Genomic DNA, 72,089 nt, shown 5'->3' on the forward strand with positions numbered 1-72,089 from the left:
AGGATTCTGCATAACTGTTTCATTTTTTCTAGCATGACGATGACGCCAAACACACTGCCAGTGCTGTAAAAACATACCTGGATAGAAAAATACACATTGAAACACTGACAGTCATGGATCGGCCTCCCCAGAGCACCGAACTCAACCTTACTGAATGTAAGGATCATCTTGATGGAGAACAGAAGAAAAGTAAGCCACCATCCAAAGATGATCGTTAACATCCTTTAAGAATCCTGGAAAACTATTCCTGAAGACTACTTAAAGAAATTATAACTAAGCTGCCTATGAAAGATCAGGCTGTGATAAAGAATAAAGATGGTCAGAGCAAATATTAACCGTCAAGCTGGTTAGAATTGTACAAATTAATTTCGCCTGTATTTTCATGTATGTTTGCACATTTTTCAATAAATTGCTGCAAGAGATTCTTATTTTCCCAGCAAATTATTATTTTCTCAGCTGTGTACATTCCAGTGACTTACTGTACAGTCATTGTGATGACTCACAGGTATGTTAAATCCATCCACATCCGCATGTGACTTGTAGACAAAGCACAATGTGAAACATCTGCCGATTGCAAAGCCATGAAAAAAACCTATTGATCTGCTTAATTTTTTAACACACTGTTATACTTTACCGAGTGTGAGGATGGTCATCTTTCCAGTGAGGATGGGGTGTTTACATCTCCTTGCAGCTGTACACACGACTAAATGGACATTCAAAAGGCATTTCTTAAATTGCATTGCCTCTCAAGTTCTTGTGGCTACCTCTGTTTTGGAGGGAGGTCAGAATAAATCAAAACATCAAAAGCACAGCGGACTAATGAGCTTAGCTGTGACTAAGTCTGTTTACTGCTGCTGGTGTGGTAACAAAGGGTGCGTGCTAAGAAAATCAAGGCTGAATCTCTTCCATTTGCATAAGATTAATTTTGACCATGTGGAAGGGCTCGTCTGGGATCATTTAAGTAAATTGCTTTAGTCAGAAGTCAAATATTGCCCCACTGCCCTGACAATATTTCAATTGGGAGAGTCTAGTTTAAAAAGCAGCAATAAAAGGTTTTTGTAATGTTTGCTTTTTTTATGATTACCACCTAATCTCGGATCAATCTTCAAGAAAAGGTATTGGTCCCTTCGATTTAAACTAATATTATGACCGTTATGTATTTCCCAGTCCACCCAGTCCTTATTCTAGTAGTGCTGGAGAAAGTTAACATTATATATCATCTTTATTATCAGCTTGAAGCAGCATGACATAGATGCAATGTCTTTTTAAAGCAAAGAACAAACAGATGTGTTTCATTGAATGCCTGCTTTATGACTACAGTTCATTAGTTGGAGCCAAACCTAGCTATAAGATATAATAGTAAGCATACTCATGACTAGGGATGGGTATCGTTTAGGTTTTATCTGATACCGGTGCCAAATCGGTACTTTTGAAACGGTGCCAGTGCTCAAACGGTGCTCAAACCGGTGCTTAAAGACTGGAGAACACAAAATTGGTCCAAAAACCTCTCATGTTCAGCTGGTTTTTTGTAAAAAGATAACAATGTTAGCCTTTTCTGCAGCTATGGGGCATATATGGTATCACTCTTGGCTGGAAGCAGTGCTTAAACAATGGAAAAAACACAAACTTTGTCCAAAACCTCTCATGTTTAACTGTTTTCCACTTTTTCTTTGGTCATTTTAGCCTTTTTAGCCAGGGTGAAGGGAGTATCTCCCATCAAACAAGAAGACAGCCGCATGTAGCTATGATGATGTTTGCTAGTTCACCTTACATGCATTAATGTAATAACGTGGTTAGCCTACTCAACGTAAATTACACACGAACAACATTAAGCTACTCACGCAGAGAAGAACGGCTGCTGCTGCTGCCATCAAATACATTTCTCGGCTTTTAAAAAAAAGAAACGCTATGCGTCGCCAGGTGTTTCATCGGATTTGAGGTGTTACCTCCTTTGACAGTATCACAGTATCAGCTTAAAGCACTTGTTGCAGGCTGCTGAGTTTTGCATATTTTGCTGTGAAGTATAGCCAGACTTTTGACCACTTCGCCTTGGACATTTTTAATCTGTAGCTCTGCATAAAAGAACGTACGTACCTGGCCCCGCCTACTATCCTCGGAAACGTAAAATGATTGGCTAAAAGTGTATCACAGCTCAGGAAAAAAAAGCACCGAAATAAAGCACCGAAATGTGCGCTGCTTTTCGGTCTGGTTACTACCGTTTATGTCAGAACTGGTGCCATCATGGCACCGGACACCGGTACCCATCCCTACTCATGACAGCAAGACAACAGGAAAAATCCCTAAAATTCATGCTGATTGAAAACACACTTTCATTTATTTTAACAGTTAACTCGATTGCATAGATTTTCACCTTTCTATTGAATTTGCATGCACAAAACTAGAGACATCTACAATAGTGGATGCTCCACTCCTTTCACTAGCTTTCCCTGATTCCTCACGTCACTGCACCAACCATAATAATATACTTCAACTAAGTCCTTCAACTTACATAGTTGTATAGTACATCTTTACATTATTCGTTATTTTAATAATGTTATATACTTCTTATCTTCTCAACTTTATCTTCACATTAATCTTGCATTTGAGCTGACTTCAGAAGAGGTTGATTTTTTTTCTTTTCTTTTCTGTGCATGAAAGAATAATAATTTCAAGGAAGCCTTGAGTGATTTCCCAGTGATGTTGAGTAATACTAAGCATTTCCAGGAATACCACCACCACTAACAACAAGAGCAATGTACAATACAATTTGTGAAAGACAGAAGTAGGCAAATTGTGGACAGCCCAGATGTTTGTGCAGCTTTTATTTATGTGTGTTGCACTCTCACACTTTCAAGTGCTTAGCTCAATCTCCGCTACCAGCTCCTCTCATGCCAGCTGCTCCGATCAGACGATGCTCTCCTCTCCAGCTGCTACTGAAATAGGTAAAGCATGATTAGATGATGCTGGCTGGCTGCGAAGATCAGCCCCCCTTGACACCACACCCTGAACCCGCTGCTCCACTCCTCGCCTTCAGCCGAGCCAACAACCACACCCCGCCACATAATCACATAAAGAAAATCAAAAATGTAATGCCGCGCTTGCTGAAAAATGGCAAAAGTAGGGGAGACCGGGGATAGTTGTAACATTTTTGACATTTCTGTCTGTAAATTGGAGCTCTTTTAAGGTAGTGGATTCAAAATGTAACGCAAAGTATTTACATGTCTCTGCTATTAAATAGTGCAGCTATTTTCTCTGCAGCACAATTACCCATTGCATGGTATGGTCTCAAACACAAAGAGTGAAATGTTACAATTAACCCCATAGTCTGGGTTTGTTGTAACATATCCTGGGGTAAAATGTAACACAATGAAATAAGGGTACTAACAAAATATTAACATGTAATCTTTGTTTATTCAACACATGAATGCACTTACATCCATTTATGTAGCTGTGTGTGTGTGTGACAGAATGCAGAAATCTAACTTTTGAACATATTCCAACCCCCCAAAAAAGACAAATTATGGAATTTTCTGCAACTGAATATTTCATTAATTTTGGTTGGTCTTTCTTGAGTTTGGCCTCATTGGCTCAGTGGGCATTATAACCTACAACTCTTGCACCAATTATGAACATAACAATGAAGCTGAAAAAATGTAGTTGTTCACCAGCATCGCAATTCCATTACTTTTTATCTTACCTTGGTGTGGTTTGCAAAGTGCTTCAGAAAGATGAGGAAATCTGTTTCTTGCACCCATCCTGATTTATTTCCACTACCAGTACTTCCTACTGGTCCATCTCTGACACAGTGCTCTGCATAATGTATGTGTGGGAACACAAACAGTGGAGGAATTGTGTTGCCGCATATACAAAAGCGACCAGTGAACGTCTTTCTGCTGATGTCGTTGCCCCAACTTGTTTAATATAAGTTAAAGTAATAGTGTGGTAAGTTGTAACATCTGCATTATTGTTACAACTAACCCAGACTGTTGCTGTTACAACTGACCCAGACTCCTATAGCCATGAACTAGCTAACATCACAGCCAACGGCTAAAACATTAGCACTAAAAACTTACACAGAATATATCCCCATAGACATACAAATAACATAATTTAAGTTTGATGAGTTTAACTGCAAAGCAGACAATGCTATTAGAAATTGAAATAAAGTAGAAAAACTTACTTTTTGGCATACAAATTACTTTTTTTCGTGTTAAATTGTCTGTGTTTGACAAAATGTGCTGATTTTTCACATGTGATAGCAGAACTGAATTGTGCATGTACAGGATGAGTCACATCATTTGAAACTTAGCCCTGACTGGAGAAATTGAAAGTGTTACAACTAGAGATGGACCGATCCGATATTACGTATCGGTATCGGTCCGATACTGACCTAAATTACTGGATCGGATATCGGAAAAAAATAAAAAATGTAATCCGATCCATTAAATATCACGAAAGCACCTCACAAAACTTGCAACACGCCGTAACTCACCTCAGAACGTTAGCACGTCGGAGCAGTATGCATCACGTGATAGAGCGGCTGTGGCATGCGGGACCTGTCGGTGGTCTGGATAGCATGTGGAGCTTCGCTAGCAACCCAGCATTTCATCTCCGACAAAGTTATCCCCAACAGAAGTAAAGCAAGTGTGTAAGTCCATCTCTGAATGTTTGTAAAGCATTCCTGCGTTAAGCTTAACAAGCGATATATGGAGCGACTGCCTCTTCTCGCTGCTACTTCAATCATGAAACTGCTTAACGATCAGGTGATCGGCTTTTCTGTCGCGAGTCCGTCTCTCTTGTTTGTTTTTGGCCCACTTTGCACCAGAAAGAGGAAACCAGCGGCTGAACAACAGCAGCACGTTTAAGCTTGATAAGCTGTTGTTAGAATGTATTTAATATTACTTTCTACTCGAGGATCTTTTTCTACGTAGCTGACGGCTGGTAGCTGTGCAGGGGCGGATCTAGCAAAGTTTAGCCAGGGGGGCCGATAGGGCATTAACAGGGAAAAGGGGGCACAAAGACATACTTTTCTTTCTTATTCTCATTTAAAATGTCTAGCTTTTAATAAATAATTATCCGAATCTTACACCCAAAGTTTTAATTTGATGTAAAATGAATAGAAGTCAATTACTGTATATAGTGACTATTAAGTCTAATATATATACCCTAGTAAGCTATAGTACTTTTTCCTTTGGGAAGGTACCATCTGTGCAGTCTGCAATTTTGTTGAAGAAAGATGTTGAATCTATTTAATATTTCTTGAAAAATAATTGATTTCTGTGCATTTTTTTTTCACACTGCATCAAATTAAGGTTGATTACGTTGATTAAGCATCATGAGGTGGAGTGTGAGGGGTGGTTCCCTATTTTTTATTTATTTATTTTTGTTGTTGCTGGGAGTTGGAACCCTATTAGTTAGGTTGCTTAATATTTACGCTAAGTACTCTTTAAAATACCAGAATAGGGAGGATGGTGTAGGTTTAAGTTTATTAGATTGATCAGTATTGCTGAACTATGAAATATTTTTTTTTTGCATATAGGTATAACAGAATAGCTTTAGTGTAGTTGTTGTTTTAAACTTGAGTATGAACTTATACAAAATGCAGCAAGATATTTAAAAAAAAAACAGTTTTGTTGATTAAAAAACATTATATCGGATTCATATCGGTATCGGCAGATATCCAATACCGATACCGATATCATATCCAAATTTATGATATCGGTATCGGTATCGGACATAAAAAAGTGGTATCGTGCCATCTCTAGTTACAACTGACCCACGTTACAACTTGAAAATGCAGCCAAACTGAACTTTAGCTAAACTGTTTTATGGCTACTAAGGCCACAAGGTTATGTAGACAGATTAGCCCTGCAGCAGTCTGAGTGACCAGTCTCTACATTTCATCTCCCAGGAGAGCTCACACTTTGATAAATTATTTGGCCAGTGAATTGGTCATAATTGTACCATGTAAATGTGTTTTGCTGTTTTTTAACATGGGCTTTATTGCCATCATTTTCCTTCTGTAATTGTTTTTTCTTTCCTTGAGGACAATCAGAGAAGGGGTCATGCATTGAAATAACTTCAATAAATGCTAGTACATTAATCAAAAACCATATTACTTCAAAATTCTCCTGTGTTATATTCTGAAATTCAGATTATAGCCCATGAAACAAAGCAATATAGTGTGTAAACACTGACAATGTGTGTAATTTCTTTTAAACTTGTGTTCACTCTTTGGTGAAAACAGCATCTTTGTTCCACCTACAGAGCTTGAGATTTAAGCAACCCGTTCTCACTCCCAAAGCGTAACATTTTACGCTAGGTGACAAATCGTCACCATATTACGTTTTCGGCTACCCACCACGTTCCTAAATGACGACCTCGGAAAAACGAGGAAATATGAGAACCGTCTGGACTGAATCTCCATAACCCGCCGCGTACCATAAGAACGCCGAAGGTCTCCTTTCGCGTTCCTCAGGAACGCCGCGGGACGTGACAAAACGTCGACATGTTACGCCTCGGGAGTGAGAACGCTCTGGATTTAAGTATGGAGCAACATGTTCAATCTTATCAATCTTTACATTGGGCTGTTTCTCTTATTTCTTTGATGGTATGTCTCATTGGCATACACTTCATCCCTGATTAATTGTATAGCATGTGGGATAGTGGAGGATAAGGAATAAGATAAATTACTTAACCTCCTAGAACCTGGCGTCCACATATGTGGACATCACATTTTGGGTTTTTTAGACCAAAATACTCAATTTTGCTCTACAAGGGCCTGATATCCACTTACGAGGACATTATACTGCTACCGTTCTATCGAAATTTTAAACAAATATCCTCATATGTGGCTGTGATTTTTCTTGTAAACAATAATTAGGTTAAAAAAAATCTGGTAATTCTTTGTTTTTACATTCATCAGGTCCCAATCAGCCCAAATATCAAAGAGAAATTAAAAATGCATGATCTTAGGAGGTTAAAGGCCATAGGGTTAGGGATCAACTCCTGAAAACTTTCAGACACAATTTAGATGACAAAGTAACAGCAGCTATATATAAAAAACAGCAAAATGTAGTAAGTTTTAGTAAAACTCAAATGAGAAGAAAATGAAAAAGATCCTTTTGGTGTAAAAGTTTTTTCTTCAGAGTGCACACCTGGCACACGTGGCTCTTTCGTAGGAATGGTTTCAATGTCAAGCATGTGGAAGTGACTCAGTAAAGATGACAGATGCCTCGTGGTTAAGTCAGATCCTTCAGCAGGTCATTCACAGGTCAGAAGGTTAAAGCAGATCTCTCTGTGCTTAATGCACCACAATTAAAGTGTCGTTCTTTACCATTATGTTTTAAAAGATTGTCCTTCAACCGGAAAGCCCTCAGAGATAGGGCCAGGATTAGCGCAGAGAACACATATAATCTTCAGTTAGTTTGCCAAGCACAGGAGCTCGATGGTAGCTTTCAAATCCCCTGCTCCCCTCATGTCTGGTTCACAGCCAGCTATGTTACCACATACTAGGTGCACTTTTTGAGTTTGTGGTCATTGTTGCATACATTTCTTTGATTTTCAAGATCCAAAAGTCTTCTACTGAAACAGTCTTCTACTGTATTATGTTATGTCTCAGCTGGAGCCTTAGTTGCCACAATTATTGATGGTTTACCCTATTGGATAATAATCCTTGTGTACATGTATGCGGTAATGTGAACATCCATCAGTTAGGCAGAAGAGAAACATAATCTAAGATGCATATAAATTTCCCCCATTTTCTGTTTTTCTTACAATAAATAAGAGTAGGCTTGAAGTCAGCCACTGAGCATGAGTTAAGTAATATGAAACTAATGCTGATTTGGACAAAAATTAATCATTTACAACCGCCGAAGGCAATTTTGCATCATTGTTTTCTGCAGCACTTAAATTCCCATCATACCTTTCATGAGCGAGTTAAGCTAATCCTCAGTGTATCAGTATGTTGTGCAGTATATAGTATATCTTAAATCTAGGGCGTCTCAGAATTGATTTTAAGATTTATGAATGCGATTGGCTGAAGATGTAGAAATAGAATTCTGGCTCTGTGGTCTTTATTAGGGTGTGTTTTTACTTTCAGAAACACAATCCAGAGAAGCCTACAAGCACTATTTATCATTAAAAGCATAAACTCCGTGTGTGTTTTTTCCCCCTTGGCCTACTTTCACATGGCGGCATCTCGCTGAGAGAGAATAAGAGGAACCACACTACTGCACCTAGTGTTATCTCTCTTTCACTCAACAGCCCTTCTCTCCTTTCTACCATCCTTTTCTATCTCACAGTGAGAGGTTGACACACATTTTATGTAACTGCACATGGTTTTCATTTCCCCTTCTTTCTGCAGCCCCCCACCTCCCATTGGCGTCTCCATGTCGACTTTGCCCCATTTCCCATTTGTCTCCCTTGTGTCACCCTCTTCCTCCTTTTTTTCCTGCTACTCTGCTCCACTTTTTCCTTCTACCTATGGTCACCTACTCTCTCCTGCCATTGTCTTTTTTACAACAAGTCTCAGAAACTAATGATGTAAGAAACTCTGGCTATCCATAAATGTGCATAATGATCACTGGCTTAGTCTGTATTGTTAGGCTAGCGTGGCTTTATTATCTTCTATAGACTACAAATTGTACCGTTTTCTGATTTGATGATAAAAATCTGGCTAGATTTATTTTAAAAAGTATCAAAAGTTTATGTAATGCTTTATTACAAATGTGAAAGGGATACAAGAAATACATAAAAAGAATAACTAAGGAGGATAATAATCGTGATCACAAAAGAGGTTTAAAATAAATTGCATGGCTTCTGATAGTATAGCTAATTCTGCTCAATTGGTTTTGATACTTTTGAAGTAATAATCAGTTGGTAGATTTCATGAGGTTGGGCTGTATCATCGGTTACATCACTTCAACCTTTACCTTCAGTATTATATAGGGCCATAACAGGTCTTTGTCAAACTAATAGAAACCTACAAACTTATCCATGTCAGGCGTATTTTTAAATTTTTTTAACATCCCAATGTAGTTAAAGTCAGGGTACAGAGGGAGAGACATCCAATTAGTAATAAATGTCCTTGATTTCAAAATCTGAGTGATGTTAAAATACATCTACTTGAATCCCAGCTTTTTCTGTACCAGAGTCACAACCTCTGAACAAAAGCTCATCATGCCTTCTTTTATTCCTCTTTGACAATATTACCTTCCTTTATATTTTCTTGCATCCACGTCCTTTTTTATACCACCTTTCTCAATACCATGTTGTGACTCCTCCTGGCCCGATTCTTTCCTTTATCCCACTTTGCTTATCTCGCTTGCTATGCTAATAGGATATGTAAGTCAGCCCTGACAGTGTGCAGTAACACAGAAGGCAGCTTAGGCCCCCCCAAACACACTGGCCTGTCAATCTTGCTAACTCGATGCAGGCAGGCCTTTAGATCGACAGAGTGATATGACAAGAAAAACTAGGTCATTTTTGGCAGCAAAGCAGCGTTATTATGGAACCAATATACATTGATATTGTTTTCCTTCATGGAGACTGAGGCAGATCTACATGCAGAAAGTGTGATGTGGCAGTTTGATATGAAGAAGCAGAAGATGAAAAGAGTCGAGTGAAACAGATATTTTTTTGCCCCATAATACAAATCTGAGCTTGTCCATTTTAGTTATGTAGCATGTGGTCTGTTGGCCTACTTTTAACTACATGTAATGTTAAACTAGAACTGGGTTCGAGCAGTTTTAAATAAGAAAATTATTAGTTTTTCATTGACAACAAGATAAATAAGAACACTGAAACAATCAAACTCCTGGCTAATTTAAGGTGTGTTAGAGAGACAACCCCACGTGACCCTAGTTAAAAACCACTTTGGTTTTGGGTGGTTTACGTTCCCTCAGAATGAGTTGCTTGGTGGCACTCATCCCCAGGATTGAAAGGTTTGTACACACTAATACATTTATTATTTCAATGTGTAACTTTGACCATGTTAAAGCCTAACCTACCTTTGTTGGGCAAGTTATTTTGAAAAAGTAGTTAGTTATGTTTACTAGTTACCACTTCAAAAAAGTAACTATGTTACAATATTATAAAATTAACTAATTACCAGGAAAAGTAACTATTGAGTTACTTTAAAAAAAATTTAAATATGTAAAAGAACTTGGATCCCCTTTTAATGGAACTTACTAAAATACTAAAATATAACTTACTAAACATAGTTAACATCCTAAAATATATACTCAACTGTTTGTTATAAAACTCAGTATATAATTGAAATAAATGGGCACTTAACAGAAGGAACTAACAGGAAACACTGTATACTAATCTAAACTATTTAAATGTTACTCTGTGATACAAAGACATAAAAACCACTCAGATAAAATTGTATAATTGTAGATAGAACTATTTTTTCTATTTGCAATAAATAACACAGTAAAACACAATAGATCTTTTAAAACTTGCTTTACTGCTCAGAAAATAATGCTACCTTTAAATTATCTGAGCTCTATGACTCTGCCTCATCACTATGTGTATCTATTTGTATGCGAACACCCACCCAAGATTGCCTCTGGTTGGTTTACCTCGACTACTTTACTCTTCCTTAGCCAATCAGCAGCACTCCCCCCCCCCCCCCCCCCCCCCCCGGTAACAGACCCGCACCACGTTTTCTTGGTGAAGAAAGAATGTTAACGGCGTTTTAACAATAGAAAAAGTAATTACTTAGATTACTAGTCACTGAAAAAAGTAATGCCATTTACTTTAATGGTGTTATTCCCATCATTGTAACGTACACGATATTTAAGAACCCTCTGAACATTTTTGTTTGGAGATTGTGTTTTAGTCTCAGAACATAGCATAAAAGTGAAGTCACAAGAATATAACCAGGCTCAGATACCATTTGTGAGTTTATCCAACTTGTGTGGGCATTCCTTTTCCCATTCCCAGGATAATACTCCTAGTACCACTCTAATATTTTCTTTGCAGTGACTCCCAATCTCTCACCATGATGGCCTTAACAGTTCCACCTCCTCATCTGTTCAAGCAAAGAGAAAGCAAAGACCTCTCTAATCTACCATTGCTATTTTTCCACTATAGTATTTACTTTGAGCAACCACCCATTTGCCTAATAGATTATAGCTTCAAATGCCTAGTGCACAAGTGAAGACTGAAGTATTTGTTTATGTGGAGAAAATATTCCTGAAACACTCAACCGCATGGGAATATTTTCATTTATTAAGACCTTTTTATAAAGAAAATGTATGGTTGTGATGTAGTTGTGGACTGTGAATTTTCAGCCAGAGGAGACTTGCCAAAGTTCCGAAGGGAAATATTTATCATACACTTTTGATTAGCTGTTAAATATTTGGGGTCAGAATGCAAACAATATATGGCAGAATCAGACGGTGTAGATAATGCACCCTCTGTAAGTCGACGTCTGTCCCAGGTGGTGCTAGCAAAGTACCAGTCGTGCCCTTACATGTGTTTAGAATAGTAAAGACAGTGGGCAACTTTGAATTCAATCATCTGGTGTTTGTGATGAGAGAGGAGGTTTGTATTGTCCCATGCATTTTGGGGTTCAACTTACCAGCTGCTCTCTTCAGGAATTCTTCAACTTGGAGCTCACAGTAGGAGCTACTCTATAATACAACTGTATAATCAAACATAAGATGCCTGGAATCGAGATCTTTAGAATATCAGAGAAAATATATGGCTCTCTGGGAGGGCTTTAGAGCATTTTGGCTCAGACACAGTGTGCAATTTGTTTGTTTAAAAAAAAAGAAGAAAAAAACGAATGTGCGGAAGCTCAGATTTCTCTCTCAGCGGACTGAACAATGTAAAACATCCATCTATGTATAGGTCTTTGACTGAAATTAGACCTTTCTCCCTCCAGGCACGATAGATTTTGTCAAACCGTCAGAGTCGAAGGAGTGGTTGAAACAAATTGGTGTTTTTACAGAGGTCTCTGGTAGGCTCAGAACATTCTTCACTGCATTTAGTATTCTGACAAAATATTTCAAAATAAGGCTGTTTTTAGTGGCAAGTAAGAGTTGGGGACAGAATTCACCACCATATATATAAAAGGGGACCCAGAAGACATGTTATCCAGATTCTCCTGTTGACATTACATTAACTCTTCACATTGGGAGCCTAATAATGTTGTGTCGGTAGATCTTGGCACAAGCTGCACACAAAATCTATTGAAGGTCACAACAAAAATTATTGTGTGTGTGACTTATTTCTAAGCGATCCTTTTCCCCACACTGCACCGCTACAACGACATCTTGTAGTTTCCCCCCCATCTGCTGAATCCCACTTTAACTCTGACTTATAATCACTTTTTCTGTTTAGGTATAGGCTAAGTCACCCATCTAGAATGTAGGCAGTTTCCTTTGTTTCAATCTTTTCCACTTTTACTTAGTTTAACCAGTACTTCAACTTTTACCAGAGTAACACAAATAAAAGTTAAAACAAGTATCTGTACTACTTGTTTTAACTTTTATTTGTGAAGAATGCTTGTACTGTGGCCACCTCTGAACAGAGTACAGAACTTACTAGGACATTAAAGCAGTCTTTCTTTCGATGTAATGTATATGTTTGATTGCTTATTGTCTGACGTCTTGGGGAGGGGGACGTCTTGGTACGCGCTTGCTCTGGTGGATGGGCAGTTGATGGCCTTGGCTTTATTGAAGACATTTATCTTAGTGCGAGACATTCACGTTTAGCCTATGACTTAGTGAAGCATAGTATAAGAATAATTTTGGAGATAACAGTGACTAAACTAGGAAGCTAATGCTACTAGTGCCTTTTTTTGCATATTATTTAAAGATGTTACATGGGCTTGTGTTAAAAATAGGAGATTAAAACCAGTCTTTTCCACATATTTGTGGAAACTATTTAAAGTTTAGGCTCCTGGGTAGGTTTATGGTAATAAGTGACTGACACTTGCTAGCATGTGATAGTTCTGTATTGCTTGAGAATTTAGCAGAACCACTGGAACTGGAGATGTAGCATTATTTATTCAAGGCATATTTTATATTAATGGACCCATGCAATTGAGTTTGTGTTCTCTTTCAAGAATGCTGCAGAACTAGCTTTTGGGAGGTGAGCTAGTTAGTTTAGCTTTAGTAATGTTAAGGCTGATCGCCAGATGGTTCCTTCCAGGAGCAACAAAAGTAAAAACAGGAAGAAGGTGCTGTGTGAGAAAAAAGAGAATTTACGTTCATTACACAGCTAGTTGCTAGTTTGCACTGACCTGTCCACATCTACAGGGAGTGCAGCATTATTAGGCAAGTTGTATTTTTGAGGAATAATTTTATTATTGAACAACAACCATGTTCTCAATGAACCCAAAAAACTCATTAATATCAAAGCTGAATGTTTTTGGAAGCAGTTTTTAGTTTGGTTTTAGTTTTAGCTATTTTAGGGGGATATCTGTGTGTGCAGGTGACTATTACTGTGCATAATTATTAGGCAACTTAACAAAAAACAAATATATACCCATTTCAATTATTCATTTTTACCAGTGAAACCAATATAACATCTCCACATTCACAAATATACATTTCTGACATTCAAAAACAAAACAAAAACAAATCAGCGACCAATATAGCCACCTTTCTTTGCAAGGACACTCAAAAGCCTGCCATCCATGGATTCTGTCAGTGTTTGGATCTGTTCACCATCAACATTGTGTGCAGCAGCAACCACAGCCTCCCAGACACTGTTCAGAGAGGTGTACTGTTTTCCCTCCTTGTAAATCTCACATGTGATGATGGACCACAGGTTCTCAATGGGGTTCAGATCATGTGAACAAGGAGGCCATGTCATTAGTTTTTCTTCTTTTATACCCTTTCTTGCCAGCCATGCTGTGGAGTACTTGGACGCGTGTGATGGAGCATTGTCCTGCATGAAAATCATGTTTTTCTTGAAGGATGCAGACTTCTTCCTGTACCACTGCTTGAAGAAGGTGTCTTCCAGAAACTGGCAGTAGGACTGGGAGTTGAGCTTGACTCCATCCTCAACCCGAAAAGGCCCCACAAGCTCATCTTTGATGATACCAGCCCAAGCCAGTACTCCACCTCCACCTTGCTGGCGTCTGAGTCGGACTGGAGCTCTCTGCCCTTTACCAATCCAGCCACGGGCCCATCCATCTGGCCCATCAAGACTCACTCTCATTTCATCAGTCCATAAAACCTTAGAAAAACCAGTCTTGAGATATTTCTTGGCCCAGTCTTGACGTTTCAGCTTGTGTGTCTTGTTCAGTGGTGGTCATCTTTCAGCCTTTCTTACCTTGGCCATGTCTCTGAGTATTGCACACCTTGTGGTTTTGGGCACTCCAGTGATGTTGCAGCTCTGAAATATGGCCAAACTGGTGGCAAGTGGCATCTTGGCAGCTGCACGCTTGACTTTTCTCAGTTCATGGGCAGTTATTTTGTGCCTTGGTTTTTCCACACGCTTCTTGCGACCCTGTTGACTATTTTGAATGAAACGCTTGATTGTTCGATGATCACGCTTCAGAAGCTTTGCAATTTTGAGACTGCTGCATCCCTCTGCAAGATATCTCACTATTTGTGACTTTTCTGAGCCTGTCAAGTCCTTCTTTTGACCCATTTTGCCGAAGGAAAGGATGTTGCCTAATAATTATGCACACCTGATATAGGGTGTTGATGTCACTAGACCACACCCCTTCTCATTACAGAGATGCACATCACCTAATATGCTTAATTGGTAGTAGGCTTTTGAGAGAGAGCTTGCATTTTAGTTGAAATTAATGGTTAATGGTCTGGAAAACAACCAAGGTTAAATAATAACCCAACCTTTCTGTTCCCACTAGTATTTAGTCTCTCCCTCTGCCTGCCAGGAGTTGGTTTCACTGGTGTGACCATGGGAATCATTACGAGATCGCTTTCTCAAAACACAGTTGCAATGTTTTGTCTGTTTTTAGCACTCCACATTCACACTTAACAAGTAACTTCCTCTTTCTGTCACATCAGTTGGCCTGCTCCCTGTTTTTCACTTGCCATTCCATCTCAAATTAAATTGGATTTTACAGCTTTCCATACCTGCTCTATGGTCTATGATGGAGCTAGAACCAGATTTTGTAAAACATGGTCCAAGCTACCAAGATGCTGAGTCGGATTACAAAGAGTAGCACTTGAGTTTTTGGGGGGTTTCCTGTCTGTCTGAAATGCAGCCTATTCATCAGATAACCACTGCTCGATTACTCTCTTTATTTAGCTCTGCTTACTTTCTTTTTTTCATCTCATGCTTCATTTTCTTCACACATCTGTTTTTGTGTGCAAACACAATGTTTTCTGAATAAATCAGAAACAACCTTGACAGATATTTTGACTTCAAAAGAAGTGCGATAAATCTTGTGCCTCATACCTCCAAAGAGCTCCCACACACAGCACTCACTTTGACAGGACTTAAAGAATGCTTTCCTTTTCAACACATGGCTTGATATGATATTATTGTGATTGATATCATTCGTCATGTTCTCCACTCTCATTGGTGCAACACCTGCCTTTCTCTCTTTCTCTCCCCATCCTGTCTGAGTGTGGGCATGGTATCAGGACACCTGGGTAGGAACACCTGTTTCTCATCCATAGTCAACACAGCATTTGAACCTGGCTTCCACCACTACTTGCTCCCAGATTGTTAACCTACTTCAGCGGTGGTATAGCTCATGGTGAAATGAAGCTCCATGAAACTCGAAGCTTTGCCGTCAAAAGTTTGTTTCTCAAGGCTTTTTGTTCACACCCCTCCTCCCACTGGTCAAAAACTGCCAGACAGGTAGAGTTATTGCAGGTCTTTCAAGTGCAGTATTCGTCATACAGCCCCTCTTGCAACAGTGGGTGCTTATTGATAATGACTGGCAATAAAGAGAAATTAATTCATCCTAATATACACTTATCGTTTATAACATTGTGTGTATTGTGTTGGTCCCTTTTTTCCTTCCAACACAGCCCTGATGCTTTGACTCCACTAGAGCCCTGAAGGTGTGCTGTGGTATCTGGCACCAAAATGTTAGCAACAGTTCACTTAAATCCTGTAAGTTGCGAGGTGGGGCCTCGCATATCCTCGATATGGATTGAACTTGTTTGTCCAGTATATCCCACAAATGCTCAGTTGGATTCAGATCTGTGAAATATGGTGGCCGTGTCAATACCTGAAACCCACATCATCAGGAAATACTATTTCCATGAAAGAGTGTACATGGTCTGCAGCCATGGTACATGAAAGTATGGAAGACAGGACAAAAGGTTTCCCAGCAGAACACTGCCCAAAGCATCACACTGCCTCTGCTAGCTCGCTTTCTTCCCAGAGTGCATGCTGGTCCCAGGTGTTCCCCAAGTAAGTGACACACACGCTACCGACCATGTAAAGGAAAATATGATTGGTCAGACCAGACCACCTTCTGCCATCAGCGGTCCAGTTCTGTTGCTCACATGCTTAGTAGTGTTTTCAAGGGTGGGCAGGGGTCAGCATGAGCACCCTGACTGGTCTACAGCTGTACAGCCCCAAATGCAACAAACTGTGATGCACTGTGTATTCTGTAACTGCATTTCTTTTTCCACAATCACCTGTCTTTGAGTCCTTCAGGTGAACCTTTACATCATGTTTCAGACTGAGGCCATTGATCTCAGGGTCTCTCTTGTCTTGCCATTTAGCCCAAAATATTTGGAGCGTGAAGTCTTATGTTTCCGCTGTCTATAATAATATAATGATTAAGTGTTGGTTAAAAAAAAAAGATGGAGCAAAACAAAAATCTTGGATGAGCCTGTGGTCTTTTTGTGTTGTAATGCTTCAAGTACTAATCTGAAAGATTTCCATTTAAATAAATGTTAAATTGATGAATTAAGCTACACATTGATTTCTGAACCTTTCCCAAGTTTATTACAATATTTACATTTTTGCATTTATATGAACTGCATGTCTGCCTTTGTTTTTTAAAGAAATTAAATATAGTTAATGGTAATGAAAGCATGACATAAATAAAGATTAACTGTTAAAACATGACTGACTTTTTTTTTTAAAGGAAATGCAATGTGTTTTTTGTTGAGTTTAGTACTTATTGTTTGTTGAAAAAAGTTACAACAAAAGTAATTGTCATTTTTGTAATTTTCAAATCAGTTTGAATTATTGAAGGGAGTAACCGTAACAAGATGGAGCACCCACACTAAGCTGTGAGATGAAGAACAGCAGGGGAGAGCAAAGAAACTTGCCAGCATAGCCAGCCACAGGGTCCAGTCCAGCCCACTGGATTGCATTAGAAATATGTGAAAAAAAAATCATAGACAAAAAGTATCAATTTTGGACTTTTTACTGTCACTTTTAATTTTTTACTTTACATTGTAGATCTTTCTTGCTGATCGGAAGAATGAGTATTGCAACCAGCTTGTTACAAGTAGTTGCTGTTATGTCAATTTCTAAGTCCCAGTCATGCTGGTTTAAGACTAGTCAGTGACCCATGGTATCCAGCAGTTGGTAGGGAGAAGTGTGTATTCCCTGACTGGTTTGCAAATGGTTGAAGGAGGTTGAATACCACTGCTCGGTAAAACACAAGAGGTACATAGCCAAAGCCTCCTTGCAATTGGTGCCTCTACCAGGTTCCCACAGTCACGCATAGTTTCTGTGGAAGATGCTGACTGTTTGCAAACTACACTCCTGTTGAGATTGTCAGCAGGTTGCAGGCTGGTTTCTAGGTCTTACCCATATGGCTGGCCAAAGTGTGTTCTCATTAGGGGTAAAATCAGTTTAGAACCTGAACAGATCTTTAAGAATCTGTAAATACTGAACAATATCTGCTTAAACATTAAATAAACATGAAACATATTGTGTCCTGTATGAGAAGCTACATAAGTCAAAGTCAGAAGATGGGCGTGGGGTCAGCAAAAGGCAGTTTTGATGAGGCTTCAGTGAACAGTAACTGGATGAACTATAGGACCAGCTGCATCTCTCAGGTCTTGTGTGAGGTCTTTGTTTGATTTTTTCCTGTTTCTTAATGATGTGACTTTCAGATACTGTTCATCTGCCACTAGGCCAGCTGCTTTTGTCTTTTAGTTGTAAAGCTTACACAAGGACGCACCGCACACCATGCAGAGATATGACAAGATTAGGTCTAATTAGCTATGGGAATCACAATGTTGGTGCAAAGATAGTATTTTATAGATTTCATAGATTCAACTAAAGAAATGGAAATTGTCATGGTCCCTGTGCCCCGCTGGTCGATCCTCTATTGGGCAATATGTTTGTGGTTTGTTCTCTCTCTCTCTCCCTCTCTCGCCGCGGCGACGCTCATTGCGGGCTCCCGCTGCTGGCCCACACGCTGCTGGCCCACACCTGCTCATCACCGCACCGGCCGCTGATCCCAGCTGATGACTGCACTACTTAGATGGCGAGTCTGCACTAGTCTTCGCTGGATCGTTGAGCTATCAGTGTCAGTTAGACTTGTGTTTCTGCTAACCTGTACTTTGAGAATTTCTTATAATTATCCTGCTAACCCGACGTTTTGTGTAGATCGTTTTTGGAACCCGATGTGGAGAGGAGTGATTGAGGGGGAACGTTTTTGTACAGAAAGTGTGGAACACCCTTCTCCCAACCCTGTTTCCCACGGACCCTGGCGACCCGGACCCGTTTCCCCTGCACATTGTATATAGCCACTTGGTGTATGTGTTCACTGTAAATAAACGCACTGTCCTTCGCTTAAAGGAAAACCCTGGCCTGCGCCTGAGTCTCTTTCGGAAACCTTATCAGAAATGAATCTTATGTTTTTCCAATAGGCTGCCAGAAACAAAGACATGCAGCTTGTGGGGATAGGTTAATTGGATCATCCAAATTGCCATTAGGTGTGAATGTGCGAGTGAATGTGAGTGTGAATGGTTGTCTGTCTCTGTGTGTTGGCCCTGTGACAGACTGGCGACCTGTCCAGGGTGTACCCCGCCTCTCGCCCTATGACAGCTGGGATTGGCTCCAGCGCCCCCCGCGACCCTTAAAAGGAGAAGCGGAAGCGAATGGATGGATGGATGGATGGATGCCAGAAACAAAGTGCCTAAAGATACCATGCTTGAATTATTCACAGGTTAGTGTCAAGTGACTTCACAAACAAAAAAAACATTGTCTTAAAATCGTCATGAACAGGACTGGGCCAAAAATGAGTGAAAAAGCAGCCAACAGCAGAAAGCCTGGAGAACTATTGCTCAAGACCACTTTAAAAAAATTACAAGAAACTCTGGCTCTTTCAAAGCAAAAGATTAATGAGGGGTGACTCAAGAGTTTTGCACAGTCCTGTATCTCTCCTGGGTCACCGTGAAACAGTTTATTTAAGGACCTAAAACCTTTTTTATACAAAGGGACCAGCACATACAGCAAACTGTCAAATCAGTAGACGCACAAAGTGCTACACATCGGCCTCCACCCTTTTGCTGATCCTCGCATTATTGCAAAGCACAGTTCTATCCAAATGTTACTCTGGGTTCGTACAGTAATCCCGTTCACAGGACCTGCCCTGGAACCACAATCAACATGAGGGCCAAATTGCACTAACCATAATTTAAGTGCTGGTCCAGCTGCACTGCTGATTTGTTCGTTTCTTTCAAATTTCACACAACTTTGTAATCCTCAATCCAGACAGTTATTTTGGGCTGGCTGCCAGGCAGAGTGAACCGTCACCGGCTGGATTCCCACAGGACGTGGGTGGGATTGTCTGCAGTTACTGTTTTCAATAATTCTAAACCTCTTGCAAATGTGATCCCTTGTAATGTGTGGTAGCAATCAATAATAAATAAATAAAAGTAATAAGAGATACTTCCATTGAGTGAGTGCTTTTTTATTTGCGAGATTGCTGATCAGATACAAACCATGGAGTAATTTTTGGAAGTGAAGCCTGATATACTGAATACGTTCAGCAGGTCAGCAAACCTACTGTCTTGAGGCTCTCTGTGTATACTTTCCTGCGTGTGGTTGACCGCTATCGTCGTCATTCTGTTTGTCTTGGTCTGTTTCTTACAAACATGTGTCTTGTTGGCTCTCTTAACCTTATTTTAGCAGGCCAGCCATGAGCAGATGCCAGAGCCAGGTCATCCAAATCAAACAAACTACCGTATCTTCTGCTACCCTCCTTATCATCATGGTTGACTGCTTGCTCAGACCGCTTGCCTCACAGCTGGCTCTGGTGATAAAACCTGTTTTCCACTGGGGCCACCCGTTGCCTTTAATTGTCTTTGCTGTTTTATCATAGCTGACGTTTTTTTGACATCTGTATCGTTCCTCAGTAGTGATGTGGAACTGGGGTTGATTCCACCCTTTTTTTTTAAACTAAATGCCAGATGAATGCTTCACGTGAATCAGGATAAGCAGACTGTCAACAATCTGAATCTACCAAATTGTCTTTTACAATTGAAGTTGACGAGGCTTATATACCGTACCGTAAGGAATCAAAATAAAGGTGATTTTGATTTTTTTGACGGAGAGTTTCCAGATGTGAGTTCTGACGTTTTCCTGGCAGAGAAAAACAGACCCACCCTGCTTGACTTTAACCCTGGAATGACCTCTTAAACCACTTTCAATTGTCTGCTGCTGTCTCCTTAACCAACATCTGCCAAGCTACCAGAGGCTAGCTAAAATAACAAAAATAAGTTAGGCCGAGTGTTGCTGTTTCTGTTTAATAATCAAACTGAATGTGCATTCAAAAATGTGCAAAATAATGAGAAATTGTTCATTTATTAAAAATCTGGCTGACTCACAGGGCGTGACTTACTGCATCCACTACATGGTGTGTGTGTGTGTGTGTGTGCGTGTGTGTGTGTGTGTGCACGTGAGTGCAAGAGCATTGCTGTCTGCCCTGCATGTGTAGAGGTCTGGCAGAGAGATACACACCAGGGTGTTCCTCCTCGATAACTGTGAGAAAAGTTTGAAAAGCTGGAGAGAGTCAGTCTTTCTAGAACTGTAGGACGGTCTCATCTGTTAACCTGTGTTTGATTTACACAGGAATTGTGCTCAAGGGCACTTCAGCTGGGCGTACACTTAGGCCCACTGAATAAGCAGCCCTGAACCTTGCAATAGGTTTCTTTTTTAACCGATTCACACAGTCGGAGTGAGTTCTATTCCTTTTGTTTTAAGCTGTTTCTTAAAAAAAAAGACAAAATTTTTGATGCTATGAAATTAAGTTTATATAGTAGATGCTCAAGATGAATCCTCAGATACTTTTCTATCCTATTATTAACACGTTTAGACAGTGGTGAACAGGAGATGATGTAGTTTGAATAGAGAGGTTTAATGGAGAGCAATGAAAGTGGTGTTCATCAACGCAAATACTCAAAATGTTAAACTACTCCTTTTAGTTTCAGAGTGCAGATTTGGTTTGGGGCTTATGGTTAGGGTAAATGTTAGAAAGAGGTATGTTAAATGTTTAAGAAATTAATTAGTGTGTGTGTGTGTCTTGTGTGTGTGTGTGTGTCTTGTGTGTGTGTGTGCGTGTGCAAGCATACATGCACATCCAGAATGTTGCATCAACACAAGAATTGCACAATCACTCTGTCTGGCTTTTAAGCCATGTACTCCCATTTGTTTTCTTTTTTATAACTCTTCATGACTAATTTCTATTGTTGGGAGTGTTTTTGAGTAGATCTGTGAAAGCTGATACCACCACAGAGCTGTGTGTTGGCTCTGATTGATTAGACTGAAGGGAGTGAAGCAAAAAGTAGGTCAGGAGTGAAGATGTGAAGGAGAAAGGAGGCAGTAGCCACTATGGGATAAAGCACTTTGATTATGCCAAAGGTATAGTATGAAATACAGTTTTTAACCCTTTTTTTGTTGTTGTTAAATTGAATCTCTTAAATAATTAATGATACATCAATAATTTGCTGACTCATTTAAGTACATAGTATTTAATAAATAATAAGTCTATTGGTATATATCACTGATGTCTGTAAGTCGTTTAAAAGCCATTTCAAGTCATTATCTGCATATCTAAATAACAGATGAATAATTTGTTAATTTGAGCTTAAACACTGGTAATGTTTTACAGCTGCATGTTGTTAGACAACCAAGATACTGAGATGCCTTTTTTGTTGCCAAAATCTAAGCTCTGCATTATTTTAATTCACCAGTTAATGACTATCAAAAAGCAATCTAAACTGAGCAGCAACAGAGAGTAACTTAAGGAACTATCAGATACCATCTTCAAATACCAAATGAACAAAAAGTTGTGCAGTAGAATTATGATCAATATGACAGTGTGAGCCTGGGATTACAGAGACTGAAGAAACTGTGGTAAACTTACCAAAATGCTTGGACAACCTATGATGAGACTGAATAAAAACCTGCAATCTGTAACTCCTCTTATGGTAAAAACTTTGAAATAATCTTTGACACAAATGTGAAATTTGACAAATTAATGCTAGACCAGTTTCCTCCAGTTTAGGAAAACCTCCAGACTAAAAGCTTTTTTAAAAAATCATTCTGGAAAGAATTATACAGGATTGTCTTATATCTAGACTGGACTACTGTAATTCAGAGTTAGTCATCTATGGCTTGTCTACAATTAGTCCAAAATGCTGTGGCCAGATTACTAACTGGGACAAAAAGGAGACATTGTATTACTACAGTTTTGTCAACCTTGTACTGGCTTCCTGTCCATTACATGATCCAGTATAAATCAGTACTCTTTGTATTTAAAGATCTACAAGAGATTCCTAACTCTTATCTTAAAAAGACATGGACCGAGTGGAAAACATCTATAATAAAAGGTAAGGAGCAAAATAAAGACAGAAAAATTCAATTCAGGTTTATTTACAGAGTGCCAAATAAGTTGTCTGAAGATGCTCTGTACTCTAAGGTAAAGACCCTATAGTATTCGGGAGAACACCCCGACAAATGATCCCTGTGATCAAACACTTTACAACAGTAGGAAGGAAAAACTCCCTTTTAACAGGAAGAAAATTCATGTAGTAACAGGCTCAGGGAGGGGCAGCCATCTGTTGGGACTGGTTGTGTCACAAGTTCTGTAGGCTGGTACATGGGGTGGATGCACAAGAATGCAAAGTCTTTGTTACTTATGGAATCTTAGGCACGTGAACTGGGTAGGGAGCGAGAGTCGCAGAGTCCACTGCAGCAGAGGAAGAAGCAGGTTATTGACTGGCAGATGATAAGGGACGCAGGGTGAGGCGTTACTAGTGATATGTTTACTTGGATAGCTGGAGCGGTGCGCTCCATGGGGGGGTGGGGGGTGGCCTTAAATGCAGGACTGCTGATTACTGCTGATCAGTGTTGGTCAAGTTACTTGAAAAAAGTAATCAGTAACTAATTACTGATTACTTCCCCAAAAAAGTAATCCTGTTACTTTACTGATTACTTATTTTCAAAAGTAATTAATTACTTAGTTACCTTTTAAAAACACGATTTACAACCTGAAGAGGTGATAAAGTGATAGATCTTTCAGCCCAATTCTACTTTTTCTGCATAATCCATCATACAAAATGTAATCAAATGGAAAAGTCTCTTTTTTTAACTTGTTTTATCAGTTTTAATCTTTTAACTTTATGCATCAAGCAAAAATTTAATTATATGCAACATTCTCTGACTTGAATAAATTAGTTTAACATTTAAACCTATTTTCTACACATTCCAGCACATAAAATAAAATATTTTTTGTGTTTACACTCACTCTTTCAAATAGATGCAAGTAAAACGCAGCAGAAAATAAATTAAGTCAAAGACTCAGTGGTCCTGTTGCTCTATTTTCACCTGTAAAGCAGGACTGGGGTAGGCGGAGGTTTACCCTGGTGCAGGTGTGCTGCGGTCAGTTGAAGAATCCGCGAGTTTCTTTGTGAGTTTCCCATTATGTCGTTGCGCACTCGGTGCTTGCTCGGAAGTTTAGGGGTTTTTTTCGCTGTAAAAAGTTTTCTTCCCATGCACAACGGACGCTAATGTTTTTGTCACTTTTTATGGAATCAAACTCAAAGTAAGGTCAGTACTTCCACGCTTTAAACGCTGCATGCTCATACTCTCTCCCACAATCGATATGTGATCCATTGTTGATCTGCACACAGTTGTTGTCACTAACGGCGCACTCGCTTACGTCACTGTCATGAGACATTCTCGCAAAAAAAATCACGGTTTTAGTAACGCAGTAACGCAGCGTTCCTACGGGAAGTAACGGTAATCGAATTACCGTTTTTGCAATAGTAATCCCTTACTTTACTCGTTACTTGAAAAAGGTAATCAGATTACAGTAACGCGTTACTGCCCATCTCTGCTGCTGATGGCTCGCAGGTGAGACGAGATAGACATGGGAGGGACAGTGATGCTTATATGCAGGAGTCGTGGTGGAAAAGTACACTGAAACACCAGACACTCACCCTGGACCATGGCAGGTTTGTGGCATGGGGAAGAAGAGAGAAAAGATCAAAAAAAGAGAGCATAGGAAGGCATGACCAGAGATGGGCAGTAAAACGCGTTACTGTAATCTGATTACTTTTTTCAGGTAACGAGTAAAGTAAGGGATTACTATTGCAAAAACGGTAATTAGATTACCGTTACTTTCCCGTAGGAACGCTGCGTTACTAAAACCGTGATTTTTTTTGCGAGAATGTCTCATGACAGTGACGTAAGCGATAAGCGAGTGGGACGTTCGTGACAACAGCTGTGTGCAGATCAACAGTGGATCATATGAGTGCCGGAGAGAGTATGAGCGTGCAGCGTTTAAAGCGTGGAAGTACTGACCTTCACAGGTCAGAAGGTTAAAGCAGATCTCTCTGTGCTTAATGCACCACAATTAAAGTGTCATTCTTTACCATTATGTGTTAAAAAACTGTCCTTCAACCGGAAAGCCCTCAGAGATAGGGCCAGGATTAGCGCAGAGAACACATATAATCTTCAGTTAGTTTGCCAAGCACAGGAGCTCGATGGTAGCTTTCAAATCCCCTGCTCCCCTCATGTCTGGTTCACAGCCAGCTATGTTACCACATACTAGCAGAGATGGGCAGTAACGCGTTACTTGTAAATAGAGCAACAGGACCGCTAGTCTTTGATGTTATTTATTTTCTACTGTGTTTTACTTGCATCTATTTGAAAGAGTGAGTGTAAACACACAGAAAAAAAATATTTTATGTGCTGGAATGTGCAGAAAATAAGTTTAAATGTTAAACAAATTTCTTCCAGTCAGAGAATGTTGCATATAATTAAATTTTTGCTTGATGCATAAAACAAGTTTTAAAAAGAGACTTTTCCATTTGAATACATTTTGTATGATGGATTATGCAGAAAAAGTAGAATTGGGCTGAAAGATCTATCGCTTTATCACCTACTCAGGTTGCAAATCGTGTTTTTAAAAAGTAACTAAGTAACTAAGTAATTAATTACTTTTGAAAATAAGTAATCAGTAAAGTAACGGGATTACTTTTTTAGGGAAGTAATCGCTAATTAGTTACTGATTACTTTTTTCAAGTAACTTGACCAACACTGGGCATGACAAAACACAGATTAGCTTTGTTACGCAATATACACTGTATAGTGTGAATTTTGTGTAATGTTAACAAAATTAAAGTCCTAGAGTCCTAGAAAAACCTTTGTTCACCATACAGTGTGACAAAGTGGCTTACAGTTTTCCTCTGGTCTCATTTTTGCAATGAAAAGATGTAGGTTGCAGTCGTAAACATGTCGGGGAAGTTGCTTGGTCTAAGCTGAGGAGGGTTTCTAGAAAAGCAGACAGTGCAGAACTCTGTGAGGATCAAATCTCAATCTTATAAACAATAATCCACTGGCCACCTCCCTTGCCCACTGTCTGAGTCCTGTAGATGAGTCAGACCCATGTTCACAAAATTCAACATTACAATAAACAAACAAACAAAAAAAGAGTTCTGGAAAAACCTGGTGGACAAGATGTGTGCTGTTGTTTCTCATTGAAGCAAATGTCTTTAATCAACTTCATTAGTCTCATCAAACACAAAATAAAGCTGTCTAGAAAAAAACAAAAACAGACAAATCCAAATTATATCAGCCCATATAACAAACATCTGACAACATTCATCATGGTAAGAAATTTTGTTACATCATTAAGTCTTCATGTAAGATTTCCTACAGTCTTTGTTTCTCTTTAGACAGAGAGATAGTTTTATTATATTAGACCTTTAATAAAGACTGTTTTAACCTTTCGTTTCAAAGTACATGATGTATTTTAAATTAAATTTAGTACAAAAAGTATGAAGATTTGTGTTTGTTACAACCAGTGTTGGGTAAGTTACTTTAAAATAGTAACTTAGTTACATTACTAGTTACTTCTCTCAAAAGTAACTCAGTTACTTCAAGTTACTTGTTACTTTCAAAGTAACTAGTTACTAGGGAAAGTAACTTTGGTTTTACTCAGAATTCTCTTGTTAATGTGTTGCTTCCATAACTTTGCCAGTCTTCTAGCTTGCTTACTTGCCACAAGTGCACTGTGCCACCTACCAATAGAAAGGAAAAGATAATGTGCATATTTCCACGAGAGAAATCCCACGCCTGGACCGTCATTGACTGCTGCCATGATTCTAGCCTACGTCACAGCGTCATGTGCGCCTTTTACATCCAACACAAAAACTGCAGTCGTGGTGCTTTCGATTGTACTCAGAACTCGGAAATTCTGCCTTCTGAATAGGAAGATGTAGGTAACACCAGACTGCAGATGAGCTGCATACAGGGCTGGACTGGGACAGAAAATTGGCCCGGGCATTTTGACTAGAGACCGGCCCACCATTATAGGAAAAATCATAAAGCCTTTGAATGAAAACAAACACTGTTGTGGCAGTGATGAACACTGTTTTGATGGTATATATGCATCAATCTATCAATCGTTTGTTGTAAGATTCCGATAATTATTTTTTAAAAGCGAGACATTTTAAATGAGAATAAGAAAGAAAAGTATTTCTTTGTGCCCCCCTCTCCCTGTTAATGCCCTACCTGCCCCCTGGCAACACTTTGCTAGATCCGCACCTGCACAGTTACCAGCTGTCAGCTACCTAAAAAAGGATCCTGGGGTTATTTGTCTCTCAGAAACAGTTCATAACTTCCCTTCAACTCATTCATGTCACCTAAAAGGTAAACCTGTTTCTCCATCACCTGCTCAGCTCTGATGATCCAGTAAGGACATCTCCTGGTTTCATCTTCATGTTTCCCTCTCACCAGATAACCAAACCATATCATGACCAGCAGCTTTTTTGCAGCTGTGGCTCCAGCAAACATCAGCTGATACTAGAAATTAATATTTAATAAATTCTAACAACAGCTGATCAAGCTTAAACATGCTGCTGTTGTTTAGCGCGACATCCGCTGGTTTCCTCTTTCGGCGCAAAGTGAGCGATAAACAAACAAGAGAGAAAAGCCGATCAGCTGATCACTGATCAGTTTCATGATTGAAGTAGAAACAGGAGAGGGAGGGAGGGGGGAGAATGAGAGAAGAAGAGGCAGCTGTGCAGCGTAAAGACACAGAATAACTCCAGCTTTGTGTCTTTTTCATTGTAGCTGAATTACGGGACAAACTGTTCCTTTTCACCTCAATAAGAAACGCGTAATATTTTCTCTGAATACCAGACGGGACGGTTGGCAACTCTAATAACTTATGAACAAAATAAGGTTCAACATCATTAACTTCATAGCACCCACCCAGCTGTATAGAAACTCCGTCATGCTAGCTAGCACGCAGTACGAAAAAGTCAGCATAACGAAAATAAACTCCACCTAAGCTTGGTTTATATCTGACCCAGAGAGACTGCAGGTCATAACTTCTTACCTGAAGTTCAGTTCACACTTGGACCGGCGGCCGCCTCGGGTCTCTTTTCCTTCTGCGTCCCTTTTCCTTCATCCACCTGCTGGCTTCCGCCACTTGCTAATGTTACTGAATCTGTGGATTCAGTAACGAGTAACGACCCTTTCGAAATCCCAGTAACGACTAACGCGTTCCTGATTTTGGCATAATAACTAGTTACCGTGCTCGTTACCACAATAATAACGTAGTTACTGTAACGCGTTACTTAATAACGCGTTAGTCCCAACACTGGTTACAACGTTTGTTGGCAATAAGTCTTATACTGTTAGAAAGCCTGTTTATTTTCCCTTAAATGGTGCTCATGTGAATTGTTTGTAAGGAAAATGCATTTGTGGGTTGAGCAGCAGGGTTGATCATGTGAGATGCACCCATCAGAAACTTGTCTTCTTTGCTAATGCTTATTCTGCTGTTGGCTTTTGTTTGATGTTGCAAAATATCAGCTTGAACTTGCCCTATAGCCAGATCAGTCAAAGGTGACCGCTGCTCACAGGTGCAGCTAATCAGGTGCTGATCAGGCACCAGATTGTCAGCACTGGGGTACCAGAAAAACAGTCAACAACAGAATAAATATAAATATGAAAAACAGACAAGTCATTCAAGGGCGAAATCAACATTTGCAACTCTGCTGCTCAATCTACAAATGCATTTTCCTAACAAATGTAATACAACGTGCAGTGCTGGCATAGTGAACATTTGTTTTGTTGATAACAACTAATACTGAGGCTTTGTGATGTTAATGATGATGATTTTTAGTAGTATTCACATTATTTCTATTGAGAAGTGAGTAACAGCTTATCAAAATGGCTATTGTATGTTACAATTTTATACCAGAGAAAACATTGCTTAGGTCACCTGTTTTAATCTGACAACGCAGGAAAAGCTAAGAATGTTTCAGTGACGTTTACGGCAAAAAAATAAAAGCCCTTCTAATCTTTATGAATCAGAATCCGTAATACATACAGATTCAATATTTGCACAGCAAACACACAGATACAGAGTCCTGCATACACATGTGAGCAGTAAATTGTTTGATAGCTTACAGCTAATGACTTATATACTGTTTAGTCAGCATTATTTTTTCAGTCATGTGTTGATGGTGGTGTTAAGTGGAACCATGCTGTGTAACATGAGTCTCGCTCCCTCTCCAACAGTCTGCATGAGCATCATTGCTAGTGTAACCCATTCCATAAATCTTACACTGAGGATAATTACTGCATTACAATACTGAGCTAGCAGAGAGCAAGGGAGAGACTGGGAGAATAAGGATAAAACAAAGGATCGTATTAGTCACTTTTCACATTTTTGGGAAGCTGTCCTGTTCATAAAAAAGCATGCACATACACAAATGCATGTGCATTATTTCACATGTAGATACAAAATACTATTTTGCACAACATACAGATGCACAGATGCACACACAATCACCCTGTGTTGGTTTTGGCAGATGCCGTCTCCTGTGCTGGGAGAGGAGATTGGAGGCTTGCCTCTGCTGTATGTTCATGGAAATCCAAACTAAACTTTCACAGCTGTGGGTGCATGCACATGTGCATGTGTGCATGCATGCACATGTGCATGCGCACATGCACGCTTTCCTCTGTGAGGCAATTTGCTTGTAAGTGTACTGTATGCATATGATGGATGCATCCAAGCTTGTGAGTGAGGGTGGATTTCTTTGGACTTCATGGCAGGAATACAGCAGCGTCCATGAATTACTGGAAGTTACTGGAAGAGTCTCAAAAACACAAATACATAGTTACGTAATACCTGTCAGTCTCTCTCAATGTGTTTCTCGCTGCAAATATAACGGGTAATTGAAAAAATAAGGATGAATCTAAACTATTGTTTTAAAATTGGCACAATGAACAGTCTTTTATAACACCAGTGAAACCTGTTTATTTAATACGGGACTTGAACGTCCTCATGTCTGATGATGAGATACTAAATTAACAAAGCAAAGGAAGGAAACGGCAGGGAAAACAAATACATGTTGCTGCATTTTTTTTATCCTTCTTGTTTTAAAACTATGAGTTTGGTATACATTGGTCAGGATGCAATGCTAAACTAGTGGTGTACTCGTTTCACAGTGATAGTCATCACCAAATTGTACATCTAATGAGCTTTTACATATTAATAAGCAACGAAACAATGATGATCATAATTTCTCCTCCAACCCTGGGATCTAGCTCTTACTTATTGTGCAACAGTATTATCAGACTTGCATTAGGCACCACTGAGTACTGCCTGGTTTAATAGTAGCTCTTATGAACCTTAATGTCTGTGGCTAATAGACATTCATAACAATTCTGTATATATCACTGTATTTAAGAATAAACATTGGAAGCGGCTTATATAAACCTCACTAAACACACACTGGTGGTACTTTGAGAGGGCAACTAAGCAACTCTGTGAGTGATTGTAGAGTCTGTGCAGCTTTGTAGTCACAGATACTGTATATTGAAATAATTGATTTTTGATTATCTTTACAAAAAATATAGCAAAACCCCACCTTTAAATGTTTGAAATGTTTGCAAGTGGATTGAAAGGCTACATTATTCTCTGACAAACACGGATGCACAGACACACAGAGAACAGTTTGGATTCTCAGCATTTAATAGCGTTTACCCTGCCAGGCAACTGAATGATGTGATCAAACTGTAAGAGTGAATCTGCTCCTGCAGCCATCCCACCCACACTGTCTGAGTGCGCATAGAAATGTGTGTGTGTGCATGAGTTACTACATGCAGTCATGTTTTACACAGTCTTTTTTGGTAACTGTTAGATGTGTAAAGCCCCCTGCAAAGAAGTAAGTATTGCATGCAAACACATATCCATACTTCCTCTGATGTATTTATGCAAAGACATAATACTATCTTATGCTTTCATATACAACTGCAGATATGACCAAGCTAAGCTCTATACAGCAAAAAATGATCCAAAGGAATCACTTAACACTCAATCTGTATGCTGTCCATGTGTTTCAAGACAGTTTGACATTGTCTTTGGTTTATTTCTACTAAGGTAAACACACACACACACAAAGCAGCTGTTTTCTATCATATTGTGATTGGTTTTCAGAAACAAAAACAGACACCACAGTCTGCCTGTGTTCACATGGTGTGATGGGTAAAAATTTATGTCCAAACTTAAGCCTGTAGTTATGCTAGAAGAGTTTTTATTGTTGCTTTAAAAGCACCAAAGAATGCATTTTACACAGTATCTATCTATCTATCTATCTATCTACACACACACACACACATATATGAGCGACCATCTTTGAGGCGGGGGTTTACGACACCAACTGTCTGCCATCTATAATCCAGTTTTGAGTTCCCTCCCCAGACGCCTTAACGCCCACTCACATCCTGGGCCATCTGACCTCAGGAAATCGCATGATAAGGTGGGGCCAGGTTTCATAATGAGCTCACCCGAAACCCTGGCTGATTGGGACCCACACCCATTTTCACACGGCTCAGGTGATTAGAGGATCATCAGGGGGTCCTTTTGTCCCTCTTTGGGGGAAAACTCCCACTGGGTTTAAATCTGGGACTCTCCGCCATTTGACCTTAGAACTGAAGAAGCTTCTCGGATGAGAGGTGAAACGTCTTCAAGCAACTTAAAGAAGTCCAGATGTTTTTCTTTGCAAGCTCCTTTGACCTCAAAGTGCTTTACAATTCCACTATTCATTCACTCTCACATTCACACACTGGTGGAGGCAAGCTACAGTTGTAGCCACAGCTGCCCTGGGGCAGACTGACAGAAGCGAGGCTGCCATATCGCGCCATCTGCCCCTCTGGCCATCACCAGTAGGTGGTAGGTGAAGTGTCTTGCCCAAGGACACAATGACCGAGACTGTCCGAGCCGGGGCTCGAACCGGCAACCTTCCGATTACAAGATGAACTGCCAACTCTTGAGCCACGATCGCTCCAGCACATGCTTGGCTTACAATCATACTTCTTTTGCAAATAACCATAAAACAAATTTCAACATGTTTCTTGAAACTAAAAAACACAAAACTCATCACTGCAACATTTTTTTCCCACCAGATGTAAGTACTTTCCCATCTTTACTTTGTCTTATAAAAAGTTTAATAAGACATAATAAGTTCTTGGAAGTCATAATAAAGGCACTGACCTCCCCTTTCTGAATTTATTAAAGTATACAGAACTTAAAGTATACATGAACTATGAACTTTGCTAAAATGAAAAAAAGACTCGGCGATGGTGGTATGAAGTCGTTTCTCCCAAATTCCTGTCACACCCAGTACTTGGCTTTCCTGTTCTGATTCTTGTAACAGTGAATAATAACTTGTCTATCAAAGGGAATTACCGATACCGAAAAAACATCTATACAGAAGGCTAAATAAATATGCATCTAGCTATCCTTTACCAACTCAAACAACCCTTGAGAAGGCAAATCCCTATCATTTATGCAGAAAAACTTTAGTTTTAGTTAGTTTCAGTATTAGCTTTAGTCTTATCAATTATGTCTGTATGGGGGGCATGTGGCAGAGACAACATTTTGGAAAATGAGTACAGATATTACAATAAAAACTTTTTTTTTCATAGCAGCTGGCTCATAGTGTCTTATAGTATTGTAAACATCCAATACACATATCTTTTAATGACTCATCAGCCAAGTAATAATTTTTTTAAAAGTCTAGTTTTTATTTCTATTTTAGTTAACTAAAATGCTTTTTCACGTGTAGTTTTAGCCTTTAGTTTAGTTTTAATAATAATCAGAAGCTTGTACATAAGCCCAACAACAGAACTGCATACCGAATGTAGAGACAGAAATGAATGTGACTTGAACAAGAAGAAAGAGAAAGAGAGATTTGTTTAACATCTGGTTCAAAGTCCTGATGTAAACTGAGATGCGCTGTTTCAAAGGCTGTTCATGCAAAAGACCTAACACTTACTCATCTTCCCCTCCCATCATCCCTCTATTTCTCTCCCACCCTTTAACTATCTTCTCTCTCTCTCTCTTCAACAAAACACACCAATTTGTTAGAGTAACAGAAAACCACTGCGGCCCCTCCTTTTCTCTCTTCAGATAATTTATGAGCACTGAGTGGGGAAGCAGTTTTCACACCGGAGTGAGAAGGGCAATTTCATGCACAGTAATGAACCAACTAAGGGTGAATAGAGGCAACACGGCATGAAGAGATGGTTGTAAAATGGCACGTTAAGTGACTCTACAGTTTTTTAGTTCATGAGTGAAAAGAGGTTTAGATGATGTAGCTGTTAATAAGATGTCAGGAGCTGAAAACTGATCCAAATATTTCTTCTCAACACATTATCCAATTCAGCCTTTAGACTTATCCTAAGGTATAAGCTATAACCTCTAGATTTATTACCATAGCCCCACCCATCATTAACCTGATAAAGGTCAATTTAGCAGAAGTACGTAATTCAAAACGCTTGTGTGGTGTTGCAGGAGCTTTAACTGGTGTTTTTTTGACTCTCACTATACTAGGTAAGTGCACACGGTAATGGAAAACTCAATGTAGCCGCCATTAAACTCAGTAATTGGCTGTGATTAAGTCATGTTAGGAAAAACTGCAGTACATGTGCTTTCACTGTGATCTTTTACATGAGTCAAGTGGTTGTGTCTGTTTTACTCAGAGCTGTTGGATTTTTCATCTTAAGGGGAAGCTATGACTTTTGGCCAAGTCACCTCTTGACATTATATGACAGTAAGCTGAACTTTCTTTGTGACTAAATGCAGAATGTGTAGATAGTTGAACCATTCACGTGCAATCTGTATGAAACCACACCATTGTCAGCGGTGCAGGAATACCACAGCTCTGCTATTAATTCGTGAGTCTTTTTTACCACATGCATAGGTATTTTAATAGCTCTGCATTAAAGCCTTCTCTGGTAGAAGCTGGGGATGTGCTAGAGTGGATGGTGCCAAGTTTTTCATACTGCTTCACGTACTGCTTGGTATTCAGTGATGAATACCAAAATTGCTGCTATCAGTGGTGTTTCCAGCTTCTGCAAAATATGTGGTCTGGTTGGCATTGATGAACAGGCTGTGGCAATGTGGTATAGCTAGAGAAAATGGTCATTTTAAAGTGATAAAGTATCCACATTAGGAGGTAAATGGAGTGGTTCCTATATAGCACTTTTCTACTCTAATTTCCCACATTCATAAAAGCAATGTATTCTTTTTGCTAATGCTGTCTATCTGACATTCCCACACATTCCCACTCAATTTAACAAACCTGGACAACTCAGGGTTCAGTATCTTGCCCAATGCAACCAGATATTGAACCACCAATTTCAGTTTTTCTCTTTTGAGGCTTTGTGTTTACAAGATGGTAGTGATAGTTGTATAATATATGGTTTGGACACAGTGGCACTGACTTTTCATTAAGATTGACCAGAATGGAGAGAATTAGAAATGAGTGTATCAGAGGGACAGCTCAGATAGATGGGTTTGGAAACAAAGTTAGAGAGGCATGGATGAGATTGTTTGGACCTGTGGAGAGGAGGGATAGTGGATATATTGTTCAAAGGATTTTAAATATATAGTGTTGCCAGGCAAGGGAGAAATAGGAAGACCACAGAGGAGGTTAATGGACCTAATGAAGGATGTGCAGAGGGTTGAGAGAAGAGGATACTAGTGATAGGGTAATATGGAGCCAGATGATCCACTGCAGTGACACCTAAAGAGAGCAGCCGAAAGAAAAAAGTGTTTAGAACTTAGTTTCACTTTGTTTTAACTCTTTGATTTGTTTCACTTAATAATGATAATAAATCCACCACATACCATGATATGTGTCCTTACATTGATTGTAAAAGTTCTGATGTTGAACATAAAAAGAAACAAATTAAACCAGGAGTTCATTTGTAAAGGTGCAAACTGATTAATGTGCTCTGAAATGTGCTTTGGCATCAACTGGATAAATACGGAAATCAAACACAGTGTCAGACAGCTGCTTTAAGTGTAGCAGGAGAGGGGGAGTGAGTCTGCTGTTACCCTGGTGACTGCCTCCGAGGTAAAGTTAGCTCTTCCTGGAACAGAAAACCCAGAGTTTCCTTCGTCTTTCACTAAACCTGTTTTCTGAAACAGAAGACGGCACTGAACTAAAATGCTCCATTATGATGCACTTTGGCAAACTGGACTCAGAGCATGTCCTCACATGTAGATAATGATTTATGACCAAGCTGCCGTCAGAAGGAAGCCCCACCCAATCATAAAATGCATAAAATTGTGCATTTTACTATATACTGTATTTTTTGTAATATACATATGATAATGAGTACAGTAGCACATATTTCTAATATAAGTAGGAGGCACCCAAACACTTGTCATGTTGAAACATGTCATGTAATGTAAATGTGCTCCCGTGTCAACACTGATTAAACTGAGCTGAGGACTTGAGCTGGTTGACCTCTCACTGCACGATTGCAGTTACTCAGAGAAGGGAAGAGTTTCTAGTTTGGCTGTCAGCTGGTCCCAGTGGACTGAGAAAAGCCAGCCACCTAATTAAAAATGGATATAAATGTATTGCTTGTAATGATGTCTGTCTTCTTTCCAGTTGTTATTATCCTAACCTCATCTTTCTGCCCTGTCACTTTAGGATTTGCCCAGTGTAGCAAACATTATGTGTACTCTAGCAGATGAAAGAGAAAAAAGAAACCTCAAAACAAAAATGGATTAATGCTGTTTTAATACAGCAGGTAGAAGACTTTATAGATGCTCTGGTGAGTCGAACGAGTGCATCATTTGCTTGATTCTATGAATAAAATCTTTAAATCAGTTCTGTTCAGGGAGTGAATGACAATGTATCGCGTGATCAGATTTGTGGCTTTTTGATTGGACTCTGACATCGGCACATTGGGTGAGGTGCACTGCATCCACTCTCTATCCACACATTAACATAAGCACATCACTGTTACGCATTATATTCTGCATATGTGTGCATGTGCATCACTGAACTCACATGTACATGATTGCTCCTGCTACAAGTAACCCAGTCTGTAAGCTATTAATTGGTTGAAAGGTAAAAGTAAACAGGTGGGAGCCCATCGCCAATGTTTAAATAGTTTTCTAATTTACGTTTAGCCCTCCCTGCAGTGTGAAGTGTGCTGGCACACCTAACAAACTGCTAAAATTTGGCATAGAGCCCTTTGGGTCTTTTTGAGTATAAATTATTGCAAGCTGTTTTTTTTTATTTTTGCACACTCACGTGAACACACACACACACACACACACACACACACACACACACACACACACACACACACACACACACACGCACAAAGACACACACACACACAATCAAAACTCTTTAAAGGTGATGTTAATGGGATTTATTTCCGATTTTAACGATGGTGTGAGGCAATTTTGTAAAATTGTCACATTCACATCCTCAACAGCTTAAACATGAGGAATAATTAAATATCAGGATTACATTTGTAGGGGAAAGAGCTATTTTGTACCATACTATCAAAGCCACTTGGTCTGTTTCCCATATATATGGTTTTTATACAACATGGAAATTATTCCAGACTGATTGTAAGAGAAGATCTGAATGGCTTCCTTGTCTTCTGTCTGATCTTTCATGTGTTTCCCAACTATTAATCTTATTGGCGCCATATGTTTGGCTCCTTCTGCAACAGTTTACCGTGATGTACGTCGTCCAGGCTAGTGAAAGCCAATAAACAGCAAACTGGCTGGGAAAGCAGAGCTGTAAGGATAACATTATGTTGCCTATATTGCAAACACTGAATGTATAGCTATTATAATCCTAAACAAAGAGCAGCTGAATATCTCCTTTCATATAGAGCAGATATGAGGTTCATTCCGTCCATTTAACAAATTGCACACACAGCACATAATGCACCTACCTCACAATTTATTCTCTTTTCCAAACATATATTTGTGGTCACTTTGTATATACTGTATGAAAAGATTTACAAAGAATAGCTTTGCAGTGTGATTAGAAAAACAGTCACTTATTGACAATTTTGCTTTTATTTTTTGTTTCAATCGGTGCTGTGGTCATAAAACTTGCTCAAGCCATGAAGAGAAAGTGATTATACAGAGCAGTTATCCTCAAAACCAGAACTGAGTCCCCTCTAGAGCCCGTATATTTGCACAATATCCAGAGGGAGCTGAAATATGGACATGTATCCATTTTCTTTTGCCACAGTTATAGATTTATTACTTTGGCTAAAGTAATCTTGAAAGTCTTGTTTAATGGATGCAAAAAGAGTTGAGAAATTATAAGGAGGATTTACCTGTGGCCAACTCACAATGCTTTTCACAGAAGATTTCAGTATCTGGAAAACCTCTTAGAGCATAAGCATTTCTGTCTAGACGACGCAGGGGAAAAGCAACTGGAGAAGCGGCTTTATTTTATTGACTAGAGCCATTTGCTTCTTACTTGGCTTTAGTCTGAGTTTTGTTTTGGTGTCGTTACACCTGCTAAGACTGAAGGTCCTGGCAGGATCACATGTAGATACACTGAATTTATGATATATGAAGAACTTCTCTGTAGTAAAGTGAAACCAACTGCTAAAAACAATTTTTTGAGCTTTCTTTTGCTTCATAATGAACTCTACTTTCATTTCATTTCCTGTTTACTACCTCAGGGGTGAGACTATGGCTACAGGTTGACATAAATAGCCCACAACAAGGACAGTGGAGAGAGCTAGAAAAGAAGAGCACACTACTGGCTAGAAGGGACTTTGGAACAAGCAGATGAACATGAGGAATACTTTCCCTTTCTCAAGTATTATTTACTATAGTATCTTTTTGTTTTATCTCATCAAATGCACACTGCAGACTATCAGCCATGACAAAAGCCAGCAGGAGTTGACCAAGCACCAGGAGAGACTTAGAGAGTTGGAGCTCACCATCTGTGAGTCAGCACTGTGTGAAAAGTGTTGTTTATTCATGCAAGACCTGGGGTGACCAAATGTGTCCACACTCCTTTCACTTAGCTGATGTCCAAAACGTCCTTCTCCAAAAGAGTACGCATGGTGCCAAACTCTGGACTCCTGTGACCTTCAGCGAATAATTGATGCTTGTTAGCAGAGTGGCTTGTTGACCGCAACCCTTTGCAGACCGTCACTGCCATCAGACTACATAGTGCTAGCTTTTTGGAAGACTGTACACAACTAGATCCTGACATTCAGCCAATGTTACTTCCACATTGGCTGAATTTCGACAATCACTCTCTGTATGTGAATAAACACCAATGCTGGACCTCATATCCAGCAGATGTTTGTGCAAATGATGTTCTGCTTAAACCCTTGTGTGTGCACTTTTGTAGAGGCCATCTGTTATGATGTAAATGAGCCTGTGTGTGTGTGTGTGTGTGTGTGTGTGTGTGTGTGTGTGTGTGTGTGTGTGTGTGTGTGTGTGTGTGTGTGTGTGTGTGTGTGTGCAGCTGACGTTAGTAAAGTATCATTGTCTAAAGGACATTTTGCAAACTTAAGCTGTGGTTGTGTCAACACAGCCATGTAAGTATTTGTACTCATGCTTGAGGTGCCCTTGACTTACTGTAGTCTTCTCCCATATTATAGGTGTGGTATCTGCAAAAAAAATCACCACTTTATAGCTGAACTACAGATCGACTGAAACAGGAAATGAAGCACTTGCATCTCCAGGTTAGAAGATTAGAGATTAGTAGATGTGTGAAAAGCCAAAATGACACCAAAACACAACGACATTCCTTTTTGTGTGCTGTTCCTTTACAAGGACAGTAATGGTACACAAACAACAGTCCAGCATAAAAACTAATTCTGTTTAAATGGCAGAAAGCAAACTGTTTTTGTGCTCTTTTTTCTGTTTAATTGGGTTATTTAAAAAGGGGACATGCTTATAAATTCGGTTTAAAAAAAATCACATAAAATTTCTGTATATTCTTTATTTTTGCATGTTTGCAGTGTTTATGAAGTGCAAATAAAGAGAAACATGCAATATGTAACCTATGTCAAATACTGAGTAATATCCAATCCACTGTGGCGAGACAGTGAGGTCAATGGTTTGATCCATAATATGCTTATCAAATCATAGCCCATGTGAGGCACCTTTGAAATCTGTCCAGCTCACTCACAGTAAATCATGCTGGATTTGATCATGAGCTAAAACAACCTTCAGGGCAGTAACCCATCCAAGTCCTGTGGTTTTTCATAATGGAATACACAAGAGACAGTGAACCGGCAGAGTTTTGCAGGTAGACTCTCTGATTACTTGAAAGAGAAACATCTGCTGAATAGATGTGAGAATTCAGTGGGAGCACTGCTGCTTGTTTGAGAACAAAGAGTAACAAAGTGTGACTGCAGAAGCCATTTGGCTGGCTTGTGTCTGTCTGCCTCCTGCAAGTGTCTGTATGCATGTGTGTGTCTGCGTGTCCAGGTGTTAAGGGAGGAGAAAACTGTGGCAGGAAATTCTTTCTGATAGCATGAACCAAAAGGTGTTGAATGACTGACCGACCGCCAAGTTGAAACACACCGATTTGGGATTTGCTCTTTGGGTGGCTCACTGACAGAACAACATGCCTGCTGGTTCCCTAACAAAGTGCATTACAGGTGACTGCAACCAGCTCACTGGATAGCTTGGACAGTCACTGGCTAGTTGACTGATGATGTTTTCAGACTGTCAGTCACTTAAGGGGGAGGTTGGTGTGAGGTGTTGGTGGGGGTGGGGGGGTGTCTCTGCTAGTGTGTTGTTAACAAGCCTGAAACAACACGATCACCCACTTAGTTTCCTCTTTGCATCTATTTACAGCTGTGTCCTGCACCCCGAGGAGCCAATCCCGGATAAGATGGAGTCATGCTGTGGCCTTGTAGCGGGACAAAACTGGATCTGCTTTGGTACAAATAAGTGTGTTGAAACACAGTAGCTGGTATAAAATAGATTTTCTTTAAGTTAACCTTTTCTAAATGTTCTATTTCAAAATGCATGTCCTATTTAGGTACTTATTTTCAATGGATTTACTTTGATTTCATTATATAATAATGTAAATATAGTCTTTTAGGTGATTGACTGTAAAGAGAGCTTAACAAAACGAACTAAGTGATACAAAAACACTCAACTGGGACAAAATGAAATAGCAATAAAACTAACTTTGACAAAACCAAATAAAGGCCTTGTCATTGTTGTGATGGATTATTGCGTTTGAGTCATTTCCACATCTGTGGAGCTTGTTTTTCTACTGCAAGAAAGAAGGGGGAGAAAACAAATGGATTCTTAGGAAAAGTAAGCAAACTTTGATATCTGTTCCTCTTTGTGGCATTTCTGACATGCTTTCCCATCATGATGAAGTGATGAACTGCATGAGGAATGCAACTGCAAAAATGTAAGAAAGAGTACAGAAGAACTTAAACTAGTTCTTGTGTTTGATTTGGGAATGCTGTGGCTTAGGACGTAGAGTGGGTCATTTACCCCTCTATCTGCCTTTCAAACATTTCTTCCCTGGTTCCTCCAACCTCCATGATTAAATATTCGTTGGCAAGATTTTAAACCCAGAGCTTCCCTCAGTGCATTTTTCTGAGTATGGGTGTGTGAAGATTAAGAAAAAAAAAAAACTGAATAGAAAGAGAAAAAAGGTCAAGTCAATTTATTTGTAACCACAATTAAAAACAACATGGGTTGGCCAACTTTGATAAAATGTAAAACTAAATTGAATAAAACAGAAAAATACATAAAAGATAAAAGTAGAATACAAACAAGAAACGAAAAGAAAAGGAAAGTGTCAAAACTCATTTAACACTCACTTATTTACATGTAAACACTGGGGAGTAAAGATGTGTCTTCTAGTGGTTTTAAAAAATATCAAGTGATGGTGAGATCCTAATTTTTAAGAGCCAAAGGCAAAGGCCTGGTCTGTGCTATGCTTCAGTCTGCTTATTGGAACAACCACATGCATCTGAACAGCTGACCCTGATGGTCCATTAGGGCTATGCATAGTTCAGTAAGGTAAGAGGGTGCTAATCGATTTAGTGATTGAAAAATATCCAATAAAATCTTAAAATCAATTCTAAAATACTCAAAGGCAAAATAAAGAAGCTGCATTTTGAACAAGTTGGAGATGAAAGAAGCAGAGCTTGGCTGATTCCAAAATAAAGGCTATTTCAATAATCACGCCTGGATGAAATGAAAGCACCAATTATGTTCTCAAAATCAGCAGATGAGAGAACGTTTTTAATGATTGCAAAGAGCCTCAGCTGGAAGAAGCTGACATTAACAACAGAATGTATTGATTTCTCAGATGTGAAGTTGCCATCAAAGCTCACCCCCAGATTGTTTGCAAAAGAAGTTCTGTAAAAGGGCCAGGGTCACCCCCAAAAGAGGAGTAAGGGTCAGGGGGCCCAACTAGTACAAGCTTTTATGTTCATTTAATTTAAAAAAAGTTGAGCACCAACTATGACTTTGTGTCAGTAACACAGTAAAACAAGATTTTTAAAGAGGTTTTAGTATTTTACTTAATTATCACCATTACAGTGAAATAAGATTCCATATTTTTAGAACTGAACCTAATGGGAGCATGTAGAGAGAAAAGAGCACTGGGCCAAGGCTAGATTCTTTAGAAACTCCTGCATGTAAGGGGACCAACCGGTGATGAAAAGCCACCCAATCTAATAGAAAAAAAACTTCTGCATTTTAAATAGGATCTAAACCTGTGGTGTCAAACATAAGGCCCTGCCAAGACTGTAATCCGGCCCGCAGGACATCTTTGGAAAATGTGAAGGAGCGCATACATTTTGGACTTTGGGCAGGACAGTTTGGGCAATAGGCTACCAGAAGTTTATCCATAATTTTACACATTAATTTCCTACAATTCAAGCCCAAAGAGTTGTGCTGACAGATTTCTTTCTACAGCTAAAGCAGCATTTTTGCACTGTTTTCTTATACTGAGATATCTCAGACATTACATGTGAAGTAAAATTACTTAATACTGACAGAAACAGGAGCTGGACTGGTCCATCCCACTTAATATCAAACTGGGCCAAATGTGGCCCACAATATAAAATGAGTTTGACATCCCACATCTAAACCATTCAAAAGCATTTCCTCTGATGCCCACACAGCTCTCCAGTTTAGCACACCGTGATCCACCATGTTTACTGCAACACTCAGCTCTAAAAGCACCAGTATTTTCATTGGTGCCTCAACAAATTGGTTATGGCAATACTGGCTGCTGAGAGATAACCGTCCAGTTTCTGATACCTATAAAGAGAGGCTGGAGGACTGGATGTGATTGACTGGTTGTCTGAGAAAAGACCCTGGTTTGCATCCTATTTGAACCTTTCTGTTTTGCTTTTCTTTTCTTTTGTTTTTCATTTGCGGATTCATTTAATTTTTTATTGTCATTTTACTTTCATTTACTTATAGAAGGTACATTCAAAACTACCTGGTCAGGCAAAGGAAAAGCCTATGGTGAACCATGTCACATCAGTAATCCTGCTTACTGAAAAATTAAGACTTGGCAGTTGGCAGCTAACCTCTCAATGTTGCAAGGCATTTACCCTATAAAGGTCATATTATCATGCATCTCTAGACTGCTTTCAGCATGGCCTCAATTCTTAGTTCAGTCTATAAAAGTCCTGTTGTTTGCCCTTGCACCTGAGCCACTGCAATGTGTGCAGCATTGCTGCATCTCAAATAGTGAGATGCTTCAACTTGAATTTCATTTTGAGGATGTGGATGAAGCTGCAAGGAGTCACCGCAGTTCAGGGCTGATGTTTTGCCGTACATGCATCAAGATGTGGACAGTCTAACCTGGGGGATGAATTTACAAACTTTATGGGGAGAGGGGGGGAAAGCAATGCTCTAGATGAAAAGAAGGGTCACCATGTACCTCTAACATGCCCTCAGTGCAGGGGAGAGGTCCACAGTGAGGCTCACAAATGCAAGTCTTTAGAATAGCACTTCCAAGGAGTGATCTACTGGCATACACGCTGAAAATGGAAGAAGTGCATGAGAACATGACCTTTAGAGGGAGTTTTTAATCTTTAAAGGTTGCGAGTCACTAAACGGTTAAAATTTTCAGGCCTAAGCAAGCTATCAAAAACAGAATTATCATACTCTTAAGTGTAAAGCAAATCCAACATTTGATCTAATACAAGCATCCTGTGATATTGTATGTTTGATATCCCTTCATTGCTTTTAATTTAATGTGCATCTATTCCCTGTTCACCTCTCTGGGTAGGATTGTAAATCCAAAAGTGACCATAATAATAATGCTCAGCAAAATATTGACCACAAATTAAAACATCTTTAAATAAAAATACTGTAAACCTTTTGTGCTACCATGACAAATCACAACAAGTTGCTCCATTTTATGTTCATTTGGCAAAACCTCTTTCCTCCTGAGCGGAAGGGTTTGTCCTGCTGGATTGGTTTCTGTCTTGTCTGCAGTGAGAAACAGAAATTGAACAGTTTTTAAGTTTCCCACCGCTCTGTTGTCCGAATCATAACAGATCTTATTTCGCATTCTGGACAAAGTCATAGTGAGCTGACAAAAGGAAAATTGCTTCAATTTGTCTGCATCTGTGCTTTTCAGAGGAGCTGCCAGTTATAACACAGTGCATGGTGGAAGAAAAAAAGCGACCAAACCTTTGAATAAATACGACTGGCAGAGTAGACTTTGTGTTGGGTGGCTAAGCAAGCCTGCTTAACTTTGAATCTTAAAATACAGATGACAAACTTTGTTTCTCTAATCAGTCAGTGGCGAAACTTGAGAAACTCAAATTGAGTGGCGGGATGTTTTTTGTCTACTTTATGTTCTTATCAAACTTGCTGACAACTAAAATAAATAATTCAGACAAATACTTATAGAGTAATCTCCACAAGCACCCTTTCATGAATGTTACACATGTTATGGATATACATTAATGGCCAAAGGTATAATTGTCCCTCGACCACAGAACATCAGCTTGTTCTCCTTTGTGATGTGCCATGGGATCTTGAACAGTTATCTGACTACGCATTTTAATTGGACAAATTGGTCCAACGTCTACAGATAAGATTGTGCACCACCACACATCCACGGTGGTGTGTCTGGGACTTTGTGTATTGATGCTAGCTGTGTGTGTGTCCATGTACATCATGAGAAATAACTGAAAATAGCACTGGTCTTTTGGGTGGAGGCCAGTTTAAGAATGACTCAGATGTTTCTTTGGGCTACTGGATGCATTTTGTGGGATAAATGGTTTGTGTTTATGTGTCATTGAAATGAATGAAAGTAAATATCGTGTAACAGAACATAAGGGACACAAACAAAAGCCACTTGATTAAAATCGCTTCCTTGACTGGAGCTATTTTGGTTCAGTGTTAAAATTTGTATATTTAATTGAATCAGTCACCCTGTAGGTTGAATTACCCAGTTGTGCATTTACATTGTGTTCAGGGGTTGGCTAATGCAAACCTTTACAGTAATTTTACAGCATTAATAACTGCAAAGAGTACCTCATAAGAATACTGTTACGCATGTTGGTTATATTGTTCTGTGTCTCCAGACAGTTACTTCTGTGTGTATCGACCTCTCTCCTCCACCACATACCAGCAACAAGCTTGTTAATTTTTCAGAAGGACAATTTAGCTAAAAGTTAGCCATTGCTGTGTCAGAGCTGTAGCACTAGTACCCAACTACTCATTAACAGTTCTCACCACTAATGTGATGGTGCTTCTCCTAGCTTGCAGGTGCATGTTCAAAATGTAAAGTGCAGCGTCTGAGCAGCTGATGGAAACTTATAATTACCTTGTTGTACAATGATAGGAATACTTCCAAATCCAAGTCCAGATTTATTTATATCCATCCATTCTCTTCCACTTATCCTTGTCAGGGTCGTGGGAGGCTGAAGTCTATCCCAGCTATCATAAGGTGAGAGGAAGGGTATCTTTACCATCATGCTGGCTGACTTTACCATGGTCTTTTGCACAGCTGAAGCGTTGGATACTGTTAGGCTTGTGAGAAAAACAAGACCCAAAAGCAGGACTTCCTTAGAAGTGACAGTGATTTTTTTTATAGAGAAAAAAACAAGCAACAACTTGCAAAAATGTTGGTTGGTTTCCTGGCAAAACAAGACAAGATAATTAGTTCAGTTCTCCACAACAAAGGACAAGCACTCTTTCACCTCAGCAAGCAAGGAATTTACTGACTGTGTCACTCAACGATCCAGCAATGACTGAAGCTAAGCCGCTTTCTTAAATAGTGTGCCTGTGATGAGACTCATCAGCAGCCGGTGAGTATGACAGCAGGTGTGGCTGGCTTCACAGGGGTTAAATGCTCCAGGCCTAGTGTTGCATATACACAAGAACACAAACACACACATACACACAAACAAATGCACAGAGAGGAAAAGGAGAGACAGAAGACAGGCTGCGAACAACAGGACCAAAACAAAACAGAAATGGCTGGTCGACGAGGACTGGAGGACTGTGACAGATACAGTCCTCAAGCACACACCTACATGCCAAGGAGTGGAGATTTTGCAGATGTATTGGGGATTTTCTTCTTTTATTTCTATTTTTGTCACAAGAGAAAAAAAGAAAGAAAAGATGTTACACCCCACACTGTCTATACTGAAGTCAACACAAGATGTCAAGAGAAAGGAGGTTACTGAAAGCAACAGATGTTTGGTGAAGTCATCAATACAAGCTCCAAGTTATGGTAAGCTAGACGTTTCGCTTAGTTTGGGAATTTTCCAAATGCAGTTGATCACAAACACACAGTATCTCACAAATGTTGTGGCTGTAAGGGGTGTTCAGTTTGGGTCACTTGGATTTCTTCCAGTCTGCTACAGTAGCTAGCATGGATGCTTGCCTCACAGCCATCTACTTCCACACCTGCAAAAGCCCCACGCTGTGTAACTGCTTATGTAAATTGAATTTTCCTGTGACATTGAACCTTTTCTCAAAAGTTTTTTCTCAGCAGAAGGAATGGGTCATCGACACTGGATTCTTCTGTGATGTATCTGTCAGTTGTTGTTATAGTGCACTACCAAACCCGTACACTATACAAAAAGAAAGGTCAGCACTTTGCCGTGAGATACACAGTATATGCATTACGTCCTGATGCAGGTATGCATCTAAGTGAAGCTACAATTTCAGGTGCCTCACATCACATCTGGACCTATACAGGTCCTGTTTAACACATTAATCTATCATTCTGTCCTATGTGGAGAGCAGTCCAACATGCTGAAGTATTCAGCAACAAGTCTCCACCTTGATGGAACGCACAGTGCATCATGGGATTGTTTCCCACATGATATTCACACTATGGATGTCCAAACCCAACAACTGATTAATGACTGAAATGTTACTGCCTCATCAGACAGGGCAATGTTTCTTTAAATATCTGAACATAAACAGCAGCTACAAATGTTTACTTTTCCTGTGCATTCTAATGAACAAATAAAATATAAATTTTTGCATATTTTTCATGATGATTTCATTAATTAAGGGGAAAAAAATATCCAAACCTATCTGGCCCTGTGTGGAAAAAGTAATAGCCCAGCCCACCCCTCTTGTTAAATCATGAATTAATCAACCACACTTATAGAAAAACATAGTTCAGTGTTATTAGTTGCACCCAGGCCTGGGATTAAGAAATCATTTAAACAAATTGAAGTATGCTACAAGATCTCAAAAAGCAACACATCATACCAAGATCCAAAGAAACAACTCAGAAACAGAATTATTAACATAGCCGGGCCCACGTCCTCGTTTTAGGTTTGACAGGGTTTTAGTAGGTAAAGGTGAATGCTAGGACATGAATTGAGCTGCGGTTTGGGGAAGGCCTCGAAGGGGACTGGCGACGGCTCCCGGGCTTGGCAGATCCCCGTGCACTAAATAGAAGTGAAGAAGTTAAAGAATTTAATAGGGGAGAGAGGGAGGGTGGTGAACTAAACGAGAATGAACAGCTTGCAGAACTGGGGGAACCTATATAGATGAGAACCAGAAGGAGCGTGTTTGGAGGCGTGGTCCCTGCATTGCTACTTCAGGAACTGAAGAACTTGCTATAATTAATGTGCGACCACAACAATATAAATGACTCATTCCCAGTTATCACAAGCGCTTGATTGAAGTTCTTGCTGCCAGTGGTGGAACAACAAATTATTATATTTAGGGGTCAATTACTCTTTCACACAGGGATAGCTTTTTTCTCTTAATTAATCAGACTGCCATTAAAAAACTGCATTATGTGTTTACACAAGTTATCTTTGTCTATCATTAGAATTTGTTTGACAGTGTACAAAAAGTGTGTAAAAGTGTGACATATATGCAAAACCCAAGGACACATATGAGCAGATGAAAAATAAGCGTTTCTTTCCTGCTGGATATAAAATACTGCTGAAGCGCATTATAAGATTTGAGTGTCACAGCACATGTCAGCTCTCACCAAACTGAAGCGCTGGTATATTTGCTTTGAGGCATAATGATCCATTAGCTTAACCATTTTATGTAGCTTTGGTTTGGATGCAGACTACCAGCAAATGCTTTGTGCATTATTATCATCAGCGGAGTTCTAGCTGTTCTTGAGTCCTTTTATAACTTGGTCAGGAGAGAGACTGTCAGCACGTCCAAGGAATATAAAGGCAAGATTGGTCTGAAAACATAGATCTATGATTGCGGTTGCACTCAACTAGTCATAAAACTCCAATGAGCTACAGATTGTGGTGAATTATACTCTGATTTTGCCAAGAAACCGAATCAGGAGAGGCAATCCTGATTCTCCAGGATTGTGGGAAAGCCAAGTGGGTGGCTAAGTGCTGACAATTATCTACTGAAATTGTGGAATATCCTTGTTAAGATAAATCCTAGGCAGACAGATAATAATATTCATATCTCTAATAGTGCTAATCTTTTCATGTCTTTGCCGCACATTTATCAAAGACTGAGAAACTACTGACCTGCTCAGTAATTAGTGTGGTAACAAAGACACATTTATGCTCAAAGCAAAGCACTTGTTGGATGGTCTGAAATCCTCCTTCCTAACATGTTTACATGATCTGCATTGACAGGAATTGCATTTATCACCAGTTTTCCAAATGAGTTTTGCCTCCTGGTGAGGAAAGACATTACAGCTTGCAAGCTAGTTCTATTCAACCATACGTCTGGGTTTAACCTCAAAATAAATCTTGAGATATCCCTTTAATGTCGGTTTCATTTTGACTTTTAATACGCTTTATGCTGTAGCCTATTTTTGTTGCCACTTCAAGAAGAAGAAGTAGAAGAAGAGAAAGCTGTATGTTATACAGCTGTTTCATCCCCACAGCTGCAAGTGTTTCTTTAAATTTGCTTTCTGCACTTTCCCAGGGGTAATGACAACTGGATGTTTGAACATAAAGGCATCGTTATTGTGATGAGTGCTGAGAAATGGATGAAATATTTAATGATGACTGATTTTCTTTTTTTATTCCAAACAATGATCATTTGTCAGTGACTCATTTCTTACAGACTTACTGACAAGGAATTAGCGGGAGTGATTCAGAATAAATTCACTCGAGTTCTGTTCAGTGTAACAGCTTCAGCTATTAAAGTCTTAGCTGGTGTTAATTAATTTCACTGGAAACACACTTCATGTGCATTTAATATAAACAGAATGGTATACAGCCTGTTTCCATTGTGTAGCTTCAAAGAAATGAATTTATTTAAACTTGGTCTGTAGAGAGGGAATACCATTACATCATAACCGAATACTTACATTTTCCCTCTACAGGACTTGACATGTGTCTGTACACGCCGCTGTTTGTCTTGGCATCAAGAAATCTCAATGTAATTCCCTCGCTCAAAGTTGGCACTTGCTCCAGAAACATATGCAACATATGGAAGAGAAGAGGTTAAAAAATAAGGAAAGCTACAGAAAGTAAATGCACTGTTTCTTAAAAGTCACAGTGTGTCATGGTCGCTCAGTCTTTGCTGTGTACCTGCCACATTCTGTTGGGCTCTCCTCCCACATTCACAAGTATGTTTGTGTGTCTCAGTTTGTGTTTACAGGTGTGCCGGTTTTGTTGCATTGACGGGACGTGGCCCTGGTCCCCCCTTCTTGTTTCCACACACCTGTTGATGATCCCACACCTACCGCTGATGACCTCATTAGAGCCGCTTCATAAGGAAGCGGTTCTGCTTCCTTTGCTAGATTGTTGCATGGTCACTGCTGCCGAGCTCGTTGCCTTTATGCTGCCACTAACTTGTGAAGGGGGTATTAAGCTGTTTTTCCCTGTGCTCAGGTTTCGCTTGGAGGACTCACTGTCACTGAGGACTGAGCTGTCTTTTACTCTGAAGTGAACGTCTGGATGAGAAATGGCATCATTGTAAATAAATGCACTTTTCTCTGACTCTCAGCCCTGTGTTTGAGTCCCACGTGTACTTGGACCTTGACACAAGGATTAGATTAGTATTCGGCGATATTTCGACATAAGAGGCATTCTGCTGAATTTCACTGAAGCATGGTTTTGTGCATTAACAAAGCAGCATCAACATGTGTGAATGCCTCTCTTAAAATTTACTATTTACACAATTCAGTGTTTACGCGTGGGTTTGGGGTTTGTTTTCAGTATTTTTTGGCTAACAGTGCAGCTTTTTCTGGTCATTTCCACTTCTTTGGAGCTTCTTGAAAGAGGAATGGTATGATGTATGCACTGTTCCAATGAAGCAGATGCAGTGTGTAATTATTCTGGCATACATATTGAGCAATTTTTTTATTATTTTATTATTATTATTTTTTGATAGAGGAGCTGTTGCAGAGAGGTTAGTCATGGAAATGTGTACCTTGAATTCACTGTGCTTGACCAAGACTCTGCAGCACATTTTAGTGAGTGAAGCAAAGCTTTGAGGTCTACAGTAAGACCCAAGCTATCATCAGCTTCCTTTAGAGATTAGACAGGCCAGTTACCTACCTGTTTTTAAATCACTCTTGAAAACCCGCCTCTTTACCCATGTGAGACATCTGTTTTTAGTTGATTCTTTGCTGTTTTATCTTGTTTTCTTTTTTAATATAGGGCTGTTTTATGTATTATGTGTTTTATCTATTTATTTTTGCTGTTTTCTGTTATTCTATTGTTTTTAACTTATTTTTTGTACAGCACTTTGGTCCTGTGCTGGGTATTTTAAAGTGCTTTATAAATAAAATTGGATTGGATCAGGTATGTGCAGTATTTGTACATTTGGTGAAAGCTATGTCTCAAAACACTGCAGACTGCCCATATTTGCACAAGTAGTTGTGGGAATGTTCATGAACAGAATTCATGCAGCACTGCACTAATTTGTTCTCAGACAGGCTTTAATTTATTCTTGCTATCAAGCTTATGCTGTAAGATACATATCACTCTTGTGTTTAAACTTCATTACCATCAAAATTAGGGATATCTTTGACTACTTATTATACTTAGCAATTAAATTATATGTGAATAGATGTTTTCGAGACAGTACCTGTAGCAGCCCTGAACACAAGACGTCACATTACTGCTGCTGATCAGATACAGAAAAAAAGCCCCTAAATACATCACAAAAGTCTAAACTCTGTGTTGAACAAGCTGTACGTGTGTAGCTGAAATGAGAAATGTCTTCTTGTTTTTTCTTGGATATTTTAAACCTCACACTTTGTCTGTTTTCTGATCAGTGTTACAATAAGGCAGATGGAGAAACTTTACTTGTATCTTATGGTTTCACAAGTTCCTCTAGCCATGACTCTGGCACTAGATGTACGATTTCTAGTTTTCATCCAAACCATTCGCAGATTCTTAAGGGAGGCATGTTTTGATTTTTTCTTGGCTGAGGCTCAGGCATGGATTTGATCAGTGATGGTGATGGATAGGAGGTATATGCCTCTCTCTTTTTTTCTGTCTTTCTCCCATGAGACTTAGTCAGCCATCATTCAAAAGTGTTAAAAAGTGTTGAAGGCTGAAACTAAGGGTGAAATACCACAAGAGCATGAGTTTACTCTTGATCAGGAAAGTACATTTGCCAACAGCTGAAACAAGAGACAGCAGAAAACATGACCAGGGGTGTCACTGATTGTGCAAAGGTGGCATCTTACAACCTTCTCTTTGAGTGACAGGTGCTGCAGTGCCCTCATATATGACTTTTCCTCTAGTGCTACAAGTTTAACATTTGTAGTTTTGAGTGAAATGGTTTGACTGCTGTTTTTTAAGCTTTGTTTTATCCACTGAGTTTAACATTTCTTTTACAGCAGACACCTAGCCAAGGTAGCGACCAGGAAAATTCACAATACATCGATCTGCAACAAATCCGATGCAAATTGCAGCATAAACACAAACCTCAACAGAAACTACAGTGGCATTTCAAGAAAAACAGCCACATGCTTTCTTTGCCACTCGTGCATGTTTAAGTTTGGATCTTTCCATAAAGTTTTGCATGTCCAGCTTGAGTAATTAGAAAATACTGTGTTTGCCAGATCAGTCAAAACCTGGGAATTCAAGAAAAAACAAACAAATTGTAGCTGGTAACTATCACAGCTCAGACAGAGAAAGCAAAAGAGCTCAGCTGGAAGTCTACCCAATATCTCTTTATACACAAAAATGTACCAGCGCGGTTTCCTGTAAGTTCCCGGTAATGGGCAAAATGCGAAATCCTAAAGACATCATAAACACAGTTCATAAGCAATGTTCAGTGAATTTAGTGATTCCCCCTTATCATCTCTATATCATCACCACAAAGCAGTTACAAAGGGTTTAATTTGAAATATATAGAGTCGCCATCTTAATCAGTGATGGAAATAACGCCGTTACAAGTAACGGTGTTACTAACGGCGTTACTTTTTTCAGTAATGAGTAATCTAACTAATTACTATTTGCTATCGTTACAACGCCGTTACCGTTACTAACAAGAAAATGCGGTCGCGTTACTATTTTTCAACAAACAGCCGGTTGAAGCTGTCGCAGCTAACGCATCTTATATCAGCTGCACGGAAGTAGCTGTAATCTGGGCGCTATGGCTTTAAGCAGCTGCGCGGATGGCAATCACTTTCTGCCCGACGATCACTTTTTGGCGATATATACCAGTTTTTAAATTGTGTTGATAGGCTACGTAAAACCAGAGTCATGATAAACAATATATACGTGTGTTTTTTCCTGAATAGTTTCGGCACGTTTACTGTCTAAGGACAGCGCTAGCAAGCACTCTCCGCTTATGACCAAAAAATTAAAACAACAATACAAAAAACTGCCCTTTCGTGTTGGTGGAAAAATGCACCATGTCGACCAATCAAAAATGATTTGGCAACATGACATTTGGTTGTTTAGGAAGAGGGGGAAGTTTTAGGAGTGACAGCGAGAGAGGAAGACAGAAGAAAAAGAGAGAGAGCGAGTTTGGAGATGTGAGAGATTTGTGACATTTAGCATGTTTGGAGTGTGTAGTTAATGTGTTGTCTTGTGTAGTGTTGTGGATAGTTTTGTGTTGTGTGTCAGAAGAATGAGGTGATTGCTGTCTCCAGGTAAAAACCAGGAGCAGTGATACACCTGCTGTCAGACCTGCAGGTATCAGGCTGTGATGTTCTCCTTTATAGTGGACAGAAATCATTTTTTTTGGAGTGGCACAAATAATTTGTGTGGCATCTTATTGAATGCAGAACACCTGATTGTTATGTAAATAGTTTGAAATGGATATAAAGGGGGGGGGGGGGGGGGGAGGTAAATGGCTGCAAATAACTTTGTTGTTTGCAAAACTTGTGCATAGGATTTTAAAATTGACAATTTATATTTGCCTTTAAAGTTATGAAATATGATTCAATACACATGTTTGTGGGTGTTACAGTAAAAAATATCACTTTTTCTAGTTGGATTTTATGTTTTTTGTCTGATTTTGTCTGATTGTGTTAATACAGTACGTCAAAATGAAAACATAACTGCAAATTCAGACACGTAAAGTTGTGCTGAAAACAATGATACCAAACAAGGCAAAGTAAATAGTTTTTAAAGGTGAAATGTAGAGGAAACATTAAAAGTAGTTAAAAATGGCCAATTATACCCTGGACCCTAAACTTTTTCTTTTAAAGTAACGCAATAGTTACTTTTCAAGTAATGAATTACGTTTAGAATCTTGTAAGTCAGTTACTAATTCAGTTACTTTTACGAAGAAGTAACTAGTAACTATACTTTTTCAAAGTAACTTGCCCAGCACTGATCTTAATATAAACATGTGGTTATGTTTATGGAGTTATTACCGTAGGGTTGACTGTAAAAGGAAAATGAAGGGGTCAAGTGATGTAATAAAATTAGGGAGATAGTAACTGCTCTCTAACATTTTCATCTTAATAAGCTGTGGTATGGACCCAAGATCCAGAAATAAACATCCAAATCCAGCTAAAAAGCATATTTTGTCCTCTGGAGATAAAACCAAGCATGGGAATGATGACCAGGAAGCTCGTAACATGGCACTGAAACAAGAATACCTGAGTAGAGTAGACATGCTAACCCTGTTAGAGATAAGAAATAGTAATCAAGTCCAGAATGACCTCACCTGTGCTCACTGCTGTGGAGAAATTGCTTCAGGAGGGAAACACATATAAATTTATTTGTAAATGTATTTTTTTTTTATTGCTAAAAGAAGGCCTGGAGCCATATTGCACAACTCTAGAAGAAATAGGATTAAAATTTAAACACAACAATAGAGGAAGAGCTCTGGTCAGTCTGTCTGTCACTACTAATACACATAGACTATCCTACGCCACAGAAATGTCCAAACCCACATTTTCACAGCAGGTTTGGACTGGAAGTGGGAAAAGTGTTTCAGATGTTTTAGATGTGGTACCAAGGTGGAGTCTTTTCTGCAGTTTACCCTGTTTAGACAGTTAGAAATGGGAAGTTTCATTCCTCTTTACATAAATACTGAGGAAGGGATGGAAGAAGGTCTATTTAACCTCCCAGGACCTGCCGTCCACATATGTGGACATCACATTTTGGGTTATTTAGACCAAAATACTCAATTTTGCTCTACATGGGCCTGATATTCACTTACGAGGACATTACACTGCTACTGTTCTATCAAAATTTTAAACGAATATCCTCATATGTGGCTCTTATTTTTCTTAAAAACAAAAATAAGGTAAAAAAAAAAATCTGGTAATTCTTTGTTTTTACATTCATCTGGCCCCAATATGCCCAAGTATCAAAGAGAAATTAAAAATGCATGTCGTGGAAGAGTTCGGGTCTTAGGAGGTTAAAATATCTACCATATAGTACTATAGTGCAAAAGTATTCAGCCACCCCTAATTTAATCAAGTTTTGTTTTCAAAGAGCCAGATTTTCTTATAATAATAATAATAATAATAATAATAATAATAATAATAATAATATGAGGCTTTTAGAATGTCTTTCAGTGTTTCTCTTTGGACATTGGCTGCTTTTTTACTTTTTTTAAGTCCAGTAGTTTCATTTTTGGAGAAATCTTGTGGCCCTTTTGTGTGTGTGTGTGTGTGTGGGGGGGGGGGGGGGGGGGGGGGGATTCAAATGAGAAGAGGCAAATAACTCATGGTATGAACAAGCACTGTGGTTTAGGTTTACACAAATAAGCAAAGAACCCATTTAAAATTGTATCATTAAGCACTTTGTTACTAGCAGAATATTGGAAAAACATAATTTCATCCAATTTTATCAATTGAATCTGCAAAAAATGCCAAACATAACAGTTTGTTAGGCATAAAACTGTATTTTCGTAGCAACAAAAGCTTAGCCAATACCTTGGCATATCTCAGCATGGTGTGCAGTATGTCCTTGAAGATAACAGGATTTGTAACTCATGGCCTTAAAAAATAGGAAAATAAATTCTAAGACTTAACACAGGACCTGAGATATGCATCTTGTCCCTCACCTGATCCATCTACTGTTCACTGAAGCCTCATCAGAAATGGCCTCAACAGTGGTTGTCAAGAAGCCATTGTTAAGGAAGGCCAACAGTGAGAAAAGACTGAAGTATGCAAAAAAAAATAAATAAAAAAATCAGCAGCAAGTGTCTGATGGCGTGATGGAGATTTTTGGTTCAAACCATCTTTAGTATTTGTACGGAGGAGGTCCGTTGAGAGGTACCACAGTGATTTCTGGAGGCTCTGTGCTTTGGAGCCGCATTTGAGTCTACATTGAAGATGGCGGCTGAAAGGCAACAATATCTTGGATATCGGCAGATTTTTGAAATATCTTACAAAGACAGTTACAGACAATTTCCTTCATCTGGATGCATGCATATAAATATGACTGGGCTCTCAGAGGTTCAGGCAATAAATGTACTCATGAGGGGCACTGATGTCCAAAGTGTTCAAAATGTCTGTGAAGACATCAGGGACAGATGTGTGAGGCTCTTGTACTTCATAATTTTCCATAACTCTGTTTTTGATTACAGAATGACAGAGAATGACCATTTGATCACCCACAACGAGTCAGGGCAGATGGTTGTCTCTTCCTGAGCCTGGTTCTACTGGAGCTTTCGTCCTGTTAAAAGGGAGTTTTTCCTTCTCACTGTTGCCAAGTGCTTTCTCAGAAATGGTGGATTGATAGTTGGGGTTACTTCTCTATTATTGCAGTGTCTCTACCTTACAATATGAAGTGCCTTGCAGTGACTGTTGTTGTGATTTAGCACTATATGAAACTGAATTTAATTAAATTTGAATGAGGCCAACAGATACAGTTCAAAGAATTTTTAGGGGGATGAAGCTTCTTAACTCATTCACTGCCAATGGCTGGCAGTGAATGAGTTAAACCCATTGACTCATGCACTGCAATTGACGGCTATAGACGTCAATGGCAGTGAATGAGTTAATCTGCTGATCTAATTGTGCGCTCTTTTTATAAGATGGCAGTTAACAAAAATGTAAAAAGCAATGTTTTAAAGCCATTGTTATAGTCTATAGCCCGATTTGATGCTTGTTGTTATCATTCTCATTTTCATTTATTTATTGCACATTCTTAAATCAAACAGTTCTTAAATAAATAACAACATGAAAAATGTTTAAATTGTTTTAACAGATTTATCTATTTTTCTTTTTTTTTTCTTTCTTTTTTGGACAAAAGCATGTCTACTTTCCACATAAGACATTGTTTTTCTTGAAATATGCTGTGGAGATTAAGATCTCTGATCAATCCATAACAATTGGATATTAATTGTATATAGACTAAAGTTCTCTTACTATGACATGTCACTTGGGGGAAAGGCATATTATGAGTAAATCTGTCCACCACCCTATCTGTTTTCTCAATTATAGAGTCTGGTGCATATCTAGCTGTTATCAAAAGAGGTGGAGTTGTCATCCAGGTTCCCAGTGTGTCACGGGCCTTATGAGTAATGTTCCTTTACCAAGGATGAGTAAGCTATGGGCAAGGGTTAATACTTGAATACATGAATCATTTTTTTGAAAAACAAAGCATTCATACACTTTCAGAGTACAAACAGGCAAATGTTTCCTTGTACACTGGATCCCACAAATACTCATGAATAAGACCTACGAGAAAGACTCTGCATGGGCAAAGGTGAAGTGTCTTGAGTAATATCTGCATTTGGAAAGTCTTGGAGGTTACCCTGTTCCTTGCTAGACCTGATGGGAGAGATTAAGAGAGAAGTGGGGGATAAATACAAGACAGAAAGAAATAGGGGGAGAGCGTGCTGAGTAAGAAAGGACAGAATGAGTGAGTGTTGGGGAAAAATAGAGAGAAAGAGATGGGCAAACAGGGAGGTGGAGGATTGTGGGAGAAGTGAAAATATGAGAGGGGTAACACAGTTTGATTGTGGGGGGTCACATAGGCCCAGAGAAGAGTGTGTGTGCGCAATTCACTGGTAGGAGGCAACAGATGTCAGTGCAGGGGGTAAGGCTTTCTCCAAATTGTGCAGCCCCCCCAGGAACATTACTTACTAACAGACCTAGAGGAGATGGTGGGGGTGGAGGAGAGGCAATGAAAGTAGAAGAGAAAACAGAAGAAAGAGCAAAAGTTTAGGAGAGGCAAGAGACTGAATGGAAGGGAGGAGGTGAAAGGAGAGTGTGAGGAGAGGGGAAGGAAAGAAGACTAGCAGAAGACAAAGCCTTGAATGTGGGGCAGAAGTCACAGTGACGTTTAAAAGGTTCCCGAAGGCAAAAGCTTCTAATACTGAACTAAGAGGTTTCCCTAAAAGCCATGTCAAATTTAATTTGGCTGCATTTAAAAAATAAACATATGCTTGCATCAATATGTTTGAATAGGTTATGATCCATATGACAGGGCATTACATTTGTAATTTACCCATTATTTTGTGACCGACAACATAAAAAAAGAAATTCCCAAAAGAAGCTACTTACTTGGCAACCATTTGTTTATTTTGTGTTTAAGTTATAGACACACACACCCTTGCTTATTTAAAATCACATATAAAATGTAAATTTTGAGTTTGTATGTTAACTTAAACACAAATAGAGGTGAGAATGCAGACCTTTATTTCTAGTGCTAAAATCCTGCGTTCATTCTTGCCTTAACGTGTGAAAATCTTATTTCCAAAGTAACCTGTAGTATATCTGTGATTACACTGGGATACCAAGATGTACTACATTATTGCTAATAGGATGTGGGGGACGATGTTTTGATAAAAGTTATTGTTGCAGTAATTTACCAGCTGGAGATGGAGAATTCCACAGGCCACGATAAGTTATGTAACCTCTGTGATAATTAGCAGCAAAGATCGCCAAATGTGCTGTGTCACAGTCACAAGCCAGCTACTCTCAGTATGTGGGGAGTAAACATAAAAAGCTCCAACAGTGGCTCTATTTGCTTTAGAACTATACAGATGCTTTTAAAGTGCTGAGCACTCACAAAACTGAAATTCAAGCTGTTTGTTCCCTCCATGTACTCAATTTACTACCTATGATACGTGCCATCTCAAATCTGTTTCAAATGTGGATTCACTCCATAAGACCTGTTCCGAACAATTTTTTTGGGCCCGGTTCTTGCGTAATTTGGCATATCTCAGAATTTTCTCCCTGTTTCTATTCTTTCAGAATGGCTTCTTGACAGCCGCCCTGTTGAAGCCTGTTCATTTATGCCTGTCAAACTCTGTCTTTGGTATTTTTTTAAAGGTTAAATAAAAGAATAATGTCACATGATGTGTTTTTTGTGACGTGCTGCTAGTAACAAAGTAACAATTTAAAAGGGTTTCAGTGCTAAGTTGTCTGTTAAGTAGAGATAAAACACTGGCTCATCCCTTGAGTTAGGTGTTTTTTATGCTCAAATGATCGACAGGGTAGATAAAATCCTGAAAATGGTCATAAACAAGGACTGAAGTGAAAATGGAATCACTTTAAAAGAGCGCTTTGGAAGCAAACAACAAAGAAATGAGGGGTGGCTCAAGAGTTTTGCACAGTTCTGTAGTCAGAGACTATGTCCTTAAGTTTTGTGGTTAATTCTGCCTTTGAGAAAAGTATAATTACCAATTTTCTTCTACCAACACCCCTTATTACATTTCATTTCTTCAATCTGGGGGTACAGATAAACATTTTCTGGAAACTTTGTTTTGACCAAAGTCTCTTAAGCAGATGGCACAAATCCTCTGACAGAAAATCTGTGCTGAAAAATGTGTAAATCTGTCATAAACACATTCCAGTGCTGACCAAGTAAAACGACCGTGATCTCTGTGAGCAGCTCCTGTTGGCAAACAGCATCTGTGAAGCCACAGCCCCCTGAGAACATTCCCAGAAACTTCTAAGCATTCTTACAATCTATCCATTTCCAGAAAATCCACAAAATTACCACTCCTAGTTTTTGTTTTTTTGTTTTTTAAGTTTTTAAATGCTACCTCTTCACAGTAGTTCTCATTAATCTGTGTTTATTTATTTTTTTATGGTAGACTACCTGACGAACACTTTTAAAACTGTTGGTGCTTTGTACCCTCTCCTGCTTCCAGCCACAGATAAATTTTGCCCTCTGTGGCACACAGTTTTGTACACATGGAACTTGATCTGTCATTTCTCTTCAACATTTCTTATTTATATTTTTAATAAGTCAGCTGGGGATCATTCCTCAGGGCCTCCACTCCTGGCCGCCGCCGGAGTGGATGGATGGATTTTTAATAAGGATATAAAAAAGAATTACAAATATATATATATATATATATATATATATATATATATATATATATATATATATATATATATATATATATATATATATATATATATATATATATATATATATATGTAGAGAGAGAGAGAGAGATTTTTTCTTGTCTGTGTTTGCACTACACTATAAATATATTTCTTGTTCTTGTATAATTTTGTTGACCTTAAAAAGCACCTTGAGTCCTTGGTGATGAAGGAGATCTTTATCAGATATGCTAAACTTTTCCTCCCTCTACAGCAGACCCTATCATAAGGTAATCTTTTATCAGTTTCCAAATGTGTCCTCATCTGGTGGAAATTTACATTTTCTTAAACGCGGAAGAAAAACACTTTCAAGCACAAAATTATGTCAGTCAACTGCTTACTCACTGAACACCATTAGAATCAAAATCATTCCCTAAAATTAGACTTACATCCATGTTTGTTTCTGATATTTGGTGGAGATCATTAGATAGGACAGCAAAACAGAACATTTTACTGCAGGGAGTGTTTTTAAAAGCGAAGTGGGAATTAATCAGTTCTATATAGATTTATATTCCTTTTACTCCTGTGTAGAGAGTCGCTTGAGTAATTCCTTCCAATTTACTGTATCAGTGTTTTTACTATTTCATGAGGAGCCATGCTGCATTCAAGAGCTTTTATGGTGTGCTGTTTGCAAGTAAGTGTCAATGAAAAACATCTCCCACAGTTCAGCCGCTCAGTAAGAATACTGCTCTGAATATAAAAGTCTTGTGTCAGACAGGATGGTGGTGCTTTAATGATGTTGCCCTGCAGGAAGAAGCTCCTCTGTTCTAATATGCTGGCTGGGACCTGTTGGTTTGATTGGTGTTATTGTTCATTCTAAATTGGCCATAGGTGTGAATCTGAGCCCTCAAACGGACTGGTGACCTGCCCAAACTCTGTGTACTCTGTCTTTTGCCCATAGGCTAGGCTTCAGCCACCATGAGCATAGATGGATGGAAGAGTTTCTCTGTCCTGCTGTATAATTAGCTGAATGGAACCAGGAACACCGTAGAATATAATGAGGTTTCACCTGTATCTCCTTCCAGAACAGAGTAGAAATATGAGCCATGTGAGACAGACTGTTAACTTCATTGTCTATAAATTAGCAGGACATGTTTATCCAGGCTGCTGCGAAAAAGCTGATGCTGTTTCACTTCCTTTGTGCTAAGTGGTTGCAAACAATGTTGTGGTTAACCTTCTATTGAAGTAGTTAGCGTTGGAAAAACTTGGGACATCAGAAAAGTTTTTATAAAAACTGGAAGAAGAAGAACTTATAATTTCTCACAGAGAATGAGGTTATCAATCAAATTCACTGTTAGACATGCCCACAGCTACCCACTCAGATGCATTCTGAAAAAATGAAATCTGTTGAGTTAGTGTGGTGGGAGTAGTAGGAGTATGAGAGACATACTACCCCACCACAAGATTTGTCTAATCCTTTGAAACGCCTGCTTCAGCACTGCTGGAAAATGTCTATCTCAATACAATGGGCTTCCAACTGCAGTGCCATGCCCTTGTCAGAGCCATGATTAGCTGTGTAAAATGAGTGAGATTAATGATGTGATAATTTCTGACTTCAGCTGCAGGAGTGGGAGTCTTGGATCCTTTCTCCTGCTCAGGTCCAGCATTCCCTACCAGACTGTCCTGCAAGGTAGGTAGGACAGTTTACTGGCTTAAATCCAGCTGGGGGAAAAAGCTGGAAAGGATGCCAATAAAACTGCTTCCTTCTCCAGGAAGAGCTGTCTGTAATGAAGTCAGAGCCCACTATAAATCAAATACAATTAGTGAACTTGCTGGTTCTTTACCTTTGTATTTCTTTTTTTTTTTTCACTTTTACTTTATAATTATATCCAACAAGGTCAGGGTCAAACCAAATCTAATCATCCAGACCTCAGAAACAACTCTCCCCTTTGAGGTCCTGTCCTTGAACTCTAAAACTACCCATATTTGCTCTAATAGCTCAAAGCCAGAACCTGAGCCTCCCCCTTTCCACCATAAATAAATCCCATCTCTAGCTTAAGATGCTCTACCTAGGCTAATAACCTCTGCTCTAACCCAAACTACCCCAGACCTAAAATGCCCCAACTTCAGGTCTGATTACATACTCCTAGTCACAACTCCAGATTTCCTTCCCATATTCTTCCCTTCAGCAGTATTACTTTCAGCCTGGCCCAGTTCACAGCTCAGTCTAATCCACACAAGGACCTAGCCAGTGTAAAACAGGGTGCACTTCATAAAAAGGTGATGTCAGCTGGCAACAGGGACAGACGGCACTCTGTGCTCCGAGCATTTGACTGTGTGTGTCGGGGCACGCTTGCCTGATTGTGTAAATGTTGTGTATGTGTGTCACTTTGACCCAGTCTTCATCAGCAGACAGCTTTCAGTAGGTTTCAGCTGGCTTTGAAGTGATCTCACGGGAGTCATTAGCCAAAGCAACGGCCCTGCCTGAAGAAGAATGGCCTCATGGAATAAAAAGGAGGTGACAGCATTTAATGTGCACGTTTCTGAGTGACAGAAACATTTCATGACTGGAGCCAGTTTTGTTGCACAGAAGACACTTTTCTTTCAATTTTTTGTCATTCTAAATTGTTTTGAGGCTGTGATTAAATGATAAACTGATTCACGTTAAACCACATCTACAGCCTGCATTTTTAATGAAAATGACTACACCAACACTGTCTCACTAAATTCTTTCTTTTGCACTTACTTTCAAATTTTGCCACTTTAAATCAAATCACTGCGCTTCTTTGCAAGTAATTCTTTATGACCAGCAGGTTTGCTTTTAACTGGATGATCATTAACAGTGCTCCCAAACCACATGTATAAAGCCATAAAATTTACATAGGGAAAAGTTACCGTGTCAAATTTGCTCTTTTCAACAAAGTTCCTCTTATTTAAATTTTAACATAACCTCAAGTTCTCCTTCAACTTAAGTTCAAAGCTGCCCAAATCTAGCCAAACCTATCACCAAACCACAAAACGTCCAACAATTAACCTGTGTTATAAAAACAAATGGGAAGAGACAAGAGGCCTATGTGAGTGTGGCAGTTAATAAAATGTTGGAGATGTATTTTGTTCCTGCTGTACTGATCTTGATCAGAGCTTGGCCTAAAACATTTGTGCTTTTCTACTTAAAGGAAAGGCCTGACATTTGCCAGCCTTCAAGCTTACATAAGATGCATTTTACTTTGATGGTTAACAAATTCCTATAACCAGCATGTGTAAACATCACAAATAAATATCATCCTTTTTTTGTCCAATTTCATTCTAAGGGCTTATATATTGTGTTTATCTTGTTTTTATCTCAGCTGTTTCTCTTTTTTTCCACCTTTTCTTTTTTTCTTTTCAACCACAGTGCAACTCCCAGATTGAGACACCCACACACACACTTGCTCTCTTGACACGTGCAGTTAAATTGATCGTGATGGAGGCACCACACCCTGGTGGAGTCACTCCTTGATGCATTACAAGGTTACACCCCTGTTTGCTCTGGTTCAAATTCCAAGTGGGCAACAGCTCATTTTCCCACTGGGCGATATCAATGAGGGCGATTTGGCATTTTGAGCAGCATCCGCTCATTTGCATGTATGGACACTAAAACTCACACACTGCACATCTACTGACATCTGAATCATCAAACATGCCAAGTTGCTCAGAGACTTATTAACTCGTGTTCTTCTTTTTGTTCCTGTTTATGTGGCTTGTAGCTGGCTAAGTGTTGCCACTTCATTCCTGAATATTTTTCTTGCAAAATAAATCTTCATTTGCACCATTTTTGGGAAGTAAAGTGTAATAAAAAACTTCTGCCTGTCGACTAATCTGTGACATCTGGAGCTATTCTACAAATGTATTTTAACCATATGCAAATATGTGGACAAATTGACCTCAGTTACCAAGGTATCGTGCTTTCTTTTAAATGTTACTTGTTAAGGAGCAATTTCTGTGCTTAAGAACAGTAAAGGTCTATAGAACCGATGCGGTGTGCATATCTGCTTGAAGCAGGCACGTTTTAGTTCTGTGCAAACTGTTTGGGAGAGTTGAAGAAGTGAGAGCATATACTTTTTCTGATATGTGGGACACTTTTGTAATTTGTCTCAGTCTGTTCACAGCTGCTGTTCTGTGTATGTGTGCTAGTGAATGTGATGTGTGCAAGCATGTGTGCATGGTCAGAAATCTAAATAAAAATGCATGTAAATATTAAAGCATGACAGCATCCAGACATACAGATATTGTGGTTTAGCTTTGTAAGCTTCTAGCAGTATCTATAGACGTCTTTTTGGCTTTGCATATTTGCATTCATTTGCATTAGTCTGTTAGCCATGTGTGCTAATGAGTGCAGAAGTTTTCACTCAAACACTAAGTGTTTCCTAGAAGGCTAGATAGCTGATGGAGCGTGGTGGTCGTTTTGGGCTGAGAGCAAGGGATTTTCCCCAACAGCCTAATTAGAGCCAGCAATGATGTCATACACTAACCATGGGTCACTGTTGTCAGGACGACAGGTACTGCATAAACCCAGAGCTGTTAAAAAACAGTTTCGTTCGGCGATTTCAAGACAGTGTTGGTAAATTGCTGCTGCGTGGTGATTAATAACACCCTTTCATCTAGACTATTTAAGATAACTTTCTCTTTAAACCCTCTCTGTTGGTGTTTGATTTTGGATCACAAGGATCTGTGGCACATCTAATGATGTATAATGTAATACTGGCAGTAATCAGAGAAGTGTGTTTTCATAAGACTTTCCACAATTTCTTCAAAGTCTTGCTGTAGTGATCAAACAAATGATATGGTAATATAATTAATGAAATAATGCATGCTCTTGCTGCGCTGCACACTAATCTGCCTGCTTAAACACAACCATGTATGTGTACATCAGTGCGGGTCAATCACACACACATGCTATGCTGCAGGATGTTTGTGTGTGTTAGCCTAATTGCCTTCATACAATACTGTCTTTCTTTGTGCGAAAGGAGCAATAAAGGATGCATGGCCAGATGTTGCTAGGGAGGCTGTCTACTAGTTTTTCTCACAAATACACACATGCACATGCACACATACACACATTTTAGCCAATGTGTTCTTAATTTTTTTAGGCAAAATGACACACCACAGACCCACTATCTCTACTTGAATGCTCACACATGACACACAAATGAAAAGGCTCTCTGTCCAGATATTCCTGGAAATGTGTACTAAACACACACACACATACTCACACACAGTGAGACACATCCCATCTTTATTTTACATGCATTGCCTATTTACCATGCTGTCGTCACAGGCCTGGTGATCCAACCATCCTTTTCCTTTTCAGTGCATGGCCAGTGTCCTGAATAGAAAAGAAGCCTTTCAGAGCACAAACTGTAAAACATATTGGCTTGATGAACAATATACTTGGCATATTTAGCTCTCTGTTGTGGGAAAGAACATAAATGAGACAATGGCAATATTTAGCACTGTGTACGCAGTGGGGAATATGAATAACAGATCCTTTCACTAACAAAAGGCTAACAAAGCAAATGACAAAGATGCACAATAAAGCCCCTTAAAGAAACAAGTGGAAATGATACTTCCAAAGAGGAAACAGTCAAAAGGTGATTAATGATTCACTTAGTGAAAACAAAATATTGAGTCAAAGTAAATGGGGTTCTGGGAAGGGAGAAGAAGAGGTGACTGGGCTGTTTATCACCCAAGTAAAGACCTGGCTAACCTATTGGAAACAACCTGGTAGTGATTTTACAAGACAAAAGGTAGTCTGTCTTTTCTTAACACAATTCAAGCTCTACTTTTGAACAATGTGTCATGTTGTATGTACATGATGATGATGATATAATGGAGACAGAGAAGGGAGTTGAGCTGGCAATGTGTTTGAGAACGAGGAGATGGGGAGGCTTAGAGGAACAAATGTGAGAGCTCCTGCATGTGATGATAAAAACCAAAGAAGATTAAGGAAGGAAAATGAATACAAAAGTAAAAGAAATTCAAAGAGCTGCTGATGAGACAGAATGAAAGACATGGAAGAACAAAGGAACAGTATGCAAGATGAACAGCATGAGAGATTTCATAAATAAAAGGTAGAGAGTTTGATGCTGTGGATAAAGCTGTTGGCACATGTAGTGACATTTGTGGTGTGCACTGGGCGACCTGTTTTCCGAAGCAGATGGCAGAGAGACATCTTTCAATCAGACTACATAAATGATGTATGGATACAGAGTCAGCTTATTTGTTGACAGAGGATGCCGCAAAGATGGAGTGAGCAGAAGCGTTACATCTAAAGAAAGACATTAGCTGCATTTACAGTGAATAAACAGAGAAACCACAGAACCATGTCGTTAGAATGTAATCCAGTACATCAGCACGTTACACTGTCCTTTAACTCTTCCATCAGCTGAGAGATCCAGCTCCAACTCCAGGCAGATAACACACTGAGTCTCTGTTGCTTCTTTGCTGACAACTCACACTGTGATTTCTTCTTTGAATCAAGGCTGTTTTGTTGTATTTTTCCAATGATAAGCCAGTATAGCAAGAAAAATAAAATGCCTCTCACTTGGACAATTTTAAATCAACGCAAAAGTTGCAGGTATGCCCAACAAAGTTAATATGTACTTTAAGGGGGGGGGGGGGGGGGGGGGGGGGGGGGGGGTTGTTCTTTTTTGTACTGATTAAAAACTTGTGTTTGTTTGGTTTGCATTCCCAGACTTTGGTCTGTTGATACCATTTCAACTTATTCCAATTATTATGCTCATTGTTCATGGATACGGATCAGTGCATGAATACAATGCGAATACTGTTAATCCCACCTTCACAGTTTGGATTGGCGATTTGATTCTCCAACCAACAGAAAATGTAATTAGTAGGTATCAATATTAGAACTACTTTATTTACTAAACTATTTGGAAATTTGGGATATGGAGTAACTATGCTGTGCAGCTTCAAAAGATTTAATCAAACACAAACTTAAGAGAAGAAAATAACAGGAAGTGGCCCGTAAAACTGTCCCATTAAAATTTAAAAAACAAAGACTGTTATAAAGCATTAAAGAGTTAGTTGAATTACAATTCAAATAGCGTTCCTAACCTGTGGTTTAGAGGACAAAAGTGAACATCAAAAGCCCTAAAAGTGCCACAAAATATTGAAAATTGTGTCTAGAGTTACAAATATTTAGCAGTTTTGTTTGTTGGTTCGTTGGTTCGTTCATTTGTTGCACAATATTCTATTAATTTCTTCATATTTATGGCTACTTTTTATACCAAGCAGTTTACTTTAGGTAAGCACTTTTATTACAGTAGTTATTGGAATATATATTTAAGTAAGAATGAACCCAATCAGAAAAGCTTGCATCATGTAAACAAAGTGATCATGGGTATGACTGTGGTGCGTTTAAATCCTGGACAAATGAAAGTGAGCATGTACTCTTCCATCTATTATCTCATTTGTCAGTATCCATAATTTTGGTGACCATGCTTGAACATGTGACCTCTATAGGTTTTTAAATAACTGAAATATTATTGGGTGTTTTTGTGTTTGCATCTTTCTTTCTCTCATTCTTGTGTAAGGAAACACATACACACAGGTGCTCAGCAGTACTGCAGCGAAGGCTGATTTCTATGTACACTGGACTTAGAATCTCATGCAGAATATGTAAACAGGACACCTTATCCCATTATTTTATCCAGCACTCGTGTAAATACTTTGGTGGTGGTACTCATCAATTATATCTGGACAGGAAACATTTGGCTTGTGTAACCACAGCAACTGTTGAGTTCTTTAATCCTCTGAAGCCAAAATGAGTGAGCCGAGTGTGTCCTGAGACTCTTGGATCATTAACACTTACTGAAACAACCTCGCATGTTTAGCCATAACACACCCACATGTAAACCTATCAGCAATCTTGGCTTTCCTTGTGACCACATACATGGACATAAGAGGCATCAATAATGTGTCACCCTTTCCAGAACTGATTCCTGCTAAATTTCAGCACCGATTTCAATGCTTTTTGGCATGCCACTGAGCATAATGAACATATGATGGTTTAACATCATTACGTAAGACAAGAGATCACTCTGGTACACCGTATAGAGTTTCACTAAAGCCTAATCTCCAAAATGGCATGGTAAATCTGGATATTGACATGTAATTGGTTCACTGACACATTTGCATGCCATCAATTAGCAGTGTGAGGTATCAGATTAAGTTGTTCTAACAGGGAAATTAGGCAGACTAAGGTTTAAATGACCCGGAGGAAACTCTGTGGTGGTCGAGTCTTCCTTTGTAAAATAAATAAAGACAGAGTAGTTTATTTTTACTGTGGCTAAACAGGAGAGAGGGGGAGAAAAGAGTAAAGGAGAGGAAAAAAGAAGAGATGGTGGTTTGTTTTCATTGTGACAAAATGGGATTGTTTTTAGTCTGCAGTGTTTGGAATTGAAGTTATCTCCTGTGTCAGCCAGAATAAAAGCAACAAAAAAAATGACAGAGATAGAAAGAGAAGGTGGCCGGAGCGACAGGAAGGTGTAACACAAGGAGGGAAGTGCTAAAGGCAAGAGGAAGAAAGAGAGGGGAAGAGAAAAAAAGAGAGTATTGGCTCATATGTTCATGTTTCGTGTTGGGAAATCAGAGGATTGCTACAGCCTACTCTGAAACCGAATCCCTTTAAAAGTGTCTGACAATACTCTGTTGCTGTTGACGCATTCACAGCATAACAGCGTCACTGCGTTAATTGATCCCTGCATTGTGTGCAGAAAAAAAAAGATTTTCTTGCTTTGTGCTGGGAAACATGTGGTTTCACCAATGTTCTGCAAATAATGGCTCTGATTACTGAGCTGTTGTGACAGATATTACATAACTGTTATACAGTTTTTGTAATTTTTGTGATGATGCAGATTCAGTTTCTCATCAGAAGAGAATAAGACTATAGATGACAAAACCTTTAACGATAATGACATTGCCTTTGGCCCAGTGTAAATATTTAAACTGTAAAGGACTGAATGTCACCATTTGTCAGCATGTTACGTCTCTTCTGAAAGTTCTAAACTGCAGCTTACTGAATTTGATGCAGCAAAAATAAAGCACAACAAATGTTTTAGAAAATCTGATGTGAGAAGGACCAACTGGCCTGACTGTGAAAATGTTCGCTCATTGTGTAACAACTTACAATTACAATGCATTAGACAATGAGCATACCATGGAAAAGACATTGTAAGGACAAGATTTTATTTTTTTTATTCAATGTGACTCAAAAAGGATGACCACTGACTTATCAATAAAGCACTTACAGAAAGTTATTTTCCCATAGACTTCTGAAGGACAGTGAGTCTTTTTGTAACCCCAGCTATCACCATCTGGTGAATTTGACATAGAATGCAGGTTTAGGAGCTGGCTTTTTCCAACCCAGAAGCTATGTCCATGTTTTATACTTTCTATGATCTTCAGAGTTAGGCCTGCTTTCAGAAAAAAATAGCCAACTGGAGCAATAACATAGCAGTAAGTTAAAGTATGTTGCAAAAAGATAACAATGGTGCGTATGGAATAAAATAAAATACATTTTAGATGCATGTTTAGAGGTCCCTCCCACATTGGTTTCAACTGATACCTATTTTTAAATTTCACTGGGCAAGCAGTGTCTGCTTTGCTTGCCCCGGTGGAAAGCCACTGGTGGACACTAATACAGGTATGTGGACTGAAAAAAGAAGTTGTATCCTTTCCCCACCTCCTTCCGGTCTATAATGTGAACGTTTGCAAAGTTAAAAGCCTCAGTAAAGCTGTTTGCAAAAGGATAGCTCTAGATCAGAATGACTAATATGAGAACACCAGACAGATATCAGTGAGACAAGACACATGTATTTTCTGCATGAAAATCCCTGTGATATATATACATGAAACAAAAAAACTCCCACAAACACCCAGCACGCCCCTGCGGGCAGTTAATCCTCCAAGCTCGCATCCTCTACCAGAGACCTGGGAGCTTGAGGGTCCTGCGCAGTATCTTAGCTGTTCCCAGGACTGCACTCTTCTGGACAGAGATCTCCGATGATGGTTCCTCGTCTCCCTCCTCTTTCTTGGGTTTCTGCTGCCTGAGGTATTCACTGAGCACTCGGTCAGTTGGGGCCATCTTCCCAATGTATTCTTGGATGTTCGTTGTCTCATCCTGGACTGTGGTGCTGACACTCACCAGTCCCCGGCCCCCTTCCTTCCACTTAGCATACAGCCTCAGGGTGCTGGACTTGGGGTGAAACCCTCCATGCATGGTAAGGAGCTTTCTTGTCTTTATGTCAGTGGCTTCTATCTCCTCCTATGCCGAACAGCAGTGGGGACAGAGCATCTCCTTGGTAGATCCCGCACTTGATGGTGACTTGTGCTATGGGCATGGAGTTGGCCTCTAGTGTTGTACACCACATCCCCATTGAGTTCCTGATGAAGGTTCTCAGGGTCCTGTTGATCTTATATAGTTCTAGGCATTCCAGGATCCAGGTGTGGGGCATTGAGTAGGCCTTCTTGTAATCAATCCAGGCAGTGCACAGGTTGGTCAGTCTGGTCTTGCAGTCTCGGCTGACTGCTTGGTCTGCCAGTAGCTGGTGTTTTGCGCCTCTGGTATTCTTGCCCATGCTTTTCTGTGCCCCGCTCATGTATTGACCCATGTGCCTGTTCATCTTAGCCGCTATGATGCCTGACAGGAGCTTCCACGTGGTGCTGAGGCAGGTTATTGGTCGGTAGTTGGAGGGGACTGGTCCCTTCTGGGGGTGCTTGAGGATCAGGACTGTCCGGCCTTCAGTTAGCCATTCCGGGTGTCTCTCGTCAACTAGCAGCTGGTTCATTTGTGCTGCCAGGCACTTGTGGAGTGCAGTCAGCTTCTTCAGCCAGTAGGCGTGAACCATGTCAGGGCCTGGTGCTGTCCAATTCTTCATACTGGAGACCCTTTCTTGGATATCTGCCACTGTGATATATATATATATATATATATATATATATATATATATATATATATATATATATATATATATATATATATATTTATCTGGGCAAGAGACGAAAACAGGGCGTTGTTGGAATGCTACTACGCAAGTAACCCCGGCGGAAGGGGCTACATGAATAGGATGACGGACCTATGGATTCTTCGATACCCAACATCCACAATGACGGCGAAACAACTAGTAGCTCAGTGTTCCAACATTCGAAAGAAGGGACTGCTCTCACAGCTAGAGATTGACGAGGTACAACACAAATGCTACGGCAAGGAGGAGTCAGGACGCCAGGTCAGGGGGGAGATATCATCACCCCCACCCGAGATTGGGTACATAGCCCCAAGTGCGATAGGAAAAGGATCGTTGAGTGCGAGAGGAACTGACCTGAAAAGCACTACGGACAATACCTACAACCACGATTACCGACACTAACAAGCTGATCTACAATACGGCAGCAGTGATCAGTGAGATGCTTGGCTACAAGTTGAACAGCCACAAGGGGCAGTACCCTCCATGGAGAAGGAGGCTAGAGGGCAAGATCAAAGTAGCACGGAGGGAGGTTAGCCAACTAACGGAGTTGCAGAAAGGTGCGACAAAGAAGGTGCATAAGAAATACAGCAAGCTGTCCATACCTGAGGCCTTGGAAACTGCCAAGCAAAGACTCACAGCCTTGGCCAGCCGCTTGAGGAGGTACACCAGAGAGATAGAAGGCAGGAGAATAAACCAGCTGTTCTCCACAGAACCAGCAAAGGTGTACTCTCAGTGGCAAGGGAACAATAATAAGAGAACAGCACCACCAAGGCTGGAGACGGAGCAATACTGGAAGAGCATATGGGAGAAGGACGCAACCCATAACGGCAATGCTCAGTGGCTAGTGGATCTGAGGGCAGACCACAGCGACCTCCCTGAACAGGGTCCAGTAACCATCACAGTGGCAGATATCCAAGAAAGGGTCTCCAGTATGAAGAGTTGGACAGCACCAGGGCCCGACATGGTTCACGCCTACTGGCTAAAGAAGCTGACTGCACTCCACGAGCGTCTGGCAGCACAAATGAACCAGCTGCTAGTTAACGAGAGACACCCGGAATGGCTAACCGAAGGTCGGACGGTCCTGATCCCCAAGGACCCCAAGAAGGGACCGGTCCCCTCCAACTACCGACCAATAACCTGCCTCAGTACTACATGGAAGCTCCTGTCAGGCATCATATCGGCTAAGATGAACAGGCACATGGGTCAATACATGAGTGGGACACAGAAAGGAATTGGCAAGAATACCAGAGGCGCAAAACACCAGCTACTGGTAGACAGAACAGTCAGCCGAGACTGCAAGACCAGACTGACCAACCTGTGCACTGCCTGGATTGATTACAAGAAGGCCTATGACTCAATGCCCCACAGCTGGATACTGGAATGCCTAGAATTGTACAAGATCAATGGGACCCTAAGAGCCTTCATCAGGAACTCAATGGGGATGTGGCGTACAACACTAGAGGCCAACTCCAAGCCCATAGCACAAGTCACCATCAAGTGCGGGATCTACCAAGGAGATGCTCTGTCCCCACTGCTGTTCTGCATAGGCCTGAACCCCCTCAGTGAGATCATTAACAAGACTGGCTACGGATACCGACTATGGAACGGAGCAGTTGTCAGCCACCTCCTGTACATGGATGACATCAAGCTGTATGCCAAGAGTGAACGAGACATCGATTCACTGATCCACACTACCAGGCTATACAGCAATGACATTGGAATGTCGTTCGGACTGGAGAAGTGTAGTCGGATGGTAACAAAGAGAGGGAAGGTAGTCAGAACTGAGGAGATTGAACTACCAGAAGGCAACATTGCAGACATAGAGGACAGTTACAAGTACCTGGGGATCCCGCAGGCAAATGGGAACCATGAAGAGGCCGCTAGAAAGGCTGCAACCACCAAGTACCTGCAGAGGGTCAGGCAAGTCCTGAGGAGTCAGCTGAATGGTAAGAACAAGATCCGGGCCATCAACACGTACGCCCTGCCCGTGATCAGGTACCCTGCTGGGGTAATAGGCTGGCCAAAGGAGGAGATAGAAGCCACTGACATAAAGACAAGAAAGCTCCTTACCATGCATGAAGGGTTTCACCCCAAGTCCAGCACCCTGAGGCTGTACGCTAAGCGGAAGGAAGGGGGCCGGGGACTGGTGAGTGTCAGCACCACAGTCCAGGATGAGACAACGAACATCCAAGAATACATTGGGAAGATGGCCCCAACTGACCGAGTGCTCAGTGAATAC

General features: G+C 39.7%; 1 long non-coding RNA gene across 2 annotated transcripts; it reads left to right on the forward strand.

Moving 5' to 3' along the window:
* The first annotated feature begins 21,677 nt into the window (after positions 1 to 21,677).
* LOC145431764 (uncharacterized) lies at positions 21,678 to 39,914 on the forward strand. 2 transcript variants are annotated; one of them, XR_013912060.1, is made up of 3 exons: positions 21,678 to 21,786; positions 22,689 to 22,757; positions 39,557 to 39,914. It is a non-coding gene; the product is annotated as an uncharacterized LOC145431764 (long non-coding RNA). The 2 variants fall into 2 exon arrangements; XR_013912061.1 differs by lacking the exons at positions 21,678 to 21,786; positions 22,689 to 22,757 and adding an exon at positions 38,224 to 38,433.
* Positions 39,915 to 72,089: the final 32,175 nt, after the last annotated feature.

This window comes from Astatotilapia calliptera, chromosome 11 (genome assembly GCF_964374335.1).
Source record: "Astatotilapia calliptera chromosome 11, fAstCal68.1, whole genome shotgun sequence".
Taxonomy (NCBI): Eukaryota; Metazoa; Chordata; class Actinopteri; order Cichliformes; family Cichlidae; genus Astatotilapia; species Astatotilapia calliptera.